The 72,089-nt window shown below is 35.7% G+C and overlaps 1 protein-coding gene and 1 non-coding gene across 3 annotated transcripts; one reads left to right on the forward strand and one right to left on the reverse strand.

The window, feature by feature from the left end:
- Positions 1-18,992: 18,992 nt before the first annotated feature.
- On the reverse strand, positions 18,993-26,813 carry LOC112742301 (protein SODIUM POTASSIUM ROOT DEFECTIVE 2). Of its 2 annotated transcripts, XM_029291870.2 has the most exons (4): positions 26,040-26,813; positions 20,945-21,023; positions 20,726-20,837; positions 18,993-19,626 (listed from the first exon to the last, which is right to left on the reverse strand). In XM_029291870.2, exons 1-4 carry the CDS (start codon positions 26,643-26,645, stop codon positions 19,572-19,574), a joined length of 852 nt encoding a protein of 283 aa, XP_029147703.1. In that variant the 5' UTR covers positions 26,646-26,813; the 3' UTR covers positions 18,993-19,571. The 2 variants fall into 2 exon arrangements, with proteins under 2 accessions (XP_029147703.1, XP_025647325.1); XM_025791540.3 differs by lacking the exon at positions 18,993-19,626 and having other exon boundaries at positions 20,442-20,837.
- A 30,416-nt stretch (positions 26,814-57,229) lies between these two features.
- Positions 57,230-57,336, forward strand: LOC112765756 (small nucleolar RNA R71). Its single transcript, XR_003183900.1, has one exon. It is a non-coding gene; the product is annotated as a small nucleolar RNA R71 (small nucleolar RNA).
- Positions 57,337-72,089: the final 14,753 nt, after the last annotated feature.

The following is a 72,089-nucleotide window of genomic DNA, read 5'->3' on the forward strand; positions in this document are numbered from 1 at the left end:
AAGCTGAGTCACAATCTGAAAAGGTTCACCCAGTTATGTGTCTGTGGCGTTTATGTATTCGGTAGTAATACTGGAAGACAAAGTGCTTAGGTCCACGGCCAAGACTCAAAAAGTAGCTGTGTTCAAGAATCAACATACTAAACTAGGAGAATCAATAACACTTTCTGAATTCTGAGTTTCTATGGATGCCAATCATTCTAAACTTCAAGGGATGAAGTGAGATGCCAAAACTGTTCAGAAGCAAAAAGCTACTAGCCCCGCTCATCTAATTAGAATTGAGCTTCACGTAAAACTCTGAGATTGCCTCTTGATCCTCGTACTATCCTATTTTATTTATCTAGTTGCTTGGGAACAAGCAAAAGTTTCAGTTTGGTGTTGTGATGAGCGGATATTTTATACGCTTTTTGGGGTGTTTTAATAAAGTTTTTAGTAGGATCTAGCTATTTTTTAGTATATTTTTATTAGTTTTTATGCAAAAAATCATATTTCTAGACTTTACTATGTGTTTGTGTGTTTTTCTGTGATTTCAGGTATTTTCTGGCTGAAATTGAGGGACCTGAGCAAAAATATTATTCAAAGGCTGATAAAGGACTGCTGATGCTGTTGGATTCTAACCTCTTTGCACTCGAAGTAGAATTTTTGGAGCTACAGAAATCCAAATGGCACGCTCTCAATTGCGTTGGAAATTAAACATCCAAGGCTTTCCAGCAATATATAATAGTCTATACTTTGCCCAAGTTTAGATGACGCAAACTGGCGTTTAACGCCAGCTTTCTGCCTTATTCTGGCGTCAGACACCAGAAACAAGTTACAAACCAGAGTTAAACGCCAAAAACATGTTAAAAGCTGCCGTTTGACTCCAAGAATAGCCTATGCACGTGAAAGCTTCAATGCTCAGCCCCAACACACACCAAGTGGGTCCCAGGAGTGGATTTCTGCACTATCTATCTTAGTTTACTCATTTTCTGTAAACCTAGGTTACTAGTTGAGTATAAAAACTACTTTTAGAGATTTATTTTGTACCTGATGACATTTTTTCATCCGAACTTGTACCTTTGACGACATGAGTCTCTAAACCCCATGGTTGGGGGTGAGGAGCTCTACAGCATCTCGATGAATTAATACAAGTATTTATGTTTTCTATTCAATCTCGCTTGTTTCTATTCTAAGATATTAATTCACACTTTAACACGATGAATGTGACGATCGGTGACAATCATCACCATTCTCAACTTATGAACGTGTGCCTGACAGCCACTTCCGTTCTCCCTTAGATTGAATGTTTATCTCTTGGGTTTCTGGCTCACGAGTTTGACTGCCTCTCCTTACAATAGAGCGTTCAATCCGTGAGTCCAGAGTCTTCGTGGTATAAGCTAGAACCAATGGGCAGCATTCCTGAGATCCAGAAAGTCTAAACCTTGTCTGTGGTATTCCGAGTAGGATCTGGGAGGGGATGTCTGTAACGAGCTTTAAACTCACAAACGTTGGGCATAGTGACAGACGCAAAAGGATCACTGGATTCTATTCCAACATTAGTGAGAACCAACAGATGATTAGCCATGTACATTGACCCTTTTCACTGCAAGGATGTTTGGTAGCCATTGACAACGGTGATCCACCAACATATAGCTTGCCATGGAAGGAGACCTGCGTGCGTGAAGAAGAAGACAGTAGGAAAGCAGAAATTCAAAGGACAGAGCATCTCCAAAACTCTAACCCATTCTCCATTACTGCGTAACAAATATTTATTTCATGCTCTTTCACTTTTCACAATTAAAACTAAGAACCCCATTGATATCCTGACTAAGAATAATAAGATAACCACAGCTTGCTTCAAGCCAGCAATCTCCGTGGGATAGACCCTTACTCACATAAGGTATTACTTGGACGACCTAGTGCACTTGCTGATTAGTTGTGCAGAATTACATAGTGTGAGTGTAATTTTCGTGCACCATGAAGTCACAATCTGAAAAAGTTCACCCAGTTATGTGTCTGTGGCATTTATGTATCCGGTGGTAATACTGGAAAACAAAATGCTTAGGGCCACGACCAAGACTCATAATGTAGCTGTGTTCAAGAATCAACATACTAAACTAGGAGAGTTAATAACACTATCTTGATTCTGAGTTCCTATAGATGCCAATCATTCTGAACTTCAAAGGATAAAGTGAGATGCCAAAATTGTTCATAAGCAAAAAGCTACTAGCCCCGCTCATCTAATTGAACTAAGCTTCGTTGATATTTTTGGATTTATAGTATATTCTCTTCTTTTTATCTTATTTTATTTTTAGTTTCTTGGGGACAAGCAACAATTTAAGTTTGGTGTTGTGATGAGCATATAATTTATACGCTTTTTGACATTATTTATATATAGTTTTTAGTATGTTTTAGTTAGTTTTTATTATATTTTTATTAGTTTTTATGCAAAATTCACATTTTTGGACTTTACTATGAGTTTGTGTGTTTTTCTGTGATTTTAGGTTTTTTTTTTTACTGAAATTGAGGGATCTGAGCAAAAACCTGATTCAGAGGCTGAAAAAGGACTGCAGATGCTATTGGATTCTGACCCTCTTGTTCTTGAAATGGATTTTTTGGAGCTACAGAAGCTCAATTGGCATTCTCTTAATTGCGTTGGAAAGTAGACATCTTGGGCTTTCCAGCAATGTATAATATGTTATACTTTGCCCAAGATTTGATGGCCCAAACTGGCGTCTAAACGCCGGTCAGAGGCCCTTTTCTGGTGTAAAACGCCAAAACTGGCACCAAAGCTGCAGTAAAATGCCAAGGAAAGCCTATGCACGTGAAATCTTCAATCCTCAGCCCAAGCACACACCAAGTGGCCCCCAGAAGTAGATTTCTGCACTATATACTTATTTCTGTAAACCCTAGTAACTAGTTTAGTATAAATAGGACTTTTTACTATTGTATTTATTTCTTTAGATCATTTTTGAGACTATCTTTGGATCACTTTTGACTATTCGGCCATGCCTGGACCTTCATCACTTTTGTATTTTCAATGGTGGAGTTTCTACACCTCATAGAATAAGGTGTGGAGCTCTGTTGTTCCTCATGAATCAATGCAAAGTACTATTGCTTTTCTATTCAATTCACGCTTATTCTTATTCTAAGATATTCACTCGTACTTCAACCTGATGGATGTGATGATCCATGACACTCATCATCATCCTCCCTTATGAACGCGTGCCTGACAACTACTTCTGTTCTATCTGTGAGAGCTTGAGTGTGTATCTCTTGGGTCCCTGGTTCACGACGCATGATTGCCTCTCCTGACAACGGAGCCTTTCAATTCCGTGAAATCAGAGTCTTTGTGGTATAACTAGAACCAATTGGCAGCATTCTTGAGATCCAGAAAGTCTATACCTTGTCTGTGGTATTTCGAGTAGGATCTGGGATGAGATGACTATGACAAGCTTCAAACTCATGACTGTTGGGCACAGTGACAGTGTGCAAAAGGATCATTGGATCTTATTCCAATACATGTGAGAACCGACAGATGATTAGCCCTATGTAACCCGTAGTCGGACCATTTTCACTGAGAGGACAGACGGTAGTCATTGACAACGGTGATCCCCCAACATACAGCATGCCATGGAAAGGAGTATGAATGATTGGATGAAGGCAATAGGAAAACAGAAGTTCAGGAGCAACAAAACAGCTCCATACGCTTATCTGAAATTCCCACCAATGAATTGCATAAGTACCCCTATCTTATTTTATGTTTTATTTATCTTTTAATTATCTAAACTCTCATAACATTTTGAATCCGCCCGACTGAGATTTACAGGATGACCATAGCTTACTTCAAGCCGACAATCTCCGTAGGATCGACCTTTTCTCACGTAAGTTATTACTTGGACGACCCAGTGCACTTGCTGGTTAGTTGTATTAGAGTTGTGTGTGATGAGCGGATAATTTATACGCTTTTTGGCATTGTTTTTAGTATGTTTTTAGTATGATTTAGTTAGTTTTTAGTATATTTTTATTAGTTTTTAGTTAAAATTAACTTTTCTTGACTTTACTATGAGCTTGTGTGTTTTTCTGTGATTTCAGGTATTTTCTGGCTGAAATTGAGGGACCTGAGCAAAAATCTGATTCAGAGACTAAAAAGGACTGCAGATGCTGTTGGATTCTGACCTCCCTGCACTCGAAGTGGAGTTTCTGGAGCTACAGAAGCCCAATTGGCGCGCTCTCAACGGCGTTGGAAAGTAGACATCCTGGGATTTCCAGCAATATATGATAGTCCATACTTTACCCAAGATTTGATGGCCCAAACCGGCGTTCAAAGTCACCCTCAGAATTTCCAGCGTTAAACGCCGGAACTGGCATAAAAATTGGAGTTAAACGCCCAAACTGGCATGAAAGCTGGCGTTTAACTCCAGAAAAAGTCTCTACACATGAAAGCTTCAATGCTCAGCCCAAGCACACACCAAGTGGGCCCGGAAGTGGATTTTTATGTCATTTACTCATTTCTGTATACCCTAGGTTACTAGTTTACTATTAATAGGATCTTTTGACATTGTATCTGTACCTGATGAAACTTTACACGTTTCTTTGTGTACCTTCCACGGCATGAGTCTCTAAACCCCATGGTTGGGGGTGAGGAGCTCTGCTGTGTCTTGATGGATTAATGCAATTACTACTGTTTTTCATTCAATCATGCTTGCTTCCATTCTAAGATATTACTTGTTCTTAACCCGGATGAATGTGATGATCCGTGACACTCATCATCATTCTCAACTATGAACGTGTGCCTGACAACCACCTCTGTTCTACCTTAGACTAAGTAGATATCTCTTGGATTCTTTAATCAGAATCTTCGTGGTATAAGCTAGAACAGATGGCGGCATTCAAGAGAATCCGGAAGGTCTAAACCTTGTCTGTGGTATTCTGAGTAGGATTCAATGATTGAATGACTGTGACGAGCTTCAAACTCCTGAGGGCTGGGCGTTAGTGACAGACGTAAAAGAATCACTGGATTCTATTCCGGCCTGATTGAGAACCGACAGATGGATAGCCGTGCCGTGACAAGGTGCGTTGAATATTTCCACTGAGAGGATGGGAGGTAGCCACTGACAACAGTGAAACCCTTGCATACAGCTTGCCATGGAAGGAGCCTTGCGTGCTTGAAGAAGAAGACAGTAGGAAAGCAGAGATTCAGAAGATGGAGCATCTCCAAAACCTCAACCTATTCTCCATTACTGCAAAACAAGTACTTATTTCATGTTCTTTTGCTTTTCACAATCAATCCTGATAATTTCTGATATCCTGACTAAGAGTTACAAGATAACCATAGCTTGCTTCAAGCCGACAATCTCCGTGGGATCGACCCTTACTCACGTAAGGTATTACTTGGACGACCCAGTGCACTTGCTGGTTAGTTGTGCGGGATTGCAAAGTGTGATTGCAATTTCGTGCACCAAGTTTTTGGCGCCGTTGCCGAGGATTATTCGAGTTTAGACAACTGACGGCTTATCTTGTTGCTTAGATTAGGACTGTTTTGTTTTTGTTGGTTTAGAGTCTTTTAGTTGAGTCTAGTTTCATATTTTAAGTTTGGTGTCATTTGCATGCTTTTGCTTTTCTTTCAATTTTTGATTTTGCATGTCCTTAGTCCCTTTTTGATCCATAAAAATTCTAAGTTTGGTGTCCTCTTTGTGTTTTTCCCTTAAAAATTTTCGAAAATTAGTGTTTGATTTTCTAAAAATTTTAAGTTTGGTGTCATTTTGTTGTTTTTCTCTTTCCTCTTTTCAAAAATCAAATCTTTTTCATAAAAATTTTTCAATCATATCTTTCTAATTGCTAATCTCAAAATCTTTTTAACTAACTAATTGATTCAGTTTTCAATTTGCTTTGATCTTATTTTCTTTTAATTTTCGAATTTTTTATTTTATTTTCCTTTTGTGTTTATTTTATTTTTTGGTTAATTCAATATATATATATATATATATATATATTTTTATCTACTTGTAATCCATATCATTTCCCTTTATCCATCATGGACCTAAGTGGAATTGAGCAGTCCAGAAGGACTCTGGGGTCATATGCTAACCCCATTACAGCTGCATATGGGAGTAGCATCTGTACACCCCCATCAAAGCAAACAGCTTTGAGCTAAATCCTCAACTCATTATCATAGTGCAGTAAAATTGCCAGTATTCTGGTCTTCCACAGGAAGAGCCTACTGAGTTTCTGGCACAGTTCTTACAAATTGCTGACACAGTACATGATAAAGAGGTGGATCAGGACGTCTACAGACTATTACTGTTTCCATTTGCTGTAAACGATCAAGCTAAAAGGTGGTTGAATAACCAACCTACAGCAAGCATAAAGACATGGAAACAGTTATCAGACAAATTTCTGAATCACTTTTACCCTCCAAAGAGGATGACACAGCTAAGGCTGGACATCCAAGGCTTTAAACAAGAGGATAATGAATCCCTTTATAATGCCTGGGAGAGGTATAGAGGTATGCTAAGAAAATGCCCCTCTGAAATGTTTTCAGAGTGGGTACAATTAGATATCTTCTACTATGGGCTTACAGAAAAAGCTCAGATGTCTTTAGACCACTCAGCTGGTGGATCTATACACATGAGGAAGACAATTGAAGAGGCTCAAGAGCTCATAGACACTGTTGCTAGAAATCAATATTTGTACTCTGGAAATGAGTTCTCCCCAAAAGAGGAAGTCATGGTAGTAGCCACTGATCCTAATCCTCAAGAACAGATGATTGAGCTTAATCAACAATTGCTCCTGATGACAGAACAGTTAGCAGAATTTAAAGAGATGCTCCATGAAACTAAAGTTGCTAACAAGAACATAGAACTGCAGTTGAATCAAGCAAAACAGCAGATATCTAAACAGATAACAGAAGAATGTCAAGCAGTTCAACTGAGGAGTGGGAAGACATTGAACAACACCACTCAAAAGAGCAAAAAGCCAAATAAGGAACAATTGACAGAGGAGAGCCAAACCACTATCCAAAATCCCTCTGAGGACAGTAAGAGCCCAGAGAGGAATACTATTGGCGTTCAAACGCCAGAAAAGGAGGGAAAGCTGGCGTTAAACGCCCATTCCCTGCCCAGTTCTGGCGTTCAAACGCCAGAAAAGGGGGAAAAGTTGGCGTTAAACGCCCATTTTCCACCCAATCCTGGCGTTCAAACGCAAAAGGGGAACCAGACACCTGAGAGTGCTGACAGTAACCCCTCTAAAAAGGCTTCTTCAACCACTTCTGTAAGGAATAAGCCTGCAGCAACTAAGGTTGAAAAATATAAAGCCAAGATGCCTTATCCTTAGAAACTCCGCCAAGCGGAGCAAGATAAGCAATTTGCCCGCTTTGCAGACTATCTAAGGACTCTTAAAATAAAGATTCCGTTTGCAGAAGCACTTGAGCAAATACCTTCTTATGCTAAGTTCATGAAAGAGATCTTAAGTCATAAGAAGGATTGGAGAGAGACTGAAAAAGTATTTCTCACTGAAGAATGCAGTGCAGTTATTCTGAAAAGCTTACCAGAAAAGCTTCAAGATCCAGGAAGCTTTATGATACCATGCACATTAGAAGGTGCTTGCACCAAGACAGCCCTATGTGATCTTGGAGCAAGTATCAATCTAATACCTGCATCCACTATCAGAAAGCTTGGGTTGACTGAAGAAGTCAAACCAACCCGGATATGCCTCCAACTTGCTGATGGCTCCATTAAACATCCATCAGGCATAATAGAGGACATGATTGTCAAGGTTGGGCCATTCGCCTTTCCAACTGACTTTGTGGTGCTGGAAATGGAGGAGCACAAGAGTGCAACTCTCATTCTAGGAAGACCTTTCCTAGCAACTGGACGAACTCTTATTGATGTACAAAAAGGGGAAGTAACCCTGAGAGTCAATGAGGATGAGTTCAAGTTGAATGCTGTAAAAGCTATGCAGCATCCAGACACATCAAATGACTGCATGGGCGCTGACATTATTGACTCTTTGGTAGAAGAGATCAATATGACTGAAAGCCTAGAATCAGAGCTTGAGGACATCTTCAAGGATGCTCAATCTGATCAAGAAAAACCAGAGGAAACAAAGGAATTTTCGAAAATTCCTCAGGAGGAGGATAAGCCTCCCAAACCTGAACTCAAACCGCTACCACCATCCCTGAAGTATGCATTTCTGGGAGAGGGTGATACTTTTCCAGTGATTATAAGCTCTGCTTTAAATCCACAGGAAGAGGAAGCACTGATTCAAGTGCTAAGAGCACACAAGACAGCTCTTGGGTGATCCATAAGTGATCTTAAGGGCATTAGCCCAGCTAGATGCATGCACAAGATCCTGTTGGAGGATAATGCCAAACCAGTGGTCCAACCACAAAGGAGGCTAAATCCAGCCATGAAGGAGGTGGTGCAGAAAGAGGTCACTAAATTACTAGAGGCTGGGATTATTTATCCTATTTCTGATAGCCCCTGGGTGAGCCCTGTCCAAGTTGTCCCCAAAAAGGGAGGCATAACAGTGGTTCATAATGAAAAAAATGAACTGGTTCCTACAAGAACAGTCACAGGGTGGCGCATGTGTATTGACTACAGAAGGCTCAATACAGTCACCAGAAAGGATCATTTTCCTTTGCCATTCATAGACCAAATGTTGGAAAGACTAGCTGGTCATGATTATTACTGCTTTTTGGATGGCTATTCAGGTTACAACCAAATTGCAGTAGACCCCCAGGACCAAGAGAAAACAGCATTTACTTGCCCTTCTGGCGTGTTTGCCTACAGAAGGATGTCTTTTGGTCTGTGTAATGCTCCTGCAACCTTTCAGAGATGCATGCTATCCATCTTCTCTAACATGGTGGAGAAATTCCTGGAAGTCTTCATGGATGACTTCTCAGTGTATGGAGACTCATTCAGCTCCTGTCTTAACCACCTAGCACTTGTCCTTGGACACAAAATTTCAAGCAGGGGAATAGAGGTGGATAAGGCAAAGGTAGAGGTAATTGAAAAATTACCACCACCTGCCAATGTTAAGGCAATCAGAAGCTTTCTTGGGCATGCAGGATTTTACAGAAGGTTCATAAAGGATTTTTGGAAAATTGCAAAACCTTTGAGCAACCTGCTAGCTGCTGACACACCATTTGTGTTTGACAAATAGTGTCTGCAGGCATTTGAGACCCTGAAAGCTAAACTGGTCACAGCACCAGTCATCTCTGCACCAGATTGGACATTACCATTTGAACTAATGTGTGATGCCAGTGACCATGCCATTGGTGCAGTGTTGCGACAGAGGCATAACAAGCTTCTGCACGTCATTTATTATGCTAGCCGTGTTCTAAATGATGCACAGAAGAATTACACAACCACAGAAAAAGAGTTACTTGCAGTGGTCTATGCCATTGACAAGTTTAGATCCTATCTAGTGGGATCCAAAGTGATTGTGTACACTGACCATGCTGCTCTTAAATACTTACTCACAAAGCAGGATTCAAAACCCAGGCTTATAAGATGGGTGTTGCTTCTGCAAGAGTTTGATATAGAAATAAGAGACAGAAAAGGGACAGAGAACCAGGTAGCTGATCATCTGTCCCGAATAGAACCAGTAGCTGGGGCGTCCCTCCCTTCTACTGAGATTTCTGAGACTTTCCCGGATGAGCAACTCTTTGCCATCCAAGAAGCTCCATGGTTTGCAGATATTGCAAATTATAAAGGTGTGAGGTTCATACCCCAGGAGTACAGCAGAGTGCAAAGAAAGAAATTAATTTCAGATGCCAAGTACTACCTATGGGATGAACCATATCTCTTTAAGAGATGTGCAGACGGAATGATCCGCAGATGTGTACCCAGAGAAGAAGCACAACGGATCCTATGGCACTGCCATGGATCACAGTATGGAGGACATTTTGGAAGTGAGCGAACAGCCACTAAAGTCCTCCAATGTGGCTTCTACTGGCCTACTCTCTATAGAGATGTCCGAGAGTTTGTGCGTAACTGTGACAGTTGCCAAAGAGCTGGTAACTTGCCTCACGGATATGCCATGCCTCAACAAGGGATATTAGAGATTGAGTTGTTTGATGTATAACTTAGAAAATAAATAAGTTAAGACAATTAACAATAATCAACTAATTAACTCAGAAAATAATTAACTCAAAAAAATAAATAAGTTAAGACAATTAACAATAATCAACTAATTAACTCAGAAACTAATTAACTCAAATAACACTAGAACAGAAATCAGAACAATACAGTTGGAGGTCTTACACTTGCAGAATAATAAACAGAAATCAGAATAATAAACACAAAATCATAAAAAAAAATTCAAATTAGAATCATAAACAAAATTTCATACACAGAATCATCAAAACAAAATTAAAAAAACCCTAAATCTAAACTAATATATGAAATAAATCTGAAAAATAGTTAAATCTCTAATACAAACATCCTAATTTTAAATTTTTTAATACACAACAAATTAAAATTAGATAAATTATGATTTAGGGTTTAACTATCCAAAACTAATTAGTGAGTTACTTGGAGACAGTGGCAACACAGAGGACTCTTTTGGTGTGGTGGCAGCACGGGTGACAAAGTGCATGGCGGCGGTAGTGACCAACTGACAAGGCTTCATTAGGGTTTTTCTTAAATAAATTAAAAAATAATAAGAAGAAGGAGGATGACAACATACCTGGAGGGAGGAAAGAGGCAGCTCTGGCGACATTGGGAGCAGCGGCGACAGCCGTGGCGGCGGCAATAGTGGCAGGAACAACAAAAATGGTGACAATAGAGTAACCAACGCACCCCAAAGAGTCCATGCATTCTTTGAACATTGTTAGTTGTGGGTGACATTGATGGAAGGGTTGATCAGAGGTGGTTTGAGAGAGAGAGAGAGAGAGAGAGAGAAAGATAGAGAGAGGGAGAGAGAGAGAGAGAGAGTAGTTCAAAAATTTGGGGAGAGAGAGAATTCGTGATTCAAATTTCAGACAAGATTACTGTTAGATTTATTAGCGGATAAATCCAACAGTAATGCTTTGCGAATGACCAAAATGTTACATTGTAATAATTCGGATTAAATCTGGCGGTAATGATCGTGCCAATTTCTTTTTTTCTCCAATTATTATTCGTAAATTTATCATCAAAAAACTAAATCCGACGGTATTCAACATTTTCTTATAGTGAAAGGAACCGATTTAGGCAAGATAAAGTTATGCATTATGGTTGCTCATCTAGTTGGAGAAATCACTTCTCAAGTAAGAATTACCATTATAACCTTTTGAATAAGGTTGTAAAAATGATGTAATTCGAAGAAAAGCCTAAAATAATCCTAAAATAAAAATACAAAAAACAATGGCACCCTAACCTACATTAAAAAAAAGGTGAAAAAGATACATTCAAACCAAACATATCTGAGGTAGGAAAAGCAAACCATGAAGAAGTAAAGGGGGAAGATTTTATGAATACCTCAGCTTTGGCACGTGGAATAATTCAAAACTGACAAGTCGATACTCAAAATAATGGTGATACACGTAACGGGTATAATAAACATATACGAAATTTTATTAATGAGAGTAAATTGTGCCTAAAGTAAGAATCTGATAAGATACTATAAAGGAGAAGAAGGAGCTGGAAGAGATAAATTGGATGGCCAATATTACGAAACACATATTAACTAACTTAAATATCAAAGTGTACTTGCAGGTATCTTTTCTGACATGGATCTACTCTTATATTAGTTGACAAGTTCCTAAATACTAAATCAAAAGGTTAGTGTTATCCGAACAATACATATTAAAAAAATTGAATTTAAATTTAAAAAATAACAAAAAGGTATTTTTATAAATATATAATAAAAAAATACTTAAGAAAACAAAATTTTTCCATCAAACCTTTTTCGAATTCCATGATATATAATGGAAGTGGATATATTGTGAGTTATGAGAGAAGGGGTTAGTGAATCAAATAGCGTAATTTTTCAAGGCGTGTGTTACACATACTTTCTTTTAGGCTTAATTCGCCCCATTAATGTACAATGGTGTGCAAAATGAGTTACTGGCGAATTTTCTGTAGGATACAATGAAGAACACTTGACTTGTTTATGCACTCACACAGTCAAGCTTTACACTAAATAATAATTTATAGAATAATATTCTCTATTCTTTCTTTTTCGCATAAAGAAAGTGTTGAGATGGTTCTATGACAATAATGAAATGAGGGAAATTCATAGGTACGCAGTATATACAACATGTAGCTACGTACTCAACATTCATAATTTTTCAAATAGTTACAACCTTTTACTAGACATAACTTTTCAAATAGTTACAACCTTTCAATAGACATAACTTTTCAAAATAGCTTTTCACATATTTTGAAAAAATATCTCACAACCCCCTACCATTTTCAAAATTTTTTTCCAATCATATCATTCTGACCCACCATTTTCAAAATTCTTTTCCAATCCTATCATTCTGAAAGTTTTATGCTTTCAGTAGAGGTATCTTGCGATTTGAACCCTTACCTAGTAACCAGTGGTATTCACTCATCCAAATTTAAAATGGTAGATAAACTTTGAACCATTTAACTCATATAAACAAGCGTACATTGATAACACATAAAATTTTGGTATCATTTAGATGTTATATTAAATATGACAAATTTAGTATACTACATGGCCTTGCATCTTGTATCCTTTCGTGAGTATTTTAAGAGTAAAATTTTACTTCCAAGAACCAGTCTCAGTTCACACTCATATAGGTAGACTATATCAAAAGTATCCCATAATTAAATACTTTAGCAATAATATACTTGCTATAGGTCTATTAAGAGCAAAAACTCACCCTATTCCTTTATATCATTATAGTTCCAAGTACTTTTTACCTTGGGATGAAAGAAATAATTATGAGTACTTACAATTACTCTAATAGTGTACTTTATCGCATTGAACTCAAGACTTGATGTTACTCAAGTGTTAGTTGGGTTTTTACCATTGGTAATTACTTAAAATATGGATTTTAGTCCCATCCCTTTTGATATTTTAAACACCACATTTCTTGTCAGTCCTTTCGTCAAAGGATCTGCAAGATTTCGTTCTAACCTTCTCAAATTTATAGATATAACTCCATTGCCAATAATATTTTTAACATAGCTATGTCTTACTCCAATATATCTAGATTTTTTTATTATAAACTTGGCTATAAGCCTTTGATAATGTTGCTTGGCTATCACAATATATAGAGATTGGTGCCATTAGTTTTGGCCAAATTAAAATTTCATGTAATAAATCTCTAAGCCAGTCAGCTTACTTGCTTGTTGCTGCCAAAGCAACAAATTCTGCAGTCATGGTAGAGTCTGTTATGCAAGTTTGTTTCTTGAATCTCCAAGAAACAGTACCCCCACCAAGGGTAAAGATCTAACCACTTGTTGATGCATAATTTTTTGTATATTCTTCTAAAACAGAAGGTTCACCACTATACAACAAAGTATAGTTTATTATTCTTTTCAAATATTTTAATATTCTCCAGACAGCATGCCTATGGTCTTTATTTAGATTGCTTGTATACCGACTTAAGCGACCTACAGCATATGCTATATCCAGTGACGGATCCAAAAAAATTTTTCAGTCGGGGCAAAATATATATAATATAATAATAATTTTTATAATTATACTATGATGTTATAAAATAGGAATATTCTTTAAATTATTTAACCAATAAATTAAAATAAAATAATAATTCAAAATAATAACAAATAATTTAGAATTCCATTCTTCTAGGTTTTATATTTTGAAAAGATTGAATAATCTTTTCATTGTCAATACAATCAAATGTCTCTCTTTCTATGTATGTCATTAAACAGTCATTTAAAAATTCATCTCCCATACGGTTACGAAGTCGACTCTTTATGATGTTCATAGCAGAAAACGTTCTTTCAACTGATGCAGTTGCTACGGACAAAACTAAAGCTAACTTCAAAAGAAGAAACACTAATGGATAAACAATATTTTTTCGAGTCTCAACTAACTTCTGAGAAAGAGCACCAATTCCATTTAAGTTTGAGAATTGATCATCAGAACGCACATCTAATATGAAGTTCTCAAGTTGACTGTCAAGTGCCAAAAGTTGAGTGGAAGAAAATTCTAATGGATAGAATTGAGCTAACTGGATCAACTTCTACTTATCAAATACAAAAAATGAGTGTCTTGGATTCAAACAAGCTATGCAAAAAAGCAATTCAGTATTCACCTCTGTAAAATGATTATTGAGTTCTTGAAGTTATCTATCAACTACTTGATAGAATATCTCAACTTGAAAATGATGCAAATTTGATATCTTTTGAGCTTTGCGTCTTGATCTTCCTTGTTACACAAATATATCATCCATGATTGGAACAGTAATATCATGTTTGTCACAAAACAATAAGACTTCGTCAAGTAAAAAGAGGCTAGCCATCAACTTTTATATTTTGCAACTGTTGCTTAGACACTTTCACTAATGCCATAGCATTTACAATGTCTTGATCATTCCTTTGTAATGCTTGAGTTAACTCATTAGTAACTCCCAAGATATTTTTCATCAAGTGCAAGTTAAAAATGAATTCAAAGGATTGAATGACATTCAATAAATGACATGCTTCACCTCTTTGTTCTGAATTATTTCTATCTTTCTCAACATATTCAAGAACATTAACCATAGAAGAAAATAAAGAAATCAATCTAAGTATAGTTCCATAGTGTGAGCCCCATCTAGTGTCTCCAGCTCTTTTTAAAGCTGTTTCTTGATTCAAATCACGCCTACTAAAAATTTTTCCACTTTTTAGTGCTACAATTGTCTTAGTCATCTGACTATCACGAAGCATATCTCTTCGTTTACACAAAGATCCAACAACATTGCACAAATTAGTTAACAAATTAAAAAGCAAAACAATTTTAACTTGTTTTTTTGCAACCGTTACAAGAGCTAACTGAAGTTAGTGGGCAAAGCAATGTACATAGAAAGCATAAGAATTTTCTTTCAATATCAAAGTTTTTAAACCATTAAATTCTCCTTGCATGTTACTTGCACCATCATATCCTTGTCCACATACTCTTGATAAACTTAAATCATATGTTTCTAATAATGACTCCAATGCTAATTTTAGAGATAAAGCATTAGTATTAGAAACATGAACAAGACCAAGAAAATGCTCCCTAACTTGTCCTTCTTTGTTCACATACCTTAAGCAAACTGACATTTTCTCCTTAATAGAAATGTCATGGGCTTCATCAACCAATACAGCAAATAATTCATCCCCAAGATCATCTACAATAACTTTTGTCGTTTCCCTTGCAGCAGCTCTTACAATGTCTTTTTGGATTGAGGGTGCTATTAGTTTAAGATTCCCACGAGCATTTTTGAAAGTACGACCAATCTCTTCATTATATTGTGCAAGAAAGTTTACAAGGTCCAAAAAATTTCCTTGGTTAACAGAATCATCTGTCTTATCATTACCATGAAAGGCTAATCCTTGTCGCAAAAGAAATCTAATACAATCAATTGTTGCTGTCAAGTGAATTTGATAATTCTTTTTAGCTTGCTCAGATTGTTTTTCAATAACAGCAGTGATGTGTTGTTTTGGTCTCATAAGTGCTTCACATTTTCTCCAAGCTTGATTATGAGCGCTATCATGAATCTCAACATGAATTTGTAGTCTCTTTTTTTTTTCCAATTTGAAAAGTCATTAATTAAAAAAAGTATCACCACCTTCAGTCTCGGGTTTCATAAGATAACAACAAAGACAAAAAACAGCATCTTTTGATATACTATACTCTAACCAGTTTCCATAGTCATCAAATCAATTAGGATTAAATCTTCGAAAAGAAGAACCACAAGCAGTTTGCAGAAAATCATGAGTCCTTGGTTGACAAGGACCTTTTTACAAATATGCACATCTAACTTTGTCTCTGTCATTCGGGTGATAGCTTGAAATCTTTGGTCGTTGTCCTGGATCTGCTATAAGACCATCTACTTCGAATTCTAAAAACCGATGAATTGTTTTGGGATCCAATCTCCAATGATGAGGTTCTTTTGAAATATTTCTCCATTACTAATAAGATAAAATTATAAATCTAAGTTAATTAATTAATAAAAAATTCACAATTCTACACAAATTAAAATTACAATATAAAATTATAAATACAAAATTGATAAACATATGTCATTTAAATAAATTTCCAACAACAACAAAATAATTTCCAGTCTCTCTTGTCAGCCACTTATTTCTTTGTCTTATCATTGCTTAAAGAGGATGCTTGTGAATTCCAATCAAGAGGAAGGTAATCAAGCTTCTATGAAAGAATTAAAAATACCATATCTGATGCAACAAATATAATGCTTCATGTTAATCAACAAATATGTATCAGATCATTAAAAGGAATCGTCAGAAGATTTCTACTTCCAAAAATTCAAAATCAATATTAGTTGATTATTGACTTATTTAATCAAACTAAATTAAGTCTTCAAAAACAATTAAATCAATTACATCAGAACAAATTAAGTCTTCAAAAACAATTAAATCAATGCACAAAAATAATTAACAAAGAAATTAATCAAACTAAACTTGCAATTACATCAAAACAAATTCAAATATTCAATCACAAATTCACAATTAACAAACCAACTAAATCAATTATCAAACAACAATGAAGCAAATAAGTGAATAAGAAGAATTGAAGATCAGTGAATCATGATTCATGAATGTACCAAGAAAAATCTAAGATTGAATCTGAACAGCTGAACTCTAGGAACTAGGAAGCAAAAGTGTAGAACCCAGTAGGCAGTAGCCAATGACGGCTCTGTGCAGCGTTCGGCGGCAGCAAGATGAAACCCAGGAGTTCTCAACTGAAGCCTGAAGAGTGAAGAGTGAAAATCAAAGAGAGAAGAGGATCGCAGATTTGCAGTACTCGAAGAAGAAGGATGGATGGAACCGATCGATGAAGAAGAAGACAGAAGGGGACGCGAAGATGTAGAGACACGGCAGTGACTCTGGAGACAGGAGGGCGGAGAGCCGGAGACATCAGCGGAGAAAGAGCCGTGACACTGGCTGAGACGCAGAGTGGCTTTGGTCTTTGGAGACAAAAGTGCCGAGTGCGGGCTGCGAAGGCTGGAGGCTGTGATGTGTGAAGGCTGGAGGCTGCGAAGATTGGAGGCCTAGAGCATATGAAGAAGATTAGGGAAAAAGAAGGGTTATGGATTTGATTTGGGGTAGGGTCAAAACAAATTATATAGTGGAGGCATTTAAGACATTTTACTAAGAACTACTAAGTAATTTCTGAAATTTTACTACTACTCAATGAATGCATCCGTCCCTGGTTTAGCGGCTGCAGGACGAAACACAGGAGTTCTCTGTTGAAGCCTGAAGAGTGAAGAGTAAAAACCGAAGAGAGAAGAGGATCACAGATTTGCAGTATTCGAAGAAGAAGGACGGACGGAACCGATCGATGAAGAAGAAGGCAGAAGGGGATGCGGAGATGTGGAGACACAGCAGTGACTCTAGAGACAGGAGGGCGGAGAGCCGAAGACGTTAGCAAAGAGAGAGCCGTGACACTGGCTGAGACGCAGAGTGGCTCTGGTCTCTGGAGACAAGAGTGCCGAGTGCGGGCTGTGAAGGCTGGAGGCTACGAAGTGCAAAGGTTGGAGGCTACAAAGATTGGAGGCCTGGAGCATATGAAGAACATTAGAAAAAAAGAAGGGTTAGGAATTTGATTTGGGGTGGAGTCAAAACAAATTATATAGTGGGGGCATTTAAGACATTTTACCATGAACTACTAAGTAATTTATAAAATTTTACTGAGGGCAACTGCCTTCACTACTCAATGAATGCATCCGTCCCTGGCTATATCTAGTCTAATACAAGTCATAGCACACATTAAGCATCCAATTACTTTTGCATACTCAATTTGTGAAATAGACGAATTTGGGTTGGGTACTAATTTAATACTTAGATCAAAAGAAGTACTCACCGAATATTCTTTATTTAATAAAGGTTTCATGGTCAACTTCGGTTTTAAAATCTTAAATTCATCCAAGACTTCATCTTTAAAATGCGTCAAATATATGTAATAATATCTACTAAAAGCGTCAATAAAAGTGACAAAATATTTCTTTCCGCTTATAGTTAGCCAACCATGCAAATCACATACATATACATCAGAATGTATTAATTCTAATAATTTAGAATTTCTTTGTACTCTTTGAAAATGAAGTCTTGTTATCTTGGTTAACATATAAGTTGTACATGCATATGAATTTTTAATTGATTTGGAATAAGATCATATTTTATCATATCATTTAATTTATGAAAATTAACATGTCCTAAACGATTATGCTTTAAATCACATGACTCACTAATATAAACAGAAACATTATTATTATTAATAGTATTTACAACATTTAATTTAAAATATTCTCACATAGATATCCTTTACCCACAAACACTCCACCCTTAGACAGAATAAATTTGTCTCCTTAAAATACAGACTTAAACTCATACTTGTTAAGTAAAAGTACAGAAACTAAATTTTTTTTAACTTCGGGTACATAATATACATCAGTAAGAGTCAGTACTCTTCCAGAAGTGAATTCAAGTTCCACGGTTCCTTTGCCCATTACATGAACAGTTGATGTATTTTCCATGTACAAAATAGCCCCATTCTCTTCTTTGAATGTCTTGAGAAAATTTCTATTCTTACAAACATGTCGAGTTGCACCAGAATCCATCCACCATGACCCAATGTCTTCAATCATATTGATCTTAGAAATAACAGCAATAAAATTATCTTTTATTGCTATGTCATTCTTTTCTTTCTTCTTTTTTAAGAAATGACATTCTTTCTTAAAGTGTCCTAGTTTTTCACAATGAAAACAATTTTCCTTCTTTTTATTCTTTCTGATATCACCATTGTTACATTGAGATTTATTAAAATTTTGGTATCTTTTCTTGTTGGGTTGATTGGATTTTCCATCTTCCATTACGTGAAGATTAACATGAATACTTTGCTCTTTAGTATCGTCTTGTTTATGATACTCTTCTTCAAGACGAAAGTGATTACTTAATTGCTCATAAGAAATATCATTCTTTCCATGATGGAAGGAGTTTGTCAATAATTGAAGATACAATAATGATATTATCCATGTGCATGTTATGTTGCTCAAAATTATTTAAAATACGCTCAATTTCATGCGGTTGTTTCATGACAGATCTACCATCAACCATCTTATAATTATTAAAGTGAGTGAAAAGAAATTTTTTACTTGTTGCATCTTCGGCCATATATTTTGCTTCTAATTTGTCCCGTAATTCTTTCGGACTCCCAATATTTTGGTAGACATCAAACAGTGCATCAGCCATGCCATTTAGTATGTGCCCATTGCATATATAGTCATCGTTGTCCCATTTTTGTCTGGCTCGTGTTTCTACAATGGCCTCCTCTTTAATTTTTGGAGGTCTTGGTATGGCAAGAACATGTCACTTTTAGTGTTGTGAGAAGGAAGTGCATCTTCTTTTGCCATCGTATGAAATTTTCACCATCAAATCTTTCTAACTTGACAAAATCCTACGTCATCTCCGTAATTGATGAGGTGGCCATTTTTGTTTTATTGGTGAACAATTAAGCCTAAAGATTGTGAGTTATAAGAGAAGGGGTTAGTGAAACAAATAGCGCAATTCTTCAAGGTGTGTGTTACACACACTTTCCTTTAAGCTTAATTCGCTCCCACCAATGTACAATTGTGTGTAAAATAGATTTTCTGTAGGATACAATGAAGAATACTTGACTTGTTTATGCACTCACATAGTCAAGCCTTACATTAAATAATAATTTACAGAATAATATTCTCTATTATGTCTTTTGCGCATAAAGAAAGTGTTAAAGATGGATCTATGACAATAATGAAATGAGGAAAATTTATAGGTACGGAGTACATGCAACATGCAACTACGTACTCAACATTCGTAACTTTTCAAATAGTTACAACCTTTCAATAGACATAACTTTTAAAATAGTTACAACTTTTCAACAGACATAACTTTTCAAATAGTTACAACCTTTGAATAAGTCTCAACTCTATGAAGATATGTAACTCTTCAAAATAGCTTTTCACATATTTTGAAAATGGTGGAAACTCAGGTACAGTCGATTTCACGTGAAGTTGATAACTGAGAGTGGTCAGATAATTTGACTGATTTGACTAAATTTTCATCTAACGGCTCTTAGCTATCAACTTCATGTGAAATTGACTGCATCTACCTTTGAAAATATATCTCACAATATATACATAGTTGTGGTTGTAAAGCTAAATGAGATAGTGAATAACATCAATTACGTAATAGATATTACACAAAATCTTATTAGTTATGGATAATTATCTTTCTGTTCAATAAGAATTCAGCAAACTATCCTGTCATGGTTTTCAAAATGAAGCCCAACAGTAAGATGATATGTTGTTAAGTTTTTATTGAACAAAACACATTGTTTTATACACTATTAATGAATGCATAAGAAAATTAATTCATAAAACCCACAGCTAGTCGGTTACACTTCTAACATTTGCATATGCAATAATCAAACTAATGTCCAGTTTCACTCATATACCTTATACAGTAACAACATCACTATTCCACTTCATACCCATTTTAATTAGATAACATATTTGTTGTTTGTTTCTAAAGTACCATAATAACTAGATCCAACAGCGGAATCAGTAGTTACTGACCAAAATTGTGCACTCTTCACTTTTGATATGCTTGTCAACACACTCAATGGAGTCAAATCCCCAACAACTGTCACCTTCTTTGAAGCAAAATCTATTTTAAAGGAACTAACTCCTGCCAAAATTAAAATTATTATCACGCTTAATTAGGGGCATGGCCTAAAATGTTGTTAATTAATTAGAAATTAAAAGAAACCATTTTTTTAGGTGCACAATAAATACCTTGCATTTTGGAGAGATGTTTCCTCACTTTTCCTTCACAACCCTTGCAGTGTAAAGAAACCCTTAGGACAACTTCTTGCTACAAAATTCATTCAAAATAAAAATAATTAAAAAAAGAAAAAGAAAAAACATCATTGCATGTGTTGCATGTGTTACATGAAACTCTTTTTTACCTTTTCTGTGTTGTTGGAGTTGAGTAAGCATTTGAAGGGAACAAAAAAGAACTTACTCCAAAAATAGTCTTAGGTGTGTTTGACACTGTTATAGAATTAGACTTATTTCAATAATTTTTATTTGTATAATCATTTTTTAAAATAATCTATTATGTGACCATTAATTTAAGTTCGAATACTTAACTGAAAAGTAGTTTTAAGATAATTTATTGTGTCTACTGTCTACGATGTAACCAAAAAAAAGTCATTTTAAGTCGTATAATAGTTACAAAAGTGATAAAATATTATTTATATTATTTAATATTAATATTTGAGGTCAAATCGATAAAATTATAATAATTTAAAAAATAATAAACTTCAAAATATTATTTTCAGTTATAAACTACTTATAACTTAAAATTAGAATAAAATGCCATTTGTACTCATAAATATTTGGAATATTGACAAGTTTATTAAAAAAAGGTTTAATTATTCTGTTAGTCTTTATAGTTTTGCAAAATTTTCAATTAGGTCTCTATACTTTTTTTTCTTTTAATTGAGTCCCTGCACTAATTTTTTTTAAAGAGGTCCCTCTTAGCAGTAATTGGCTTAATTTTATAGGGACCAAACTAAAAAAAAAAATTGTGCAAGGACCTAATTAAAAGGAAAAAAAGCGTAGGGACCAATTAAAAAAAAATTTGGTTCAAGGACTCAATTAAAAAAAAAAAGTACAAGGACCTAATTAAAAATTTCGTAAAAATATAGGGACTAACAGAGTAATTAAACAAAAAAAATTGATGTTGTACCCAAATAATAGATGGACTTTGATTGATAAAATAATTTTTTTATATAAATAAAATAAATATTTTATTTTAATGTTTTGTACAATGGATAAAGTATTTACCATTTTAAATTGTCGTGTAACATCTCGAATGTAGTGACTCAAAAAAATTTATCTACATATCTCAAACGTTATGCATCTGAGATGTGTCGCAGATTCTTAACCACAAATCATGGATGCATCCTACATCTACTTTATAAAATTGGTTGTACACATTTCACACTCAATCCATACACTACATTCTCTTCTTATATATTCATAGATATATCTAGTAGTGAGTTTTGTTTTTTATTGTTGTTTATCCAAATGTGGTCATAAAAAATGGTGAGAGGGTGATATTTGAGTGCAGTTCTCCTGTGATGCTGTGCACCTATCGTGTAGATTCTCTTGATGCGCTGAAGAATCTCGTGTTGATGAATATGGGTGTAGCTGGTTCCAAGGAGAATGTGAATATCGAATACAAATTTCTATCAATGCTGCCAATGCCAATGGTGGGTTTGAAATAGGGCATTTTGGGTCTAAGGTTATGACCATGTGTGGGTAATGTTCAACGTGTATCTGAAGCTAATGCTGAACCATGCGGAATGCTATACTAAGGTTCGTGATGTTAGTAGTGGTGGTGGGTCCTCTTCTTTGATCTAGTTAGGCCTTCTTCTAACGACGAATTTTATTCACTATGGTAAACTAAGTGATCAGGTGGAGGAAGAGGAAAGTGAATTTGTCTTAGTGTATGTTGATAACACTGGGTCATCTAGTGAGAGTGATGTATCAGATGAGTATATGTCAAAGACTCTAATGGTGGAGTCCTCAGTAACTCCTTCTCCATTATTGGCTATTCCTCAAGTTTTAGATGTTTCAAGTTATTATCATACTCTTGACTTGGATGTCATGCAAGTAAATGATCCTTTTAAAATTAGCAAAGGAGAAGATTGTAAAACGCATGGTGAGGTTGAATTTTGGGTGGGATACATGTCTAAAAGTAGAGATGATATTCTCATGGAAGTGAAGAAGTATAACATTCGGTGAAATGCAAAATATAAAGTTTGTGGAGTCAAACCGATTAAATTTAGGGATGGTAATTTTCCCCATCGGGGTTGGTATCCCCGATGATTTACCCGCCGGAGGATGGATATGGAGGATTTTTCTACCCATTAGGAGATTCCTACATCGTGGGTACTTGTTTATATAAAATGACTAAATTATCCCTTATATATATATATATATATATAAACCCTAATTTTGCATCATCTTCTCCACGCTGCATCTAGGGATGTCAATGGGGCAGGGTGGGGGTGGGAGAAGCCTCCATGCTCCCCATCCCTGCCATCAGATTTGCTCCCCATCCCCGTCTCCATTCCCCGCCGTGGGGGAATATTGCTCTCCATCCCATTCTCCACGGGGCTCCATTCCCCGCAGGGACCCCATTCCCCATCTACATAATAGTTCTAACTAATTATTAATTTTCATATGAATAGAGCTGCAAGTATCTATCTTATACAAAAACTACAAGATTTTATACAAAAAGTCTAAATAACACGATGGTGACTTCTTTCGAAATGACGCAAGATGGGGGACGCAACGACGAGCCAAAGGACAAAGCAGTGGATGAGGTGGGAGACGTGGCAACAGAGAGGAGAATTAACACGACGGCAGAATTACAAAAAGGAACGCCGCAAATAAAAATTACGACGCGGTAAGGGTGATGACACAGTGAGGTATGACGATCCGGTGAGAAGGGTGGCTGCAGAGAGGTTGGATGGAGTATGGACAGTGTTAGGGATCTCTGAATTGAAGAAAGGTCATGCAAATAAAGATTAGAAGTTTTGAGTTTCTATATATATGTGTGTGTGAGAGAAATGACTAAAAAATATATACGAAAAATAAACTATTAAGGATAATTTAGGAAATTCATAAATTTCGGGGAATAGCGGGGACAGAGTGGGGATCCCTGCTCGGATCCCCGCGCCTGCTTTGGAGGAATTTTTTCCCCCATCCCCATCCCCGCGGGAAAATTTCCCACAATCGGATCCCCATTCGGGGCAGTTTCCGCAGGGATCCCCGCGTCTCGGGGAGTTTTGACATCCCTGCCTGCATCCCTTCCTTCCCTCACATTATACCAACGCTTCTCACTTTGACACACATACACAGAACATCTCAACTCAAGCCTCATCGTCGATCACTTCCACCTTCACTCATTCCCACCGCCAGTCATTGCCTCCTCACTCACTATCGCCGCCTCATTATCACCGCATCCTACATCGTGCTCGTTCAACTCATGCTCCACGTTCTTTTATCATTGTCACGACCTCCTATTTGAACTTCCTCATCGTCGCGCCTCCAGAAGAATTCTCACTGCCACAAGTAGTGTTTTCGCTGTCTCCAACAACCTCTTTGCCACTCATCATCGCTGCTTCCCGTAGCCTTGTCGCTGCCGCTGCATCATTTCTTCCTTCTGTTGTCACCACCTTTCATTTGTTGCCATCATCTGTATCAAGTGCCCTTCTCTGATTAGTTTCTTAGTTTTTTTTTTCAACGTTCGAGACTTTAGGGTTTGTTCAATTGTTTGAAATTGTTAATTTTCTGTGTTTATATTACTATTTATTCAATTGTTTGTGCAATTGTTGCTAAATTTTTATTTTAAATTTAGAATTTATTCAATTATTAATTTTCTATATTTAAAATTGATTCATATTAAGTGTAACAATTAATCTAGTATTGAAGGTTTTTGTTGGATATGGCCTGGAAACATTAGGGGACATTATGAATTGTATTTATATTATGACGAAGGATTATGTTTTTTTTATCATTTTTTAAATAGAGAATACATGGGGATATCCGCGAGGATCAAATATCTGGAAGTTATTGGGTACTCGTTACCGATCGTGAATACGGGACGTGAATGGAGACATTTTGGATATGAGGGTGGGACATATTCCCGTCCCATGGGGAATTGTTGCCATTCCTAACTGAAATATTACTGTCGCTGTAAGAAATTCTCAACTAAGTATCTTTGGAGTCTTCGTGTAATACTTCGACAAAATCTCATATATTCGTAAATTTTCTTTTTGACGTTGTATACACTATTTTTGAAAGGACTCAAATACTAACAAATCTACCTTCCAAGTTAACCTGCTTTTAACCTCCTCTTAACCTTCTCTTTCCAACACTTTGTTCTTCACCACTTGCCAATCAAAATCTATTTTTCATAAGTACAACATTAATTTTATTTTTTATAAATAAAATTGTCAATATTTTAAACATTTGTGATTATAAATGGTAATTTATTCTTTTAACATTATTATTAGTTTCAATTATAATCTATTTTTAAAAATTTATTCAAACATAATTATTTGCGGTCAATTTTCAAATTTTGATGATTTTTAAAGACAAACACTTATTTCCAGAGAGTGCACTCCTTTTTACTTTTCATGAAAATTACCATAAATTAAAATATAAATTATCATAAATTAAAATATTTGCCAATGTGCATCTGTATACACCAGTCTAGTAAACTATGCAATATAGCTTTCGTTATAGTCCATCATAAATCATATCCATAAATAAGTAATTAAAATTTGAGATATTGTATTGGAACATACAATACGTCTAGACTCATAAACCAACTACCGTTTGATGTTTAAAAACATTATTCTTAGAATTTTTAAAAATTTAAAAATTAAGACTGAATTGAACAGTAGTGGACTAGTCATTTGAAGATGAGTAGTTCCATAAAATACAAGTCAATAGGGCCAGTTACATCCGATCCACAGATATTATTTTAGTTAACCAATAATCTCAAGTTAAGGTTGAGCCTTGAGGCACAAGAGAGTCACGTGCCTATGAGATCGCTAACAAAAATGCTATGTATCTGTACACCGAAAATCACCCACTAATTTATACATACCTTGTTTATCTCATTTTTTAAATATGTATTTTATACGAGTGATTGAGTTAGTAGTTAATTTTTTATGTATATCTAATATGATATAGGATCTCTAATTCTCAAACAGGATTATCTATGTCCGTTAAGTAGAAGATACCTATGAATTCATCCGAGAAAAAGAAAACGAAAAAGAAAAAGTTGGTTTCAGAGAAAACTAACCTGGTCCGAAGAAGCAGACTTGGGATGATGGGAAGAGGTAGAAGGTTTAGATAAAGTGTTGGTTTCAGTTTGAATTTCATCTTGACCCTTTTTATTATTTAATAGCAAAGCTGGATCATAAAAATCTGATACACCATCATTGTTATCATCGAAGAAAGCAGTGTCACTGAGCAAACACCTTGTTGAACCAACAGGAGGAGTAGTAGTGAATAAATCACCATTATTATTGTTTTGCTTAATCCAACTTCTCCTTGCCAGAACGCTATCAATCTGCTTAGAAGAGTAGACATTATTTTCTGCTACGTTTTTCTTCTTTTGATCATGATGACCACCCTTTTTAGCACTGTTCTTGTTCTTATTCTCTGCATTACTTGATGATGGTTTTGAAGAAGATCTTTTCTTCTGAGGGTTGATTGGTGGGTGAGAAGAAGAAGAGGAGGAGGAGGAGGAGGAGGAGGAGAGGGTTGCTCTTCTAGAATGGCAGATGATGGGGTTGTGGCGGTCGATGGCTTTGCCTCCGAGTTGAATGGTGTTGGTGGAAGAAGAGCATGAGGCTTCATCCATGGCGGCACAAATTGCCGTTGAGGCTTGTGAAGCACAGAACATGTCTTTGGTTGAAGAAGCTAAGAGAGTGTGAGAATAGAGAGAGAAGAAAAGAAAGAGACAACAAAGTAGGAACAAAAATGGAAACGGGATTGCTACTTATTGGCTTTTTGTTGCATACTTCAATCCTTTGTGATGGGGTTATTCAAAAATTTCTTAAAAACATTGACAGGGTAAGTAGGTTTTGTAATTTATAATTATTAATTAGTTATTATTGATATTTTTAATGGTGTGAGATTATATTTAATAGTGTGAAATTATTTATTTATTTTTTGCTAGTTAACTCCTAACCAAATTTTAATTATATTTGCCTAAGTGCTATGTTAAATGATGGGATAAAGCATTTTTGTTCTCAGTAATATTTAAAAGATAATAATTTAAAGTTATCTTATTTAATTTAAAAATTTAATTTTGATATTCTATTAATTTTGATATTACATACTAATTATATTTAAAATTATTCAATAAATAGTACTATATGACTAGCAAAAATTTTTGTTTTTAAAATCAGTAGTTAGAAAATAATATTTAAAAGTGTCAACTAAAAGTATGATATTAAATTAGTAAACTAAAAATATTAGATTGCTAATTAAAAGTGTTGACAAATATAGATTAAAATTAATGGCTCTTGATTTTTTTTCTTGTTCAATTATTTCAACAATAATTAGAAAATATAAAATTAAAAACAATACAAAAGAAAATAACTTTAAAATATTTTTAATTAATTTTTTATTGCATCTTAAATATTTTTATATTTTAAAATTTGTAATATTTAATTTGATTTAATTTTTCTTAATATTTGATAAGTTTGAATTGTACATGTCAACTTTCCTTTTCAATCTCTTCCAATTCTGTTGTCACTACAACCAACAAAACCAAACCAACACCACCATCTTCTCTCTCCACCATCACAAATACCATTATTTGACATTTATACTACTCTTTAGTCTTTACATATATATTTTTGTATAACCTTCATTTTGCATCTATATACAAGTAAAAAATCATGGAAATGATCAATTATTTATCTGTTTTATTCTAGCATTGTTTTATTTCTTTTTTAAAATAATTGAATTTCCTCTTTTTTCTTTTTAAGAGATACAGGACTGTATGAATATGATGAGTGATAGTTTAGAGAAACGGAACTCAAATAAAAGTTGGCAGTTGGGAAAGAAATTGAAAAATCCATAAGCTTTCTTTTTCCAATATTAAAGTTGATGATAAGATGATAAGTTTGAATAATTTTCCTAAGATAGGATGAGTTTTGATCAATGTTCTAACATCTAAATGTCTAATAGTTTAACACCTAATAAGCTGAATTGATGGCACAATGGATTATTATTGTAGTGGGGACCTCAACCATTTAAAGGTACCCAAGATAATGATATATGATGTACACAATAAGGGTCATCATATAGTTGTCAATGATTTTAGCATAGTAATATAACGGTGCACGTTAGAATCAAGTGCCATAAAATAAACAAATTAAATTAATAATCAATGTAAAACTAGTAGGAGTAGAAAAATGGGCGTGTAACATCTCAGATTAACATATCAAATTTGTAAAATAAAGATAAGTTGAATTAAAATTTTGAATCTACTAACCGTACGGTCAAATATAGAGATTTTAGTAAGACGAAATAAGATGAATAGACATGACGAACCAGTTTAATTTTTTAATATATATATATATAAGGAGATGACTGCTGAATATATAACAAAAATTAAAAATTAAAACTTTTAAATACAATTCTTTTAATTATTTTTTGTTATTTTTATTTATTTTATTTTATCCTCATATATACGTTTTATGCTGTGTGACTTAGCTTGTTCTTTAAGTCAATGGTTAAGTACGATTTTGGTTTCTAAGACAGGGGTAAAAATTTGTTTCATTTCTAACTTTTTTTGCTATAAAATGGTCCGTAAAATTTAACTTAGTTTTAAAATCGTCCTTTAGAAGAAAATACTTTTTCCCTTTCTTCTCCAAAATCAACCACAAAGTAGAGACAGATACAGAGACAAAAGAAAAAATAGAAGTAGAAGAAGAATCAACATCAACAATGGTGAATCAACAAGACAACAACAACAATAACAAAAGAAAAAATAGAATCAACAACAGCAACAACAAAAGCAAAAACAGAAGCATAATCAACAACAATAAAACAACAACAACAACGTAAATGGTGAATCAACAACAGCAACAACAAAAATAAAAATAGAAGCAGAAGTAGAAGTAGAAGGCAAAAAGCAGAAGCAGAAAACAAAAACAACAATTGGGCTCCATGGTGACGTGGCCTCACTCCAGCAGTGACGACGGCGATTCATAGCTGAATGCGGTCTTCCTCAACACCTCTCTCTCTCTCTCTCTCTCTCTCTCTCTCTCTCTCTCTCTCTCTCTCTCTCTCTCTCTCTCTCTCTCTCTCTCTCTCTCTCTCTCTCTCTCTCTCTCTCTGACGCGAATCCAAGCCAGCGGTGACGCCAACGAACTGCAGTTGTACTGGTGCGACGACGGAGAGGAGTTGCAGCGGTGGTGGATGGTGGTTTCGGTAATTTCGTTGGTATGACCTCTCCCCTTCCCTTTCCCCCTTTTTCTTCCCTGCCCCCCACCCTCCGCATGATTCTCCCTTTCCCTTCTCCTTTGTTTTATTTCTTTTTTTTTTAATTTATTTAGTTAGGGATAATTTGGTAATAAAAATTAAATTTTTGGTAGAAAGGACGATTTTAAGATTAAATTAAATTTTGAGACTATTTTGTAGCAAAAAAAGGCGGAGACGAAACAATTTTTTAGCTCTTACCTTAGAGACCAAAATCGTACTTAACCCTTAAATTAAAGATAATTATTTTGTTTTTCTATTACAAAATTTTGTTTCTATTTTTGTATTTCTTTCAAAACTATTTTTCAATTGAAAATTAAGTTAGAACTGTTATTAAATTAAGAACAGATATTGTGATGGACAGTCCTATTGACGTTGAAAACTTATTTTTATTTGTCTTGTGATTGATTATATTTTATTTGTGTTTAAATTATGATTTTCTTGTCTTTTTTATTAGATTAATTTTAATTAATTTAAATATTAAAAAAAAAGAGTTAGAGGGACTAGTCTATGAACTTGCCAATTCTCTATAAAACAGAATAAACTAGTATTTTAGAAAGAATGTTCTAAAAAACACTAAGCATATTTGGAAGGGAAAGAAAGAATGTCCTCAATGGCCATAATATATAATTACTGATATTTTTTGCATTCTATGAGAAAAATGGGGATAGGGAGTACAGGAGCATCAAATATTATGCACCATATTATGTTCAGTGAACTTTATGAGAGCCAACTAACAATTTCAATTGCTTTAAAGAATGAAAATGATGCATGGTAGTATGGACGCTGTATTGCCTTAACTCCTTGCTTGTTTTCATATAAACCAACAAACTCATTGAACCATTATCCTGTCTATTTTCCTTTCAAGTTCTTTCAATCATTTAGAGCATTTATTGATATTGAGAACTTTAATTTGTATATGTGTATAAATGTTGTGGAGATTGTAAATCCATAAGCAGAAAACTAAGAGGGCGTTCAATTTGTATTTGTATTTTTTTTTGTTTTGATTTTTAATATTATTTATTTTTAAAATTTTGTGAAAAAAAAAGACAAAATAGTAAAAGTAATCATTTTTTATTTTGTTTTTTTCATAAAATTCTAAAAATAAAAATATTAAAAAAAACACAAACCAAACACATCCTAAAATTTTTAATTCAAGTTATCAAATATTTTGGTTGTTATTAGTGTAAAATATCCATTATTCAGTCTTATATATATTAGGAATTAAAAAGGGTTTGATGTATGCACAACTTTTTTTTATAATATTATATTTTACTATTTTTAAAACTTGAACCTAAAAATTTCTTCATTAGAGTGCAAAGTACTTGCATTGTCTAACTATATTAACATTTATTATTATTATTATTATTATTTAATAAGCTAAGTAAAAAAATAAATTAATAGACACAGTTGAAATTTAAGATTTAAACTTTAGTATTTATTCTTTATTAAATGTTTGAAACATATTCTACAAAAATAGCAATTTAAATATTTTCTACTATTATATGAATTCTTTTAATAAGTAATGTATAAATGTTCATTAAGTCTGATCTAAAGCTGTACCTAACTTTAATGTCACATCCATTCTTCTCAATAGAAGGTTGTTTAAGAAAAACAAAATTTTCCATCCTATCAGCATCGCTCTTTAGTAGCATGTCAGCACAAGTATTAGTTAACTACTCTTAAAACATTAAACATATAAGATACATATTGACATACCTATCGTGGATGAACACACTAAATAATACTCTATCTCCTTCTGGAAATAGACTAAAAAAAAATTCTGTGGATATATTTATTTAAAGAAGTCTCATATTTTAGCTTTATTCAGACTCAATTAAAGTTTATAAATAATATGAACATATTTTTCTCTTAAAAAGAATGTTCTTTTGTATTGTATTAATGTATTGTATTCTTCCTCTGATTATTTTTTTGAGATCAGGGAATATGTGAACCTTATAATTTTAAATGTTTGAAAGAGTACAAAATTAAGGAATAAACAAATGAGCAATGATTATTAAAAGTTCTAATTTTCTTAATATTTAATTTTGTTAACTATATATGTTATTTTTTAAAATATCAAAAGAATAAAATATTTAAAATTTTATTTATTTAAAAATTTTGAAAATGATTAAAAAATAAATTAAAATTTTAAATATTTTTCTAAGCAAATATAGAAAACAATTGCTGATGTTAATACGTTTCGAAGAAAATGAGGAATATAAACTCTTTAAGTTTTAAAGTCTAAATCTTACTTAAGTCAGAATTTAAGATTTTATATAAATATTCAGTACCAAATAATATAGAACTCTTGTATAAAACTTAGTTGATAAAAACTAAATTATAAATAATTATTATTTACATTGACCACATAAACAATTATTAAAAATAGATATGATTAGTCGTGTCCATGTATCAATATATGAAAATTCAACTCTTATATATATTCAAAAAGGTAATAATATAAAAAATTTGTTAATAAATACCTTAACATTATATTTTTATAAAATTTATTGTAAACTTAATTTATTTTTTATTTTTTCGAAAAAATTGAATCCTTAACAAGTAAACCCAATATTATATACAAAAAACTTAAGTCAATTATTTTTATATCGTTAAAAATTGTCGTAAACATTTGTTACCAAAACCCTTAGTATTAAATCACTGAATAATTTCAGTATACTTGGGCGTGGCCTACATGTTTAAATAGTTATCAAGCAATTTGACAGGAATCTTTAGGAAATCTGCTATTCGAATTTGTGACAGAAAACTTGGTCACATGAAAACACAGCAAGGGCAGCATATATTTTTTTGCAGCAGTTTACATGTGCTAAGTTCACAGATATGACAGTATATGGTTTTGTGAAAGAAATTGTTGGTAAGAACGAGGGCCCATAATTTTAATATAATACACCAAACATATTTTAGTACACTTCAACATTTATTGATTCTTGTACTCCTACTACACAAGAAAAAATTATTAGAAGATCATTAAGTATAGTCATTACACTTGAAATTTTATCTAAAATTAAAATCAATTTGAAGACCGTTAGTTTTTAAACGGTGCTATATTAAATGGCCCTAATGCAAAATCAAAACGAAAATGTTCCTGGTTTGAAATTTCTCATATGCTTAACTTTTTTTTTTTGTTTTGTGATAGAAAGAATTTTATTGATAGAAAAATCAAAAGGTATAAATTAGACAATAGGCAGGGACAAAAAGGGAATAGTTTCACCAAAATAAAAAGAAAATAACAATAGAGAGAAAAATTCTATTGGGACTTCAGTTCATCTTCTTCCTCAACTCCACTATCTTGGATGTCATTTTTATGCAAAGAGCAATGGCCTTTTTTGTGTCTAGAAAGATTAGCGTGTTTCACGCCTTCCAGAATTGCTAGAGGAGATTTGCGGATAGATCCAAACCATTTTTACCATTTGGTTTCTTCCTAAGGTTGTTAACTTGCTATGCAGTTCAGACTACCACCGCCACATCGAAGTTGACAAAAGCTGGCAGCGGGAGATGAGCTTGATTCCAAGCTTTTATGGAACCTGGACAAGTAATTAGACAATAAGTGACCGATTTTTTAATCTCCAGACATCACGGGCAGTTCGAGTCTATTGATAGAATTTTATCTCTGATTTTGTTTCGGACAGGTATATATACTCTCATGTATATTTTTTTAGATGAAGTTCTTTATGTTTGGTTCAACGTTTAATTTTTAGATTTTTGACCACAATGATTTTTCTTTGCACTGCTCAGGTAGGAACTCTAGTGGGGGTTGAAAGAACTGGAGTGCAAGAGTGTATCCATATGCCACAGAATAACTACCATTCTTATCTCTCAACCAGGTAATTGCATCATCTTCTTTTTGAATAGGTGTGTTGATTATAGATTTTGCAATGACTAGGTTGAATAGTTGTCTGATTAAAAGTTGATTCCACTGTCTGTTGCTAAGAATTAACTTTGAAACCCACTTAGGAGAGTAGTCTGAGGTTGGAGTAGAGTTTGGGATTATGGCCAAGTAGTCTTTAACCCATAAATATTCTCGAATGAAAATTGATTGTCTATTCTCAATTTTTCACAAAGTTTTCTTCTCTAGTACTTTTTTTCCTCCATCATGCTATGCCATCCCCAACAAGGATTATTATTACCATATCCTACCCTTAGGAAAGTAGTTATTAGTCTATACTATTTGGATTTATAGACTTTAGCAATGAAAGAATTAGAACACATCAAAAGTCTCCAACATTGCTTAACCAATATAGCAAGGATAAAGGTCTTGAGGTCTTTGAAGTTAAGTCTTCTCTGATTCCTTGGCCTACTACATGTAATTTGCTAACCAAATCATTGCATTCTTCTCTGTGTCCTTTTGTCCCTACTAAAATTTTAGCATAGATCTTTATGGATCGTCCAAAAAGATTTTTGGTAGTTTGAAGCAACTCAATGTGTAAATGGGAACAACTGTAGCCACTTCTTTAATAAGAATTTCTTTGCCACCTGTAGATAAAAGGCCTTTCTTCTAATGCTAAAGTTTCTGATTGACTTTATCTTTTATATAGTTGAAAGTTGCTCTCTTGAATCTCTGAACAACCACTGGTAGACCTAAGTACTTATTCTGATTTTCTACATGTGGAACTTGTAAGGTAGTAGTCAATATATCTCGGGTTTGGATTGGGGTATTTTTACTAAAAAAACATCGGCGATTTATTCAGATTAACTACTTGGCTGCTTATTTCTTCATAAACCCCTAGAATCTAAATTAGGTTCTGACAATCCTCTTCTGTTGTCCTGCTGAAAAGAATAGAGTCATCTACGAAAAATAGGTGGCTTGTTCTAGGACATGTGTGATTCAATCTCAAATCAGAAACTTCCTACATCTGTTCTCTTTTGTGGAGCGAATCGGAAAGTTTCTCTGCACAAAATAAGAAAAGATAGGGAAAAGAAAGTCGTCTTGTTGCAGCCCTCTACATAATTTGAAAAAATTATGAGGTTGTCCATCCATAATAACAGAATAAAAGACTATCGTCACACACTCCTTTATCCAACCCAACCATTTTTCTCAAAAACTAAATTTCTACATGACATCCCACATAAAAGACCACATGACTTTGTCATAAGCCTTACTCATATTAAGTTCCAGAGCTAGATCATTTTCTCCATATGTTTTATTTTTAAGACAGTGCATAAATTCATGTGCTATATGAACATTATCACTTATGAGTCTTCCTTTAATAAAGAAACTTTGAGAATTACTAATCAGCCTATTCATTATAAACTACATTCTACGCACCAAAATCTTAGAAATGATATTATAAAAAATACTGCTAAGACTTATTGGCCGGATTTGATTCATAGAGCTAGTACTATCAATCATTGGGATAAAGCAAATATGAGTAGGATTGAATGCTTTTAAAATTTTACCTCACAAGAAGAAGCTTCTGACTGCTAAAAACACATCCTTTTTTATAAGATCCAAAAAAAATTGAAAAAATCTTGCTGTAAACCCGTCTTCTTACGAGGCAGAAAATGGATTAATAGAGAAGTGAAGAACTGAAGATTGATGGTTTAGAAGTTATAGTAAACTCTTGTTGTAAGTATAGTTACTAAACCAAGCAATCAACCTTTCTTACAAACGTTTTGGTTGTCACAAGTAACAAACCCTTTTTAAAATTGATAACCGAGTATTCAAACCTCGGGTCGTCTTCTCAAGGAATTGCAGGGAGGTATATTCTTATTATTGGTTATGAGTTTTGTAATTTGGGGTTTTGAAAGTGAAGAACAAGTAAATTAAATGACAAATAAAATAAATAATTAACTATAAAAAAACTCTTGGCAAGATATGAAAATTCGGAAGTCCTATCCTAGTTACTCCTATGAGAATGGAAGTTAATCACACTTAGTTAACCTTTGCGTAAGCAAGCGAAAGTCAAGTGAACCAATTGGTTAGATTTCCCAAGTCCTAGCCAATTCCTAAGGAAAGACTAGAGTTAATGAAATTCTAGTTAATTAGCCGACATAACAATCAATCATGAATAGTTGATAACACAAGAGCTTCCAGTTAATCAATTAAAGCTAAGAATATAAAAAGCTAAATGAAAATCATAGATCTGAAAATACCTCAATTGTATTTAAATATAAATTTAAATCTAACATGGAAAGATTTATGAATCAAATGGGCAACATAAATAATAAACAGATAAAAGTATTAGAGTATCTAATAGTAGAAGAGAAACATAAATTAAAGAACATTGAACCTGTGATGAAAAAGTAATATTCCTAATTTCTAAAAATCCTAAACCTAAATTTCTAAGAGAGAGGAGAGAACCTCTCTCTCTAAAAACTACATCAAAAACTATGAAAAGTGAATTATGAAAGCATTCTTATGAATGGATGCATTCCCCCATTTTATAGCCTCTAATCTGTATTCTCTGGGCCGAAAACAGGGTCAGAAACAGCCCAGAAGTCGCTGATTGTGAAATCTGGTCCGTACAAGTCGCGGCAAAGTGACGCGGAGGCGTCGTCCACGCGTCCGTGCGGATTGAAGTTCGCAGATGCGACGCGTCCGCGTGGAGCGCGCGTTCGCGTCACCTATCTGTACGGCCAATATGATGAATTATACATCAAATCAAAGCCCCGGACATTATCTTTCTAATGCAAGTGGAACCGCATCATTTGGATATCTGTAGCTCAAGTTATGATCGTTTTAGTGTGAGAGGGTCAGGTTGACAGCTTTTCAGTTCCTTCAACTTCTTGTATTCCTTCCACTTTCGAATGCTTCATTTCCATCCTCTAAGCCATTCCTGCCCTGTAATTCCTGAAATCACTTAACACACATATCAAGGCATCTAATGGTAATAAGAGAGGTTTAAAATAAAAGGAAATAAAAGCCAAAGAAGCATGTTTTCAACCATAGCACAGAATCAGGAAGGAAAATATAAAACATGCAAATCATATGAATAAGTGGGTAAAGAGTTGATAAAATCTACTCAATTAAGCACAAGATAAACCATAAAATAGTGGTTTGTCAACCTCCCCACACTTAAATATCAGCATGTCCTCATGCTAAGCTCAAGAGAAGCTATAAAGGAATGAAGAGGAATGGTAAAATGTATGAAATGCAACCTATCTATATGAATACAAAAATGTTTCTATCTACTTGGTTAAAAGTAAGCAAGTTCTTCAAGAAAGATATGAATCAATTCCACTAATACAAATTATACAATGAAAGACAAGTAAACTTGTAAGAAGATAGCTCATGAAAGCAGGGAACATAGAATCAAGCATTGAACCCTCACTGGTAGTGTATATCACTCTAATCTCTCAAGTGTCTTGGGTCAATCACTCTGTTCTTCCCTAATCATGCTTTCTAAACTTTGTCCTTCATCTAACCAATCAACAAATATTTAGTATACCCATGCACACATCATGAGGTCTTTTCAAGGTTGTAATGGGGTCAAGGCAAGGGTGAGGATATATGTATGGCTAAGTGAGCTATAAATTTGAATCTTTGAGTAACCTGAGCTATCACCTAACATACATACATTCTATATAATTTTTAAAATCATGCCTAGCTACCCATAATTCCTACTTTTATATCACATACTCATGTGTCAACTTTTCTTTTGATTTGTGTCACATATGCATTGATCTTTTATTAACTTAACATTGGGGTAATTTTGTCCCCTTATTTATTTATTTATATTATATATTTTTTTCTTTTCTTTTTTCTTATAGAAACATAAAAACTAAAATAACAAATCAATGCATATGGAATTTTTTTTTAATTTTCTGTTTTACATGAGTAGATACCCAAATTTCCCAATATTCAGAATTAGAAACATGATACATTCCCTTATTAACCAATGTTCCCACAGTTTTCCCACACTTAGTTGATGCACAACCTCTATCTTAAGCTAACCAAAGATTCAATTGGGATATTTAATTTATTTTTCTATTTAAGGCTAGTGATGTGGTTATAGAACAGAAGGGGATTAAAAAGCTCAAAGTGGCTAACAAGGGTGACATAAAAGGGTAGGCTTATTTGTGATAAGTGAGCAAAAATAAGTAATGGCCTCAATCATATGCAAGCATGTAAATACACTAAATAATGAACATATAGACTGAAACAAAGTAAAGATTGCAATCATAGAGAAGAAAACACACAAGAATAAAATATTTATGGTTAAATAATGTAACCATATAAATAAGCTCAAAATCTCACAGGTTGTGTGTTCTTTGGCTCAAAAATCATATTCCAAATACAACTTCAAAACAAGTTTAACACAAAATTTTCAATTTAAATTAGTGAAATACTATAAAAATTTCTTGAAAAAGAAAATATTATTTCAACCAAGTAGTAACTAAATGCATAAAATCAAACAAACATGCAATCAAATATGCAAATGCAGCAATGAACAAACAAAGAAAATAGAATATTGGTGTTGAGAAGAGAATAAATAACCCGTGGAGATCGGTATCGACCTCCCCACACTTAAAGATTGCACCGTCCTCGATGCATGCTAAGATGTACAAGTGGACGGGGGTTGTTGTTCTTCAGCTGGTGCTCTCTTTGTTCCTTTCCTTGCCGGTGGTTTGGGAGTAGCTTTCTCTATACCCTTTTTGGTGGCTATCCTGAAAAGGAAAAAAGAAAGTAACAAGTAAAGATAGGGGATCCAGCAAGGAAGAGAGCGGGAAAGGTGGTAATCAATGCACAGTAAAGAAGAATGACGTTAACACATGGTCATGCCTACATGTGAAAAGTCATCAATGGAAATATAGCAAGTGCATGTGATGACAGTTAAATGAGAGATGTGTATTGACATGCTAGCGAAGGCATGAGTAGCATAGATCAAGCATTCAATGTCCAAGTTATATTACCAAGTCTTCCAAATTAATAATATGTTTGTAAAAATAATTATATTTAAATAATAAAATAGATAAGGGGTTATGTGAAAAGCAAGCATTTAGAGTAGTAGAATAATATAAAAGTAGTGCACAATGCCATACAGGCGTTTTCACAAATACATAGCATGCATTGTAAATAAGGTACTGAAAGTATTAAATTGAACATGCAAGCAACCCTATAAAAATAATATATAATTGTCAAACAGTTCCTTTAAATAATCCACAAGAAAAATATGGAAAATAATGACCAAAATAAATTTCCAACACCATATAAAAATGCATGAAAATAAAAAAAAGAAAGGAGAAAGAAGGAAGAAGAAAGAAGGAAGAAGGAGGAAGGGAGAAGGAAGAAATAAGAAAGGAAAAGAAAAAGTAGGATTTGGGGAAGAAAAAGATAAGATATTTTGGCAGATTAAGATAAGCTGTGCGCTGCTGGTGACGCGGACGCGTGAGTGACGCGTTCGCACGGGTGGCGCTATTGTCAAGTGATGCGGCCGCGTGGGGCACGCAGTCGCGCAAGTGAATTCGTGCTACTAGCGCGAGGGCAGCCGCGTGCTCGCGCAACTTTCTGTTTGAAACTCATTTTGCCAAAATTTAGGGTGACGCGGCCGCGTGGGTGACGCGATCGCGTGATAGGCCATATTATGGGATTGACGCGGACGCGTGGGGCACGCGTTCGCGTGGTAGGGCTTGTGCTGCTAGCACGAGTCCAGCCCAGTTCCAGCTCAACTTTCGGCCATACACCCTTGTTACGTCAAATTTGAGGCACGCGTTCGCGTGGGTGACGCGGACGCGTGGGAGGCGTTTTTCCCACATGACGCGGACGCGTCAGCGACGCAGTCGCGTGGACCTATTTGTGCCAAAGGCACACCTCCAGCCGTGCTTTCGCGTGACTCTCTGTTCAATTTTGTTTTCTTTCCAACGCACCTATGACGCGGATGCGTCAGCGACGCTGTCGCGTCGCGTGCGAAAAATTTTTTTATGCAGTATGCAGAATGCAAAATGCAAGGAATGTCATGCAAAAAAAATTCTAGGTCCAATCGAAATTCACAAATAGAGTAAAATGGAGAGGGAACGATCATACCATGGTGGGTTGTCTCCCACCCAGCACTTTTAGTTATAGTCCTTAAGTTGGACATTTGGCGAGCTCCTTGTCATGGTGGCTTGTGCTTGAACTCGTCCTGAAACTTCCACCAATGCTTGGACTTCCAATAAGCTCTATCAATACCAAGTAAATTTACCAAGCGTTGATGAAGTTCTCCACAAGCTTTGAGCTACCAAAGTTGATCCTCATATATTCTTGGATCCCAAATCTTGTTTCTACACACATCTTCAAGTTGATGATCATGATTCCATCTGGGTTGTAAGTAGTCTGAATTCTCACTGAAGCAGCCAAACAACTTCCTAGACTCATTCAGTTGAGCTCTATACCAACCTTTGCGTTTAAACTTTGAGCTTCCAACTATAATGAACCTTACAGGACAATTCTTACCACTAACCATCTTCCTCTTACTCTTAATGCCACAAAGAGCTCTAAGTTGACCATCCGTCTCCAGTAGCCCATATTCAAGTGGAATTAGAAAGCTAAGGGATATGAATTTTACCCACTTGAATGTTGTGAAGGATGATGGCAACTTAGGGGGAGGTGTTTGGAATGAACGTGGAAGCTCTACTCCCTTGTGCTCTTCTTCAAAATCTTCCACCTCTTTGCAGTTTTTTTCAATATCAACCTCTTCTTCTTGGTGGATTTCTTCCAATTCAATCTCTTCTTCATTGTTCACCAAGGGCATGGGGGGTTGTGCTTCTTCTTCTTTCATCTCCATGTCAAGTTCAATGGGAGAGGACACAAATGTAGATAAGAATTCATCAGTGATCGAATCCATCTCTTGACCATCCCTTTCAAAGTCTTCAATCATGAGATGCCTTGGAGGTTGTACACCCTCCTCAACATCGGTTTCAAACGTCTTTGAAGGAGGCTTAGCATCTCCTAAGTCTTCAACCACTGCCTCCTCTTCTTCTTCAATAATTCTGGCTTCCTCCACTTGTTCCAATACCAAATCGTGATGCTCACTATCCACCGAAGTGCCTAACTTCTCCTTCCTGCTACGTTCTTCAGTAGATTCTCCACATGAAGTCATAGGGGTTCCTTGAATGTCCGAACGTTGGAAAGGTAATCGATTTAGTGCTTGATCCAGGTGTTTAAGTAAGAAATCGTATTCATCCTTGATGATTTCTTGTTCAACTATTTCTTCACCTTCAAGTACAAAGTCCTCTTTGTTGTCTTCCTTCACTAGTTCTTCAACCGCGCTGTCAACTTCAAGGGTCTCTACTACCTTCACCTTTAGTGCCTCCTCTAGCTCCTTATGAAGTATGGATTCGCAAAGATCATCCTCTCTCTCTTGTTCCATGTCAATAGTATCAGTGGGATCATGTTGCTCTTGGATTGATGGATGTTGGTGCTCTTCCATGGATGGTGGTGATGGGATGGGTGGATCATTATGTGGTTGAGATGGAAGTGCATTGGAGTTTGAGGGTTGAATATTGGGGGTAGAGGGTTGGTCCATGCAGGATATAAGTGCTTGAAGAGTAGAGGTGAGACTAGTGATAGAGGCAAGTGTGCTCTCCATGGAGGTTTGGGGTGGGTAGGAGGGTTCATTTGTTGGGAGAAAAGGTTCATGACACAGAAGTGGTTCCTCTTGATAAGGATATGGAGATGGTGTATATTGAGGTGGTGGTTTTGGGTATGGTTCATATGGTGGTTGGTGTGGTGAATAAGGATTGGGGTCATATGGAGGTGAATGGTGGAAAGGGGCTTGTGAGTGTGGTGGTTCAAAGCTATGTTGTGAGGATGGTCTCTGAGCATACGGTGGGGCTTGTTGGTAGCTACTAGGTGGTCCACCATATCTATCAGCTTGGTATGCATTGTAGAATGGTCTTTGTCTATGATATCTAGGAGGATGTTGTTGCCTAAAGGGTTGATCAGATCCTTTTGGCTCCGTCCATCTTTGATTGCTTTGACCTTGATGCATATTCCTGTTATAGCTTCCTCTTCCTGCAACATAGTTGTAACCAGACTCATAGCCAAAGGGCTAAGAGTTCATAGTAGTGAGAGAAAATAAAAATAAAAACTAACAAATGAAATTTAAAAGATTTGAATTTTGAAAAAAAAGATTTGAATTTTGAAAAATAAGATAAGATAAGATAAAAGAAATTTAAAATCTGAATTTTTTTTGAAAAATATTTACAATAACCAATAATAAGGCACATGTTTGCAATTCTCCGGCAACGGCGCCATTTTGAAGAACTGAAGATTGATGGTTTTGAAGTTATAGTAAACTCTCGTTGTAAGTATAGTTACTAAACCAAGCAATCAACCTTTCTTACAAACGTTTTGGTTGTCACAAGTAACAAACCCTTTTTAAAATTGATAACCGAGTATTCAAACCTTGGGTCGTCTTCTCAAGGAATTGCAGGGAGGTATATTCTTATTATTGGTTATGAGTTTTGTAATTTGGGGTTTTGAAAGTGAGGAACAAGTAAATTAAATGACAAATAAAATAAATAATTAACTATAAAAAAAACTCTTGGCAAGATATGAAAATTCGGAAGTCCTATCCTAGTTACTCCTACGAGAATGGAAGTTAATCCCACTTTGTTAACCTTTGCGTAAGCAAGCGAAAGTCAAGTGAACCAATTGGTTAGATTTCCCAAGTCCTAGCCAATTCCTAAGGAAAGACTAGAGTTAGTGGAATTCTAGTTAATTAGCCGACATAACAATCAATCATGAATAGTTGATAACTCAAGAGCTTCCAGTTAATAAATTAAAGCCAAGAATATAAAAAGCTAAATGAAAATCATAGATCTGAAAATACCTCAATTGTATTTAAATATAAATTTAAATCTAACATGGAAAGATTTATGAATCAAATGGGCAACATAAATAATAAACAGATAAAAGTATTAAAGTATCTAATAGTAGAAGAGAAACATAAATTAAAGAACATTGAACCTGTGATGAAAAAGTAATATTCCTAATTTCTAAAAATCCTAATCCTAAATTACTAAGAGAGAGGAGAGAACTTCTCTCTCTAAAAATTACATCTAAAACTATGAAAAGTGAATTATGAAAGCATTATTATGAATGGATGTATTCCCCCACTTTATAGCCTCTAATTTATGTTCTCTGGGCCGAAAACTAGGTCAAAAATAACCCAGAAGTCGCTGATTGTGAAATCTGGTCCGTACAGGTCGCGGCAAAGTGACGCGGAGGCATCGTCCACGTGTCCGCACGGATTGAAGTTCGTAGATGCAATGCGTCCGCATGGAGCGCGCGTTCGCATTGCCTATCTATATGGCCACTATGACAAATTATATATCAAATCGAAGCCCCGGACGTTAGCTTTCCAATGCAAGTAGAACTGCATCATTTGGACCTCTATAGCTCAAGTTATGATCATTTTAGTGCGAGAGGGTCCGGCTGACAGCTTTTCAGTTCCTTCAACTTCTTGTATTCCTTCCACTTTCGCATGCTTCATTTCCATCCTCTAAGCCATTCCTGCCCTGTAATTCCTGAAATCACTTAACACACATATCAAGACATCTAATGGTAATAAGAGAGGATTAAAATAAAAGGAAATAAAAGCCAAAGAAGCATATTTTCAATCATAGCACAGAATTAGGAAGGAAAATATAAAACATGCAAATCATATGAATAAGTGTGTAAAGAGTTGATAAAATTCACTCAATTAAGCACAAGATAAACCATAAAATAGTGGTTTATCAAGAAGGCAATAGATTTAATCTCTTCTTTAGAAACTGGTTGTACAAGCATTCTATTAGTGGTTCCTTCAATTTTCTCCAGAATGCCTTGAATTTCTTCACTCAGATCCCTTGGATTGATAAATATAAAAAACTTGCTAAAATAACTTTAAGCAATGGATGCAATACCTTTAGCATCAGTGGCTGAATTCCTATCTTCATCCTCTTTTTGTTACTTTAAACTTTGAATGGAAGAATTTTGTGTTTCGATCCCCCACCAAAGCCACTGAACTTTGGATTATTTCTCGAGTACCTCTCCTCATTCACCAATTTGTCCTCTAACTCAGCCTCCATAACACGGATAGCCACCGAGTCAGCTAGCTCTCCATTGTCAATTTCTATAGCAAGTTTTTCTTTAATGCTGTAGGCTCTGATTTGGGAATTCTCTGAATTATTTTATTGCCATTCTACTAGTTTATGCTTGTATTTTTTCAATTTTCTAGACAGCTTCAACATGAGCGAGCCATTAATTTTCTAATTCCAAGCTAGTTTAACTAGTTTGATCACCACTTCATTCTCACACCACCTCTCTTGGAACCAGAATCTTCTTTTAACCTTCCTTTCTCCTCTTTCATCATTCACAAGAATGGGTTTATGATATGATCCAAGGTCCTCCAAATGTGTAACAAAATTAAAGCATCTAAAAATTCTTCTCACTAAAAACTACTCACAAGCACCGTATCAAACCTTTCACGAAATAAGTTTCCTCTAAACTGTCTAGTACACCAAGTGAACTTCTCCCATTCGTAGCTCAAAACAATTAAGTTTCCATAATTAATAAAATCATTAAAATCTTGAATGGAAGAGTTTGATTTGGTTCTACCATCGTCCTTTTCATGGTGTGATTTGATTACGTTGAAATCACCCATGATAATCACCTTATTGCTGCCTTGCTCCATTATCTCCCATAGCTAATTTTCTTACATTTGAAATGAAAAACTTTCATAAAAAGCATCCTTAAAAGAACTCTTATTTTGCTGATTTTTGTACTTAAAATGTAAATACTAATTGTCTTGATCAAGAATATGGATTTTCAGCCCCTCTTTCTAAGTAACAACCAAACCTCCTGACAAACCATTTAGTTTCACTGTGTGAAATGGTGTAGCCCCACCATCCTTAGAATACCCTCCACCTTTTAAATATTATTCGTTGTCTCAGAGAGAAATAATACCTCTGGAGAGTGAGATCTCATGATCCTTTGTATGTTGTGAACTGTCAGGGGTTTTTCTAAACTTCGACAGTTCCACATCAATATCTTCATACCTCCTTGGTGACATATTTTGGGTGGCACCCTTTCCCATTCTAGTTAATGTGCTAACTTCCTTGCATTGTTTCTTGTTCATTCCTATGTTCCCTTATGATGAGCGGAAACTAATGCTCATGGATACCGGCAAGTGCACCAGATCGTTCAAGTAATACCATGGTGAGTGGATATCGTTTTCACGAGGATTAAAGAATTGAGCACGCAAATATTGAATTAAACTACCAATTAGCTCAAAAGAACATGGAATTGAGAATTTTTATGACTTGATGGAAACTTGAAAGACTTGAATTTAGGGTTGCTTGAGTGCTGAATGCTTCAGACAATGCTTGTTGAATTGGAAAAAAAATCAATGGTGGTGAATGTCTAGGGCTCAAAGATGTTCATGTTCATATGAAAATCAACCTTGTTAACCTAATTTTAAAGTTTGCAAATCTTTGTTTACGAAGAATTTAAAGTAACCAATTTCCGATGTCTCGACTTCTCGGTCTCTCTTTAATTAATCAACCGCCAATGTCTCGGTCAATTTATTAATCAAAGAGGTTAAGTTCAAAAATCCAATTCAATTTCTCAAAGAGAAAACACAATTTTTGAGAATTGTCCTAATCCGGATTATATGTCACGTATTCAAAACTAGGATAATAAAAAATCATATATTGCCACACGCTTACAAAATCCCCAATGCTTAGTTGATTTAAAAAGCTATGTGAAAGATTTTTTAAGCACGATTTGAAAAACTATTCTGTCAAATTAGTTACAAACCCAAAACGGGATTAGGACACCTGTCAATACTTCTAATCCTTCATTAATGAAGAAAAAATACTCAATCATAAACAATTTAAGGCAAATCTTTAAAATCAAAGAAAATTTAGATTAATAAACCATCAAAACATGAACAGAGCTCCTAACCTTTTGACAAAGGTTTAGTGAGTCATGGAGAATTGAAAAACAAAACAAAAGAAAGGAAAAAAATGAGAGACATGTGAGGGGTCCAAAGATCCTCCCCTCACGGCTTCCTTCCTATGTGCGTTATTCTCACTTATTTAAATCTTAGCTTTTTCTAATTCAAATTCAAATCTAAATCTTATCTTAATCAGAAGTAATTAAGATAATCCTAATTCAAATAACAGAATTAAAGAAAGAATCAAAACAGAATTCAAATCTAATCAAAAATAGAATCTTCTTCAATCTTCAAAACGGAATCAAATCATACCTTCACTGGCATGTAATGGGCTTCTCTGGCATGGCATTTTACTGAGGAAATTGGGCTTTGGCATGGTACATATTGCTGTAGCGTGGAACGCCAGACGTGAAGTTGGTCCTAGGGGTGTTCTCCTTCCCAAGCGTGGCACGCTTATTCTTAATGTGGAACGTCCTTGTTGAAGTTTCTTATAGGGCGTGGCATGTACTGCATAGCGTGGGATGTTCCCTGAAAAAAATTAGATTCATGCGTAGGCATGGAAGATGCATCTGTGCAACTTGGTAACTTTTACGATTCTTACGTACGCATAGGAAATACCTACGCACAACTTGGCAAACTTTCATACATCATACATATGCATGGGAGATGCATACATACAAGTTGAATTTCTCTTCTAGGACGTGGCACGTACTGCACAGCAGGGCATGCCCTGCACAGCGTGGCACACTTCAATTCTTGAAGTGAACATATGCATACGCATGGGAGATGCGTACGCACAACCAGGCATTTTTTCAAGTCTCGTACGTATGCACACCCTTCTGTTTATTTTGAGAAGCTTTATCGTGTTGCTCCTTGATTCTCCTTGCTTTGCTACTTGATTTTCTCATCTTTAAACCCTGTATTTCTTTAAAAATACTTTGAAAATGTTTAGTAGAAAAGGATATTGAAATTAATGAGATTTGAGAGAAGATTATACATTTAAACCTAAGAAAACATAAGAAAAACATATGAAAAACATAATGAAAACTACTAAAGATGCGGACACATCACAACACCAAACATAAAACTTTACTTGTTCCCAAGTAAAAGAAAAGAGAAGAAAAGAATTGAATTAATGAATAAGGATTGAATCTTTTTAAAGCTCATGTCCCTCTTGATAATGGGGTTTACTAGTGTAACACCCTAATTACCCTAAGCCTTACCTCGCATCGTAAAGCAAAGGTTAATAAAAGGTTACGACAAGTCTAAAGCTTATACATATTATATAGAAGGAAATAATATATTCTAGAAGCCCAATGAAGGATTTAAGCTCAAAAATAGAATTCGAAAAGCGCAAAACATTCTCACAAAGCTATACTAAACGAGGCACAAGATATACATACAGATATCAAGGCATATATAGATATATAAGGGTATAATAGTCATAAGAGTCTAGCCAAAGCTCGCGGAGTTTAAGCTGGCTAGTTATATACAAACATACAGAGTTTTGAAAGTAAAACAGCTTATACAAACTTCCTCTCAAAGTAAGCCTCTAAGAAAAATAAATACAAAAGTGAGAGAAGCTAAACAAAATAATAAAAAAGACTTCAAAACATAGCCAGGATCCTCCGCTCTGTCACCATAAAAAAAACTCACCGAGGTGGGTTATGGCCTACATCTGAAAAACAATAACAGAGTATGGAATGAGAACCGGAGATTCTCAGTATGGTAACAGTGCCCAGTGATGTAAGATATAAGACTCCTAGACGCTAGAGGCAATCCTAGAGCTTCATGTCCATCATGAGATTCAACTTAACGGATAACTAAAACTTTAAAACATAACTTAAAACTATAAAAATAAAGGGGTAATCTAACTTATTGGAGTTTCTAATCTATTCATTTCACCGCTGTCCCACAACCTTTACCAACCTATCCTCCATGCGATCTCATCGCCACCGCCTTCCGAACCTCCTCAATCCCAGTAGAATACACAGATAATAGCAATGCAAGTAAAGCACGAGTATAAGCATGTATATCCAGTAATTCAGATAGGAGATTAGACATGTGACACAATTAGCCAAATAATACAAGTCGTCAAAGGAAGTAAACAAATAAAAGATGCACATGATGAATGCCTGTCCTATTTGGATTGGATATCACATTGTCAGTTCAACTGCCAACCCGACACATTTCTATGGAGACGTCACCCTTCGGTCTCATATTGGAAACCCCCGAGATATCGTGTCCGGATTACGGTCCAGGATGTCTGTGCCTGCACACTATAGTGATTCCAAAGGGATGTAAGCAGGATGCTCTTGCCATCGACCTCACATCTCAACATAAACGGGATTAACCACCGTCCTTACGCCGTCACCGCGACCCTGATAAGTGGGATTAACCACCGTCCTTGTCAGGCGCATAGCGTCTCAACAAATCTCAGTATTTAATCCAGTGGTTTTCAGAAAATCATTTTTTCAGTATATCAATAATCCATCATTCCATTTCGAGTTCCAGACTCATCTCAACCACTATCAATTTATAATTTCACAATTCTTTATATCAGTCGTTATTATAGTACTTCGTCATCTCTCTCAACTAATCCGTCCTCAGTACACCAGAAACCTAAGTCTCCATCTTCTAAAATTTATACCAAATCCATCTACTTAAGTTATTAATTATCCTCTATTAATCCTTAGGATTAACTATACCACATTACCCTCAAACTACATTTTAGGGAAGTTTAGAAATATTAGAGAACCTTTTGAAAACATAAAAATCACCTTTTCTGCAAAACAGAAGTCTTGCGTACACAAGCCTCTGTCTCGCGTACGCATGATATTTGAAAAGGGGTGGTCGCATATGCAACCACCTGCTCGCGTACGCGAATGTCTCAACCCGAATGGGTTGCTCGCATATGCAAGGGTTAAAATTTGCTTGCTTGCGTACGCAGGCAGTATTTTGCGTATGCGAGTTACCCAACCCGAATGGGTTGGTCACGTCGCATGCACCCTGTCGCGTACACAGCCCATACCAGACTTAGAAAAATTTCAAAAGGTGCATAATTCAGTTTTTGACATCAAACTTTGAACAGTGATAACTTTCTCTACAAAAACTCATTTCCTACAATCTTTACATCAATTTAAAGCTCTCAAAGTCACCTTTAGTTTAAAATAAAGTTCATTCAATTTCCAGCTTTGAGGCTCAATTTATGCTCTGTCAAAGTTCAGCAAAAACTAGTTTTTACCAAAAACCACAAGGTTCTCAACTTTCCAAAAATTCATAACCAAAACCAATTTAAAACCAAACCAACTCCAATTCACATCAAATCCTACCCTTTTTGGTCATGATTCACCACTCTTACCAAATTTGAACTCACATTATACACTCTTCAACTTCAATGATCAATTGTATTACAGTAAAATAATTCCTCACACAACACAATCATCAATCATCATTATATCATTAACAGTCATCTCAATCAATCTCATTTGTTCTCAATGATAAACCCATATTTTATGGTTTATCTTTTGCTTAATTGAGTGGATTTTATCAACTCTTCACCCACTTATTCATACTATTTGCATGGTTTTGTATTTGCCTTCCTAATTATGTGCTTTGATTGAAAACATGCTTCTTTGACTTTAATTTTATTAATATTAATTCTCCTTTTATACCATTAGATGCCTTGATATGTGTATTAAGTGTTTTCAGAGATTATAAGGCAGGAATGGATCAGAGGACGGAAAGGAAGCATGCAAAAATGGAAGGAATACAATAAGTTGGAGAAATTGCTAAGCTGTCCAGCCTGACCTCTTCGCACTCAAACGGCTATAACTTTAGCTACAGAGGTCCAAACGACGCGGTTCCAGTTGCGTTGAAAAGCTAACATTCGGGGCTTCGATTTGATATATAATTTGTCATAGCTGCCCCGACGCCAGGTGACGCGAACGCGTGAGTCACGCGAACGAGTGACCTGGCAGGAACGCAACCCGCACGGCCGCGTGAGCCATGTGGCCGCGTCACTTTTCCGCGATCTGTACGGACCAGAAAGCGCTGGAAGTGATTTCTGGATTGTTTCTGACCCAGTTTTCGGCCCAGAGGACACAGATTAGAGGCTATAAAGTGAGGGAATGCATCCATTCATAAGGAGGCTTTTCATAATTCACTTTCCATGATCTAGATCTAGTTTTGAGAGAGGTTCTCTCCTCTTTCTTAGGATTAGGATTTAGGACTTCTCTTAGTTTTAGGAGTGACTCTCAATCCCAGGTTCTTTATTTTTATTTATCCCAATTTAATTTATGAACTTTTCCATGTTAAGATTTGAATATTTTATTTAAATGATATTTTAAGCATTTCAGTTTATGATTGTTCCTTTTTATTATTCCCAATCTGAGGATATTGTTATTCTAGTAGATTTAGTTTTTCCCCTTTTGGCCTTGGTAAAATAATTGGTGACTCTAGAGTTATCAAACTCATTGTTGATTGAAAATTGGAATTCATCCACTTAACTTACCTTCATAGTTAGAGGTTAGCAAAGTGGGAGAAAAATCCAATTCTCATCACAATTGATAAGGATAACTAGGAAAGGACCTCCAGTTCTTATACCTTGCCAAAGGTTTATTTTACAGCTATTATTATTTTATTTTACTTGTCATATAATATATTCACACCTTACTTCCAAAACCCCAATTTACAATCTCCATAGCCAATAATAAGAACATACCTCCCTGTAATTCCTTGAGAAGACGACCCGAGGTTTAAATACTCGGTTATCAATTTTAAAGGGGTTTGTTACTTGTGAAAACCAAAACGTTTGTACGAAGGGATTTTTGTCGGTTTAGAGACTATATCTACAACGCGACTATTTTTATGATATTCTTTATTGGCAAAAATCCTAACGTCAAAATGGCGCCGTTGCCGGGGAATTGCAAACGTGTGCCTTATTATTGGTTATTGTAAATAATTTTCAAAAAAAAATATTTATCTTTTTTTTTAAATCTTATCTTTTTCAAAATATTTTCTTTTTGTTGATTTTTATTTTTATCTTGTCTCACTACTATGAACTCTCACCCCTTTGGCTATGAGTCTGGTTACAATTATGTTGCAAGAAGAGGAAACTATAATGAGAACAGGCATCAAGGTTGGAACAATCAAAGATGGGAGGAGCCACAAGGATTTGATCAACCCTCATGGAAACAACCACCTCCAATGGACTATCAACAACCACCACCATATGCCTATGAACCCCCTCCTCAACATAACTTTGGACCACCATACTCACAAGCCCTTTTCCGCCATTCACCTCCATATGACCCTAACCCTCAACCACCATACCAACCACCTTATGAGCCATATGAATCATATATAGAACCACCCCAATTCCAACCTAATTACTCACAAGAACCACCACTTCAATATTCACCATCTCCATATCCATCAATCCAAGAGCATTATGATCCTATTTATGAAAACCGAGTGCATCAAGAGGCAAAGGATCGTCTCAAGGAAACAATGGATCGATTTCAGGTAACCACTCAACAACTGGGGCAAGTATTATTTCAATGGGCTTCTAGACGTTTAAATACACAAGGATCAGCCACAGCCCCATGTGGACAGTCTAGTGAAGAGCATAGCATAAAGGAGATACCAGAAACTCCAGTGGAAAAGACAGAGCATGAATTCATACTAGAACAAGTAGAAGAAGCTATCATTATTCAAGAAGAAGAGTTGGTTGAAGACTTAGGAGACGCAGAACCTCCATGGGAAAGACAAGACATAGAGCCTCCTTCCAAGACGGTTAAAATTGATGCTGAAGAGGGTGTACAACCTCCAAAGCATATCATAGTTGAAGACTTGGAAGAGGTTGATCAAGAGATGGAGATTCAAGAAGAAGAAGCACAACCTCCCATGCCATTGGAAAGCAATGAAAAGGAGATTGAATTGAAAGAGAGCTACCAAGAGGAAGAGGTTGAAATTGAAGAAGTTTGCAAAGAGGTGGTAATTATCAGAGAAGAGCACAAGGGAGTGGAGCTTGCAATTTCATTAAAAATACCTCCCCCTAAGTCGCCATCATCCTTCACAACATTCAAGTGGGTAAAATTCATATCCCATAGCTTTCCAATCCCACTTGAATATGGGCTACTGGAGACGGATGGTCAACTTAGAGCTCTTTGTGGCATTAAGAGTAAAAGGAAGATGGCCAGTGGTAAGAATTGTCCTGCAAGGTTCATTATGGTTGGAAGCTTTAAGTTTAAACGCAAAGGTTGGTATAGAGCTCAACTGAATGGGTCTAGGAAGCTATTTGGTCGTTGCAGTGAGAATTCAGATCACCTTTCACCCGGCTGGAAAAATGCAGATCAAGACAAAAACGGGTGTAAAGGTAAAGTTTGGGATCCTGGAATCTGTTCTGACATTTGTCACCCCAGGAGCCTAAGAATCTATTTGAAGCTTCGTAAGGGCTTTACGTGCTTAGTCTGGGACCCCGGAGGTTACTGGAGATACAAACATTGGTGGAGATTCCTGAATGAGTTCAAGCACAAGCCACCATAACAAGGAGCTCACCAAATGTCCAATTTAAGGACTTTAACTAAACGTGCTAGGTGGGAGACAACCCACCATGGTATGATCATTTCTTTTTCAATTTTATTTCGTTTTATTTGTTTTTATTTTATTTTAATTTATTATATTGAACCTGGAATTTCGCATCTCATTCACATTAAGCATTGCATTCTGCATTCTGCATTTTTCAGTTATAAAAAAAAAATTTCGCTACGCGACGCGTCCGCGTCGCTTGGAGAGAAAGGAAAAATAAAAGTGAACAGAGAGTCACGCTGGAGCGTGGCTGGAGGCGTGCTAATGGCACATATCGACCCGCGACCGCGTCGCTGACGCGTCCGCGTTGAATGGGAAGTATGGCCTACCACGCGACCGCGTGCCCTGGGTTTTCGACGTAAAAGGGTGTACAATGAAATATTGTGCGAGAGTGATGCTGGATTAATGCTGGAAGTACAATCCTTATCACGCGACCGCGTGCCCCACGCGGCCGCGTCACCCATCTTCTGAAGCACACTCACGCGATCGCGTGCCCCACGCGATCGCGTCACCCCAATTTTGGCAAATAAATTTATTTGAACAGAGAGTTGTGCTGGCGCGAGGCTGCACTCGCGCCAGAAGCATAACATGGGTCACGCGATCGCATGACTGACACGATCGCGTGCCCATACTTAACGCGCATCCACGCGGCCGCGTCGCATGCGCCGCACAGCTCACCCTAAAATTGCCACATATCTTATCTTTCTCTCCTCCAAATCCTAATATTTCTTTTCCTTTCTTATTTACTTCCTCTTCCCTTCTCATTCTTCTTATCTTTTATTTTATTTTATTTGAATATTTCATTCATTGCATTTTAATTTTGTGCATATTTTTCTTTTCTTTTCTAAATTTATTAATTTACCATTGGTGTCACATGTTCTTATTCAACTGTTATATCTTTTCTGGTATTATCTTGGTGTTTCATGACTTGTTTTATTATAATTGGGTATTATTATTCATAAATCAATGCTAATTTTTATAATACTGATATTCCTTTTGCATTGATATGTACTTACACTATTTTGCATTACCCACACCCTCTTCCCCATTGTTGCAATTTTTGCACCACTGGTATGCCATGGCTTCTATTATCTTCTCACTTACATGTTGTAGCTACCATGTGATTGAGACCCTTATTATTTGGCATTAACCCACCCATACTGTATTTACCCTTCTTCCCTTTTTCTTTCAGGATGGCCACCAGGAAGAGAACCAGAAGACGTTTACATGGGGAGACAGGCAAGTCAATCTGCACAATCTATAGAGAAAAGCATCAGTTGAAACCACCCGTCCACTTGCACATCTTAGCATGCACCGAGGACGGTGCAATCTTTAAGTGTGGGGAAGTCGATACCGACTTCCAGGGGTTAGTTACCTTCTTTTCAACACCAATACTCTTATTTTCTTTATTTGTTCATTGTTGCATTTGCATGTTTGATTGCATGTTTATTTAATTTTTGTGCACTACTTGGTTAAAATAATAAATTTCTTTTAAGACCCTATTTTTGAAAAATTTCACTAATTTAAATTGAAAATTTTTATGTTAAAAATTTGTTTGAAGTTGTAATTGGAACATGGTTTTTGAGCCAAAGAACACACAACCTGTGAGATTTGAGCTTAATTACATGGTTACATTATTTAACCATAAATTTTTATTCTTGTGTGTTCACTTCTCTATGATTGCAATCTTTGCTTTGTTCCATTCTATATGTCCAATATTTAATGTATTTACATGTTTGCATATGATTGAGGCCATTGTTTGATTCTAGCTCACTTATCCCAAAATTAACCTACCTTTTACATCATCCTTGTTAGCCCCCTTGAGCTTTTAAATCCCCTCTTGTTTTATAACCATATTACTAGCCTTAAGCAGAAAAACAAAATAAAAATCCCAAGATGAATCCTTGGTTAGCTTAAGATAGATATTGTGTATAATTTAAGTGTGGGGAATTTTATGGGAACATGGGATGATATGAAAAAAGTAGGGAATTAAATTGAATAAGTTATTTGAAAATTTGGGAAGCATGCTCATGTGAAATCAAAATAATTAAATTACCATGTGCATTAAAAAAAAGAAGAAAAATAATATTACCCCAAAATGAAAAATAAAAAGAATCAATGCACATGGGACAAAATTCAACAAAATAAGTTTGATACATGAGCATGTAATACAAAAAGTGGGAAAATTTGGGTAGCTAGGTAAAGCATTTTAAATTTTATAAAGTATGTATGTGTTAGGTGAGATCTTGGACTAATCAAGGATTCACTTTACTAGCTCACTTAGCCTTATATATACCCTTACCTTTACCTTGGCCCCATTACAACCTTAACAAAAGACCTCATGATGTTTGCATTGGTATGCTAAATAATTGTTGATTGGTTAGATGAAGAACAAGGTTTAGAAAGTATGATTAGAGGAGAGTAGAGTGATTAACCCTATACACTTGAGAGATTAGAGTGCATATACACTTCCTGTGAGGGTTCGGTGCTTAATTCTATGTTCCCTGCTTTCATGAGCTATCTTCTTACAAGTTTACTTGTCTTTATTTTATATGATTTGAATTAGTGGAATTTGAATTATTTTTGTCTTAAGGAACTTATTTATTTTTAACCAAGTAGGTAGAAACATTTTAGCATGTAGTTGCATTTATAGGTTGCATTTCATACATTCTTACCATTCCTCTTCATCTTTATAGTTTCTCTTGAGCTTAGCATGAGGACATGCTATTGTTTAAGTGTGGGGAGGTTGATAAACCCATATTTTACGGTTTATCTTGTGCTTAATTGAGTGGATTTCATCAACTCTTCACCCACTTATTCATACTATTTGCATGGTTTTGTATTTGCCTTCCTAATTATGTGCTTTGATTGAAAACATGCTTCTTTGACTTTAATTTTATTAATATTAATTCTCCTTTTATACCATTAGATGCCTTGATATGTGTATTAAGTGTTTTCAGAGATTATAAGGCAAGAATGGCTCAGAGGATGGAAAGGAAGCATGCAAAAATGGAAGGAATACAATAAGTTGGAGAAATTGCTAAGCTGTCCAGCCTGACCTCTTCACACTCAAACAGCTATAACTTTAGCTACAGAGGTCCAAACGACGCGGTTCCAGTTGCGTTGGAAAGCTAACGTCCGGAGCTTCGATTTGATATATAATTTGCCATAGCTGCCCCGACGCCAGGTGACGTGAACGTGTGAGTTACGCGGACGCGTGACCTGGCAGGAACGCAACCCGCGCGGCCGCGTGAGCCATGCGGCCGCGTCACTTTTCCGCGATCTGTACGGACCAGAAAGCGCTGGAAGTGATTTCTGGATTGTTTCTGACCCAGTTTTCGGCCCAGAGGACACAGATTAGAGGCTATAAAGTGAGGGAATGCATCCATTCATAAGGAGGCTTTTCATAATTCACTTTCCATGATCTAGATCTAGTTTTGAGAGAGGTTATCTCCTCTCTCTTAGGATTAGGATTTAGGACTTCTCTTAGTTTTAGGAGTGACTCTCAATCCCAGGTTCCTTATTTTTATTTATCCCAATTTAATTTATGAACTTTTTCATGTTAAGATTTGAATATTTTATTTAAATGATATTTGAAGCATTTCAGTTTATGATTGTTCCTTTTTATTATTCCCAATCTGAGGATATTGTTATTCTAGTAGATTTAGTTTTTCCCCTTTTGGCCTTGGTAAAATAATTGGTGTCTCTAGAGTTATCAAACTCATTGTTGATTGAAAATTGGAATTCATCCACTTAACTTACCTTCATAGTTAGAGGTTAGCAAAGTGGGAGAAAAATCCAATTCTCATCACAATTGATAAGGATAACTAGGAAAGGACCTCCAGTTCTTATACCTTGCCAAAGGTTTATTTTACAGCTATTATTATTTTATTTTACTTGTCATATAATATATTCACACCTTACTTCCAAAACCCCAATTTACAATCTCCATAGCCAATAATAAGAACATACCTCCCTGCAATTCCTTGAGAAGACGACCCGAGGTTTAAATACTCGGTTATCAATTTTAAAGGGGTTTGTTACTTGTGACAACCAAAACGTTTGTACGAAGGGATTTTTGTCGGTTTAGAGACTATATCTACAACGCGGCTGTTTTTATGACATTCTTTACTGGCAAAAATCCTAACGTCACTCAACAACAATATTCAACACTATTTATCCACATCAACATCATTATTCATCAAAATCATTTAAATTTGTCAAGTCATCATATATCATCAATCATCTAATTCAACAAGCCATTTCAATCCAACCTATCTTATGGGTCAATAGCCTAAGTGTCCAAAAATATTATATTTTACATAGAGAAAATCGAAACCATACATTAGCCTATTCCCAGTATGCACTAAAACCTAAGATTGAGTACAAATCAAGCTTCCACAAGTTCTTAAGTCACCAAATCCACTTCCAAGCTATTCAAGTCACTAACATTCTCCATACAACACAAATTCAAGCTATATACACATAATTCATAACTAAATCAACCTAGGGTTCATCAAAATCACAATTTCACAAGGATTGAGAATAAACTCACCTTGTCCAAGATTGATTGGGTTAAACCCAATAGGAACCAAAGGCTAGAGTGTACCTAAATACCTAAAATCACAAAATTTTACTCAATACAAAACCCAAAACCTCAAAATTCTTAGGGCAAAGAAAAAGAGATAAAAATTCAAAATCTTACCAAGAAAGATTAGATAAAAGTAAAGGGCTTATTGAGAGCTTCACATAGCCGCTGACGCTACGTGAATCGGAGCACCATAGCTTGAGATATGGTGGATTAAAGAAGAGAGTGAATAGTATTTTAGCTCTCCCCTCTCACTTCACTCTTGCAGCTGGATTTTGTGCTTATGAGGCCAAGATGAGTTCATTAATGAACTTATATATGTTGAGCTTGGGCCTAACTTGGACCCAGTCCAACCCGTTAGAAAAACTAAGGGAAAGGTGAGCTAGGCATTCAAAGCATGGTTTGTTTCCTTTCCTGGGAATGTGCTATACCATAGGCTAAGGGTGCCTTGTGAATTTTGGTTGGCCACCGGGCATGCTCTCTTGTGCTCCTCCATCCGCCAGCCGTGAAATCCATTTGTCGGGCATGCCTCCCCCCCTTTTGGTTTTAACGTGGAATAAACTATTATGCATGCATGCAAAAGAGGCTGATGTTGTAATGTAAAGAAGAATATGCTAAAACAAAGAAGAGAAAACAAAAATGAACCAATAGTTAGGTTGCCTCCCAACAAGTGCTTCTTTAACAATATTAGCTTGACATTGAGTTTTCTAGATTGAGGTTCGGATTGTTTCACAACAGCCTTCAGTGCTGTGTGTCTTATTCAACTCTTTGTGGCTTTCTTTTCTCATATTGTTGGCTGTAATTGCTATTGCTACTAATACCTCTTTAGATGTCCTCTTTAGTAGTGAACGTCTTATTGATGAATCAATTATCGTTCTTGAGATTTGAGAGACCTCATCATAAAAGAAGTAGATTATCAGCCAATCGGATAGAGCATGATGTGAACATCCTTTGAATAGTCTTTTATATCTTTCCCATGCTTCATAGAATGATTCACTCTCCTTTTGAAAAAAAGAAGCGAGTTCCTTCCTTAATTGGATTAAAATTTTATTACCAACCATCATTCTTTCTTCCTCTTCCCCTTACATGTGCAATAATAAAGAAAATCAAACGTACCTTGCGGTATACCAGAACTACAGAAAAATAACGAAAATAAAGGAAAAGAAAAAGAATGTAGAAGGCAAGAGAAGAAAATAAAGAAATTAAAGGTGAGTTAAAAGACAAGAAAGTAACCGAGATCTAAGTTAGGATTTAATCGGATATTATGTTGATAATCTGAATTAATCCCTGTCAACGACGCCAAAAATTTGATGAGCGAAAATTAACGCTCACAGATACTGGCAAGTACACCAGATCGTTGAACTAATACCATGGTGAGTAGATATTGTTCCCATGAGGATTAAAGGATTGAGCAAACAATTGTCAGATTAAATGTCTAATTAGACTAAAGGAACCTAGAGTGAAAAGGGCAAGGTTGAGTCTTCCTGAGAACTTTAGAACTTGAATGATTGAGTGCTTGAATACTTACGGATAGAGAACTTGAATCTTGATTTGAGAGAAGACAATGATGATAAGAGTCAAGGGCTTCAGAGATGTTTATTCTCTTAGGGAAATCAAACCTTGTTTACTTATTTTGAAGTATGCAAATATCTTTCACGACAAACCTTTAGCAACTAATTTTCAATTCCTTAGTTTCTCAGTTTCTCTTTAATGAAATAGTTTTCAATTAATTAATTAAAGAAGTTACACACAAGAACTGATTTAGTTTCTAATAAGATTTTAAAAGTAGTCCTTAAGTCAAATTACATGTCACATATTTAAGCTAGTCCTATCCAGTTAAATCTTAGAAGAAAACACAATTTTCAAAAGTTATTCTCATCCAAATTATATGTCACTTATTCAATATTAGAGTGATTAAAGATCATGTTGATGAGCGGATAATTTATATACTTTTTGGCATTATTTTTACATAATTTCTAGTATGCTTTAGTTACTTTTTAGTATATTTTTATTAGTTTTTATGCAAAAATCACATTTCTGGACTTTACTATGAGTTTGTATGTTTTTCTATAATTTCAGGTATTTTCTAGCTAAAATTGAGGGACCTGAGCAAAAATATGATTCAGAGGCTGAGAAAGGACTGCAGATGCTATTGGATTCTGACCCTCCTGCACTCGAAGTGGATTTTCTGGAGCTACAGAAGCTCAATTGGTGCGTTCTCAATTGCGTTGGAAAGTAGACATCTTGGGATTTCTAGCAATGTATAATAGTTCATACTTTACCTGAGATTTGAAGGCCCAAACTGGCGTTAAACCCTAGCCAGAGACCCTTTTCTGGCGTAAAACGCCAAAACTGGCACCAAAATTGGAGTTAAACGCCCAAACTGGCACCCAAGCTGGCATTTAACTCCAAGAATGGCCTATTCACATGAAAGCTTCAAAGCTCGGCCCAAACACTCACCAAGTAGACCCCAGAAGTGGATTTCTGCACTATCTACACTTAGTTACTCATTTTATGTAAACCTAGGTTACTAGTTTAGTATAAAAATCACTTTTAGAGATTCATTTTGTAACTCATGAAATTTTACATCTCATATTGTATCTTCTATGGCATGAATCTCTAAACCTCATAGGTGGGGGTGAGGAGCTCTGCTATGTTTCAATGGATTAATGCAATTACTATTGTTTTCTATTCAATCACGCTTGCTTCTGTTCTAAGATACTCACTCATACTTCAATATGAAGAATGTGATGATCTGTGACACTCATCATCATTCTCAAATTTATGAATGCATGCTTGACAACCACTTCCGTTCTATCTGAGCTTAACGTAGTCATTGGGCGACAGCTTGAGTGTATATCTCTTGGGTTTCTAATCCACAAGTTTGACTTGCATCTCCTAACAACAGAGCATTCAAACTCGTGAGATCAGAACCTTCGTGGTAGAGGCTAGAATCAATTGGCAGCATTCCTGAGATCCGGAAGGTCTAAATCTTGTTTGTGGTATTCCAAGTAGGATCTGGGATGAGATGACTGTGACGAGCTTCAAACTCACGAATATTGGGCGCAGTGATAGTGTGCAAAAGGATGGAGAGATCCTATTCTGACACAAGTGAGAACCGACAGATGATTAGCTATGTGGTAGCTGTGCCTGGTATTTTTCATCCGATACGAGAAATCTGACAGTTGATTAGCCGTACAGAAACCGTAGCTGGACCATTTTCACTGAGAGGATCATACAGCTTGCTATGGAAAGAAGCCATGCGTGTTTAGAGAAGAAGATAGTAGGAAAGCAGAGATTCAGATGACAGAGCATCTCCGGAACCTCAACATGTTCCTCATTACTAAATCACAAGTATCATTCATTTCATGCTCTTTTACTTTTTACAAACAAAATCATTTTTTACCACTAATCTCCTGACTAAGAGTTACAGGATAACCATAGCTTGCTTCAAGCCGGCAATCTCCGTGGGATCGACCCTTACTCACGTAAGGTATTACTTGGATGACCCAGTGCACTTGCTGGTTAGTTGTGCAGAGTTGTGAAAAGTGTGATCACAATTCCGTACACCAAGTTTTTGGCGCCGTTGCTGGGGATTGTTCGAGTTTTGACAACTGACGGTTCATCTTGTTGCTTAGATTATGTAATTTTCTTCTTGTTTCAACCTTTATTATCTTTTCAAAAAAAATTCAAAAATCTTTCAAAAAAATCCTTTCTTTTCATTTTTCAAAAATAATTTTGAAAAAAAAAATTTGTGTTTCTTGTTTGAGTCTTGTGTCAAATTTTAAGTTTGGTGTCAATTGCATGTTTTAATTTTTCTTAAATTTTCGAAAATATATGCATTGTTTTCTTTCTTGATCTTCAAGTTGTTCTTGTTTATTTTCCTTGTTTGATCTTTATTTTTTCTTGTCTTGTGTCCTTTCCTTATTTTTCTTGTGCATTTTTGAATTATTAGTGTCCAAAGTATAAACATTTTTAAGTTTGGTGTTATTTTGTGTCTTTATTTCCTTAAAAATTTTCAAAATTTGTTCCTGGTGTTCATCTTGAGCTTTAAAGTGTTCTTGGTGTTCATCTTGACATTCAAAGTTTTCTTGTTTGTTTTCTTTGTTTTGATCTAAAAATTTTAAGTTTGATGTCATTTTAGTGTTTTTATCTTTCCTCATTAAATTCAAATAAAAACTATCTTTTCCTTAATTTAATCATCATTTTCAAATTCCTTAGGTTGACTTAGTCAAAATTTTTTAAATTTGGTAATTTCTTGTTAGTCAAGTCAAATTTTCAATTTTAAAATTTATCTTTTTAAATCCTTTTTCAAAACAAATTCTTTTTCAATTTTCTTTTTATAATTTTTCGATAATCCTTTATAAAATTTTTCAAAATTTTTTTCCTTTTTTTATATATAATTTTCGAATTACTTGTCTTAGTTTATTATTTTGATTAAAAAATTTTAAGCTTGGTATTTTCTTGTTAAGAAAGTTTCAATCTTTAAAATTTTAAAATCATATCTTTTTCAAAATCTTTTCTTTTATTTAGTTTCTTACAAGTATCTTTAATTTTAAGACATATCTTTTTCAAAACTTCCTAACCACTCTCTCTCTTCATTTTTCGAAAATTCACACCCACAATTTTTCAAATCTTTTTAATTAATTAATTATTTTAGTTTTTAATTTTCTTTTATTTATTTTTCTTCTAATTGTGTTTTTTCGAATTTATATTCAATTTTTCATTTATTTTATTTTATTTTCTTTTAATTTCGGTTTTCAAAAATAAATAAATAAATAAATATTTTTATCCACATCATCTCCCTTTCTCCATCATGGACCTAAGTGGAAATGAACAGTCCAGATAGACTCTGGGGTCATATGCTAACCCCACTACTGCTTCATATGGGAGTGGTATCTGTATACCTCCCATCAGAGCCAGCAAATTTGAGCTAAACCCTCAGCTCATTAACATGGCGCAGCAAAATTGCGAGTATTCCGGTCTTCCAGAGGAAGAACCTATTGAGTTTCTGGCACAGTTCTTACAAATTGCTGACACAGTGCGTGATAAAGAAGTAGATCAAGATGTCTACAGATTATTGCTGTTTCCATTTGCTGTAAAAGATCAAGCTAAGAGGTGGTTAAAAAACCAACCCAGAGCCAGCATAAGATCATGGAAACAACTGTCAAACAAAATCCTGAATCAATATTTCCCTCCAAAAAGGATGACACAGCTAAGGCTGCACATCCAGGGCTTTAAACAAGAGGATAATGAATCTCTTTATAATGCCTGGAAGAGGTACAGAGAGATGCTAAGGAAATACCCCTCTGAAATATTTTCAGAATGGGTGCAGTTAGACATCTTCTACTACGGGCTTACAGAAAAGGCCCAGATGTCTCTAGACCACTCAGCTGGTAGATCTATACACATGAGAAAGACAATTTAAGAGGCTCAGGAGCTCATAGATGCAGTTGCTAGAAATCAGCATCTGTACTTAAGTAGTGAGTCTTCTATGAAAGAAGAGGCTAAAGCAGTATCTACTGAACTTAGTCCTCCAGAACAAGTTGCTGAACTAAATCAGCAATTGCTTTTTCTAACAAAACAGTTAGCAGAATTTAAAGAGATTCTACAAGACACCAAAAATGCTAATAAGAATATGGAAGCGCAATTGGATCAGACAAGACAGCAGCTATCTAAACAGATAACAGAAGAGTGCCAAGCTGTTCATTTAAGGAGTGGAAAGACATTAAATGTCTCAACTCAAAGCAGCAGAGAGCCAAGAAAGGAACAACTGACAAAGGATGACCAAACTACTGAACAAAATCCCTCTGAGGATAGTAAGAGCCCAGAGAGGAATGATTCTGGCATTCAAACGCCAAAAAGGGGGAGAAGTCGGTGTTAAACGCCCATACAACAGCCAATTCTGGCATTCAAACGCCAGAAAAGGGTGGCAACCTGGCGTTAAATGCCCATACAGCACCCAATTCTGGCGTCCAAACGCCAGTGAGGGATCAGACACCTGCAAGTGTTGATAACAACCCCCTTAAACGGGCTTCTTCAACCACTTCTGTAGGAAATAAACTGCAGCAACTAAGGTTGAAGAATATAAAACCAAGATACCTTATCCTCAGAAACTCCGCCAAGCGGAACAGGATAAACAATTTGTTCGCTTTGTAGACTATCTCAAGAATCTTAAAATAAAGATTCTGTTTGCAGAGGCACTTGAACAAATACCCTTTTATGCTAAGTTCATGAAAGAGATCTTAAGTCATAAGAAGGATTGGAGGGAGACTAAAAAAGTTTTTCTCACTGAAGAATGCAGTGCAGTCATTTTAAAAAGCTTACCAGAGAAGCTTAAAGATCCCGAAAGCTTTATGATACCATGCACATTAGAGGATGCTTCTACCAAGACAGCTTTATGTGATCTTAGGGCAAGTATCAACCTAATACATGCATCCACTATCAGAAAGCTTGGTTTGATTGAAGAAGTCAAACTAACCCGATTATGTCTCCAACATGCTAATGGCTCCATTAAATTTCCATCAGGCGTAATTGAGGACATGATTGTCAAGGCTGGGCCATTCGCCTTTCCGAATGACTTTGTAGTTCTGGAAATAGAGGAGTACAAGAGTGCAACTCTCATTCTAGGAAGACCTTTCCTAACAACTGGACAAACTCTCATTGATGTCCAAAAAGAGGAGGTAACCTTGAGAGTCAATGAGGATGAGTTTAAGTTGAATGCTGTCAAAGCTATGCAGCATCCAGACACATCTAAAGACTGCATGAGCGTTGATATTATTGACTCCATGGTGGAGGAGGTCAATATGACTAAGAGTCTCGAATCAGAGCTAGAGGACATTTTTAAGGATGTCCAGCCTGATCTGGAGGAACCAGAGAAAATAGAAGAATCTCTAAAAAATCTTCAAGAAGAGGAGAAGCCTCTTAAACCCGAGCTCAAACCACTACCATTATCCCTAAAATATGCATTTCTGGGAGAAGATGACACTTTTCTGATAATCATAAACTTTGCTTTAGAGCCACAGGAAGAGAAAGCACTAATTCAAGTGCTAAGGACGCACAAGACAGCTCTTGAGTGGTCCATAAGTGATCTTAAAGACATTAGCCCAGCCAGATGCATGCAAAAGATCCTATTGGAGGATGATGCTAAGCCAGTGGTTCAACCATAAAGGTGGCTGAATCCAGCCATGAAGAAGATGGTGCAGAAAGCGATCACTAAGTTACTAGAGGCTGGGATTATTTATCCTATTTTTGATAGCCCCTGGGTGAGTCCTGTCCAAGTTGTCCCCAAAAAAAGAGGCATGATAGTGGTTCATAATGAAAAGAATGAACTGGTTCCTACAAGAACAGTTACAGGGTGGCGAATGTGTATTGATTACAGAAGGCTCAATACAGCCACCATAAAGGATCATTTTCCTTTACCATTCATAGACCAGATGCTAGAGAGATTAGTAGGTCATGAATACTACTACTTTTTGGATGGCTATTCTGGTTACAACCAAATTGCAGTAGATCCTCAGGACCAAGAGAAAACAGCATTCACATGTCCATCTGGAGTATTTGCTTACAGAAGGATGCCATTTGGTCTGTGCAATGCACCTGCAACCTTTCAGAGGTGCATGCTCTCTATCTTCTCTGATATGGTAGAGAAATTTCTGGAAGTCTTCATGGATGACTTCTCAGTATTTGGAGACTTATTCAGCTCCTGTCTTGACCATCTAGCACTTGTTCTGAAAAGGTGCCAAGAGAGTAACCTGGTTTTAAACTGGGAGAAATATCACTTTATGGTGACTGAAGGAATTGTCCTTGGGCACAGGATTTCAAACAAGGGAATAGAGGTGGATCAAGCTAAGATAGAGGTAATTGAAAAATTACCACCACCTGCCAATGTTAAGGCAATCAGAAGCTTTCTGGGGCATGCAGGATTCTATAAGAGGTTTATAAAGGATTTTTCAAAAATTGCAAAACCTCTGAGAAATCTGCTAGCCACTGATACACCATTTGTCTTTGACACAGAGTGCTGCAGGCCTTTGAGACTCTGAAAGCTAAGCTGGTCACAGCACCAGTCATTTCTGTACCAGACTGGACATTACCATTTGAACTAATGTGTGATGCTAGTAACCATGCTATTGGTGCAGTATTGGGACAGAGGCATGACAAGCTTCTGCATGTCATTTATTATGCTAGCCGTGTTCTAAATGACGCGTAAAAGAATTACACAACCACAGAAAATGAGTTGCTTGCAGTGGTTTATGCCATTGACAAGTTCAGATCTTATTTAGTAGGATCAAAAGTAATTGTGTACACTGACCATGCTGTTCTAAAATATCTCCTCACAAAGCAAGATTCAAAACCCAGACTCATAAGATGGGTGTTGCTTCTTTAAGAGTTTGATATAGAAATAAGAGACAGAAAAGGGACAGAGAACCAAGTAGTTGATCACCTATCCCAGATAGAACTAGTAGCAGTAGCGTCCCTCCCTCCTACTGAGATCTCTGAAACTTTTCCAGATGAGCAACTCTTTGCCATTCAGGAAGTACTGTGGTTTGCAGACATTGCAAACTATAAAGCTGTGAGATTCATACCCAAAGAGTACAGTAGGCAGCAAACAAAAAAATTGGTTTCTGATGCAAAGTACTACTTGTGGGATGAACCATATCTCTTTAAGAGATGTGCAGACGGAATAATCCGTAGATGTGTGCCTAAATAAGAGGCACAAGAGATCATATGGCATTGACATGGATCACAATATGGAGGACATTTCGGAGGTGAGTGAATAGCCACAAGGGTTCTCCAATAATGTGGCTTCTACTGGCCTACTCTCTATAGAGACTCCCGAGAGTTTGTACGTAACTGTGACAGTTGCCAGAGGGCTGGTAATCTGCCTCACGGTTATGCCATGCCTCAGCAAGGGATCTTAGAGATTGAGTTGTTTGATGTATGGGGTATTAACTTCATGGGACCTTTCCCACCATCATATTCAAATACTTATATTCTAGTGGCAGTAGACTATGTATCTAAATGGGTAAAGGCAATTGTAACACCCACTAATGATACTAAGACAGTGATAAAGTTCCTCCAGAAGCATATCTTCAGCAGGTTCAGTGTCCCTAGGGTACTGATCAGTGATGAAGGCACTCATTTCTGCAATAAACAGCTTGACTCTGCTCTGATCCGATATGGAATTAACCACAAATTGGCAACTCCATATCATCCACAGACAAATAGGCAGGCTGAAGTCTCAAATAGAGAACTAAAACGAATCCTGGAACGGACTGTAGGTACCCGTAGAAGGGATTGGGCAAGAAGTCTGGATGATGCTCTGTGGACATTGATAAACCCATATTTTATGATATATTCTATACTTAATTTGAGTGATTTATTCAATCCTCCACCCACTTATTCATGTAAATTACATGGTTTTACTTTCCCTTCCTTATTATGTGATATTTGTGAAAAACATGTTTTCTATGCTTTAAAATTAATTATTTTAATTACCTTTATTTCCATTCGATGTCGTGATTAGTGTATTGAGTAGTTTCAGATCTGACATACAGAACTGCATTCAAGACTCCTATAGAGACCTCTCCATACCAGCTTGTGTATGGAAAACCTGTCATCTACTAGTGGAATTGGAATACAAGGCCTACTGGACAACCAGGTTCCTAAACCTTGATGCTAAGGTAGCTGGAGAGAAAAGATTACTCCAGTTGAATGAGCTAGAGGAGTTCAGACTCAATGCTTTCGAAAATGCTAAAATTTACAAAGAGAAAGCAAAAAGGTGGCATGACAGAAAGCTGTCATCTAGAGTCTTTGAGCCAGGACAGAAAGTTCTGCTGTTTAACTCTAGGCTCAGATTGTTCCTTGGGAAATTGAAATCTCGGTGGAAGGGACCATATGTTATTACAAGTGTGTCACCATATGGATATGTAGAGCTTTCGGATATTGATTCTGACAAAAAGTTCATTGTTAATAGACAGAGAGTCAAGCATTATCTTAAAGGCCATGATGAGCAAGAATGCTCAAGACTGAGACTAGATTAAAGCTCAGTAAAGTCAAGCTATTGACATTAAAGAAAAGCTTATTGGGATGCAACTCAATCTTATTTATCTATGTTAATTACTTTTTTTATTTCATTCTCTATTGTTAGTTTATATTTTCTTTAGGTTGATGATCATGTGGAGTCACAAAAATAGCTGCAGAATTAAAGCGGAATCAAAAACAGCATCAAAAATAGCACACTCTGGAGGACAGGCTTACTGGCGTTTAAACGCCAGTAAGGATAGCAGAATGGCCGTTTAACGCCCAGTCTGGCAGCATTTTGGACGTTAAACGCCAGAACGGGCAGACAGACTGGCATTTAACGCCAGAAAATAGTGTCTGGCTGGCATTAAATTCCAGAATTGGCAGACAGATTGGCGTTTAATGCCAGAAAATGATGTCTGGCTGGCGTTAAACGGCAGAAAGGGGCATCATCCTAGCGTTTAACGCCAAGAAAGGCGGCAGACTGGCGTTTAAATGCCAGAAAGGGCTGTCCAGGGGCATTTAAACGCCAAAAAGGTGCATGGACCAGAATTCCTTGACACCTCAGGATCTGTGGACCCCACAGGATCCCCACCTATCCTACCTTTCAAATTCAAAACACTTCCCTCCCAAACCCAACCCCTTCTTACACGAATTCCCTCTCTCTTACCCTATAAATACTCTTCCTTACCACCTTCAATTTCACACATCATAAACACTTAAACCCCCTTGGCTGAATTCAAAATACCTATCTATCTCCTCCATTTTTTCTTCTTCTCCTCTTTTCTTTCTTCTTTTGCTCGAGGACGAGCAAACCTTTTAAGTTTGGTGTGGGAAAAGCTCTGCTTTTTGTTTTTCAATAACCATTAATGGCTCCTAAGGCTGAAGAAACCTCTAGAAAGAGGAAAGGAAAGGAAGTTGCTTCCAACTCTGAGTCATGGGAGATGGAGAGATTCATCTTAAAAGCCCATCACTAGAAAAAGGATGGAGCAAACAAGAGAGCCCACTCATGGACCTCAACAAGAGCATGAGGAAGTCCCTCATCAAGAAATCCCTGAGATGCCTCAAGAGATGCATTTCCCTCCACACAATTACTGGGAGCAACTCAACACCTCGTTAGGAGAATTGAGTTCCAACATGGAGCAACTAAGAGTGGAGCACCAAGAGCACTCCATCATCCTCCATGAAATCAGAGAGGACCAAAAGGCCATGAGAAAGGAGCAACAAAGGCAAGGAAGAGACATAGAGGAGTTCAAGAACTCCATTGGTTCTTCAAGAGGAAGAAGAAGCCACCATCACTAAGGTGGACCCACTTTTTAATCTCCTTGTTTATTTTCTTTTCTGTTTTCATTTTTTATGCTTTATGTTTTGACTATGTTTGTGTCTTCATTACATGATCATTACTATTTAGTGTCTATGTCTTAAATCTATGAATGATCCATGAATCTTTCATCTTTCTTAAATGAAAAATGTTTTCTGAAAAAGAGAAAGAAGTACATGAATTTCGAAATTTATCTTGAAATTTGTTTAATTATTTTGATGTAGTGGCAATACTTTTTGTTTTCTAAATGAATGCTTGAACAATGCATATTTTTGATAGTGAAGTTTATGAATGTTAAAATTTTTGACTCTTGAAAGAATAATGATAAAAGAGAAATGTTATTGATAATCTAAAAAATCATAAAATTGATTCTTGAAGAAAGAAAAAGCAGTGAAAAACACAAAGCTTGCTAAAAAAATTAAAAAAAGGTGAAAAATAAAGAAAAAGAGAGAAAAAGAAAAAGCAAGCAAAAAAAGTCAGTAACCCCTTAAACTAAAAGGCAAAGGTAAAAAGGATCTAAGGCTTTGAGCATCAGTGGATAGGAGAGCCCAAAGAAATAAAATCCTGGCCTAAGCGGATAAATCAAGCTGTCCCTAACCATGTGCTTATGTCATGAAGGTCCAAGTGAAAAGCTTGAGACTGAGTGGTTAAAGTCGTGATCCAAAGCAAAAAAGAGTGTGCTTAAGAACCCTGGACACCTCTAACTAGGGACTCTAGCAAAGCTGAGTCACAATCTGAAAAGGTTCACCCAGTTATGTGTCCATGGCATTTATGTATCCGGTGGTAATACTGGAAAACAAAATGCTTAGAGTCACGGCCAAGACTCATAAAGTAGCTGTGTTCAAGAATCAACATACTAGACTAGGAGAATCAATAACACTATCTGAATTCTGAGTTCCTATGGATGCCAATCATTCTGAACTTCAAATGATAAAGTGAGATGCCAAAACAGTTCAGAAGCAAAACGCTACTAGTCCCGGTCGTCTAATTGGAACTGAGCTTCATTGATATTTTGAAATTTATTGTATTTTCTCTTCTTTTTATCCTATTTTATTTTTATTTGCTTGGGGACAAGCAACAATTTAAGTTTGCTGTTGTGATGAACGCATAATTTATACGTTTTTTGGCATTGTTTTTACATAGTTTCTAGTATGTTTTAGTTACTTTTTAGTATATTTTTATTAGTTTTTATGAAAAAATCACATTTCTGGACTTTACTATGAGTTTGTGTTTTTCTGTAATTTCAGGTATTTTCTAGCTGAAATTGAGGGACCTGAGCAAAAATCTGATACAGAGGCTGAGAAAGAATTGCAGATGCTGTTGGATTCTGACCCTCCTGCACTTGAAGTGGATTTTCTGGAGCTACAAAAGCCTAATTAGCGCACTCTCAATTGCGTTGGAAAGTAGACATCTTGGGCTTTCCAGCTATGTTAATAGTCCATACTTTTCCCGAGAGTGGATGGCCCAAACTGGCGTTAAACGCCAGCCAGAGACCCTTTTCTGGCGTAAAACGCCAGAACTGGCACCAAAACTGGAGTTAAACGCCCAAACTGGCACCCAAGCTGGCGTTTAACTCCAAGAATGGCCTATTCCCATGAAAGCTTTAAAGCTCAACTCAAACACTCACCAAGTGGACCCCAAAAGTAGATTTCTGCACTATCTGCACTTAGTTACTCATTTTCTGTAAACCTAGGTTACTAGTTTAGTATAAAATCCACTTTTAGAGATTCATTTTGTAACTCATGACATTTTACATCTCAAATTGTATCTTCTACGGCATGAGTCTCTAAACCCCATAGGTGGTGGTGAGGAGCTCTGCTGTGTTTCAATGGATTAATGCAATTACTATTGTTTTCTATTCAATCACGCTTGCTTCTATTCTAAGATACTCACTCGTACTTCAATATGAAGAATGTGATGATCCGTGACACTCATCATCATTCTCAAATTTATGAACGCGAGCTTGATAACCACTTCCGTTCTATCTGAGCTCAACGTAGTCATTGAGTGACAGCTTGAGTGCGTATCTCTTGGGTTTCTAATCCATGAGTTTTACTTGCATCTCCTGACAACAGAGCATTCAAACTCGTGAGATCAGAACCTTTGTGGTAGAGACTAGAATCAATTGGCAGCATTCTTGAGATCCAGAAGGTCTAAACCTTGTCTGTGGTATTCCAAGTAGGATCTGGGACGGGATGACTGTGACGAGCTTCAAACTCATGAATGTTGGGCGCAGTGACAGTGTGCAAAAGAATAGAGAGATCCTATTCTGACACAAGTGAGAACCGACAGATGATTAGCCGTGCGGTAGCTGTGCCTGGTATTTTTCATCCGAGACGAGAAATCCGACAGTTGATTAGCTGTACAGAAACTGTAGCTGGACCATTTTCACTGAGAGGATCATACAGCTTGCCATGGAAAGAAGTCATGCGTGTTTAGAGAAGAAGACAGTAGGAAAGTAGAGATTCAGACGACAGAGCATCTCCGGAACCTCAACCTGTTCCTCATTACTAAATCACAAGTATCATTCATTTCATGCTCTTTTACTTTTTACAAACGAAATCTTTTTTTACCACTAATCTCCTAACTAAGAGTTACAGGATAACCATAGCTTGCCTCAAGCCGGCAATCTCTGTGGGATCGACCCTTACTCACATAAGGTATTACTTGGACGACCTAGTGCACTTGCTGGTTAGTTGTGCAGAGTTGTGAAAAGTGTGATCACAATTCCGTGTACCACATGTATATGTGGTACACTAATTAAATCATTATTCTTAAACAAATTCAAAGAGTCATATGAAAGAGTTTTCAAGTTTTAATTCAAATATTAAAATTTTCAATTATAGTAAAATAATTCAAAAGAGATTAGCATACCTTCCAATACCAGTAATCCGAATGAAGAACGAATAACTCAATCATAAAATAGATCAATACAAGACTTCAAAATAAAATAAAGTTAGATTAATAACCCACAGAAAACATAAATAGAGCTCCTAACCCTTTTACAAAGGATTAGTTACCCATGGAAAAGTAAAAGAAAAACAAGAAGGAAACATGCTGAGGAACGGAATATCCTCTTTGTGAACTAAGTTCACTTATTTATATCCTAAATTCTAGAATTCAAATTCAAACTATCCTAATTTTATCTCTCAGAGAGAAAGATAAGATAACTACTTTACTAACTTCAATTTTAAATTCAAAATAATAATTCAAATCAAATTCTAACATCCAAATCTCTTATGTTTCTAGAAAGATTTAGTAACTAATCTTCTAGAGTCTTCAATGGTTTTGGATATGATTAAGACTTCTAATGATGTGAATAATTAAGTTTGGGTCTTAATTATTGAATCTTGAGAGTTTTTAATGGTCTTTAAGCATAGATGGATTTAGGCATAAGCCCAAGATGTCTTTCCGTGTGTGATTTGGAGTCCTGGAGGACGCCCGGCAGAAGGAAGGAGCAAGGAAGGTCTGTCGGGCGTAGGGCATGTCCGCCAGGCACAGGGAAGTTTGCCATGCATGGGAATGGTCCGCCGGGCGTGGGGTGGTCTGCCAGACGTGCTTCCTTACGTGTTTTGGCTCTATTTCTTCTCTTAGGGCACAATTTTGCTCTTTAGGCTACAATGTTTTTGTACTTGTGTTTTTCTTATCAAAAAGCTTTGATTCTTGTTTGTTTTTGAGACAAAAACTCATGAAAACATAAAAATAATATCACAACTCAAAATATTTGATTATTCATTAATTTTCTTTAAAAAAACATAAGAAATTTGATTAAAACCTAAGAAAATGAATAAGATAAGGAGTTCAAAAATCACTTAAGATGACGTGTCATTACATGTTCTGGCTGACACTTCTGCTGAAGTCATTGCGATTCATTGGCTTCTTGAGGATTTGGGGGCTACTCAATCTTCTACTAATCTCTATTGTGATAACAGAAGTGCTATTCACATTGTCCATAATGATACCTTTCATGAGCGAACTAAACACATTAAGAATGACTGTCATTTTATACGATAATGACTTTTTATTGGTATTATTCATCTAATCCCTGTTAAAACTATATTAGACGGCTGATATTTTTACCAAAGTTTATCATTCTACTTATTTTTGTCCAAATTTAAAATGGTCTTTTTAGTTCTTAGTTGAGTTTGAGAAAAAAAATATTAAAATATGGTTAGTGAATTAGATTTAGGATAGCAGAATTGTTAATATTAGTTGATAAATTAGTGGATTAGTTAGTACAGTTGTTAACATTATTGTTAAAATTGTTGTATAAATAATCTCCTTGTATCAATGAATCACACAATATGCAATCACACATTCTGATTCTTTTCTTGTATTTCTATCAATCAAGAACAAAAACTCTCATAATCAGAATGATAAAAACGGACAATATCTATAAACGGGTGGGCTAAAAAATAACTCCACAACGTTGTTAAGATTCTAATG

Source organism: Arachis hypogaea, chromosome 2 (genome assembly GCF_003086295.3).
Source record: "Arachis hypogaea cultivar Tifrunner chromosome 2, arahy.Tifrunner.gnm2.J5K5, whole genome shotgun sequence".
Classification (NCBI taxonomy): Eukaryota; Viridiplantae; Streptophyta; class Magnoliopsida; order Fabales; family Fabaceae; genus Arachis; species Arachis hypogaea.

Excerpts from the sequence above, each read along its gene's own strand:
- LOC112742301 (XM_025791540.3), bottom strand. The coding sequence starts at position 26,645 with ATGTTCTGTGCTTCACAAGCCTCAACGGCAATTTGTGCCGCCATGGAT. Across the intron at positions 21,024-26,039 it reads AGTCTGCTTCTTCGGACCAG|CAAGAAGTTGTCCTAAGGGT; the intron begins GTTAGTTTTCTC and ends TGAATTTTGTAG. Across the intron at positions 20,838-20,944 it reads ACATCTCTCCAAAATGCAAG|GAGTTAGTTCCTTTAAAATA; the intron begins GTATTTATTGTG and ends TAATTTTGGCAG.